This window comes from Bos taurus, chromosome 29 (genome assembly GCF_002263795.3).
Source record: "Bos taurus isolate L1 Dominette 01449 registration number 42190680 breed Hereford chromosome 29, ARS-UCD2.0, whole genome shotgun sequence".
NCBI classification, from domain to species: domain Eukaryota; kingdom Metazoa; phylum Chordata; class Mammalia; order Artiodactyla; family Bovidae; genus Bos; species Bos taurus.
Window position 1 is genome coordinate 50,960,230 of NC_037356.1, and position 70,110 is coordinate 51,030,339.

Genomic DNA, 70,110 nt, shown 5'->3' on the forward strand with positions numbered 1-70,110 from the left:
TACTGTCACCCTGCTTATTCAAATTATACACAGAGTACATCATGAGAAACGCTGGGCTGAATGAAGCACAAGCTGGGATCATGATTGCCAGGAGAAATATCAATAACCTCAGATATGCAGACGACACCACTCTTATGGCAGCAAGCAAAGAAGAACTAAAGAGCCTCTTGATGAAAGTGAAAGAGGAGAGTGAAAAAGTTAGCTTAAAACTCATTATTCAAAAAGCATGGCATCCGGTCCTCTGACTTCATGGCAAATAGATGGGGAAACAATGGAGACAGTGAGAGATTTTATTTTCTTGGGCTCCAAAATCACTGCAGATGGTGACCGCAGCCATGAAATTAAAAGACACTTGCTCCTTGGAAGAAAAGCTATGACCAACCTAGACAGCATATTAAAAAGCAGAGATATTACTTTGTCGACAAAGGTCTGTCTAGTCAAAGCTATGGTTTTTCCAGTAGTCACGTATGGATGTGAGAGTTGGACTCTAAAGAAAGCTGAGTGCCAAAGAATTGATGCTCTTGAACTGTGGTGTTGGAGGAGACTCTTGTGAGTCCTTTGGACTGCAAGGAGATCAAACCAGTCCATCCTGAAGGAAATCAGTTCTGAATATTCACTGGAAGGACTGATGCTGAAGCTGAAGCTCCAATACTTTGGCCACCTGATGCGAAGAGCTGACTCATTGGAAAAGACCCTGATGCCGGGAAAGGTTGAAGGCTGGAGGGGAAGGGGACGACAGAGGATGAGGTGGTTGGATAGCATCACCAAGGCGATGGACATGAATTTGAGCAAGCTCTGTGAGTTGTTGATAACAAGGAGGCCTGGTGTGCTGCAGTCCATGGGGTCGAAAAGAGCTGGACACAACTGAGAGACGGCCGACTAACTGAAACCAGATAAGGGTTGTGGACAGACTTCAGGACCCTGAGGTGACGAAAGCTGGGACAACGTCAGCAACGTGATGAGAATTACGATTGCCGGCCAAAAATTAAACAATACCCCCACATCCTTGCTGCTCTGAACAAGCAATTGATTAAATAAATAAATTGAAGGGGCTTTCCTGGTAGCCCAGTGGTTAAGAATCCATCTTGCAATGCAGGGGACGATCCCCACCCACCTCTACAACGTTCGATCCCTGGTCCAGGAAGGTCCCACGTGCCGCAGAGCAGCTAAGCCCGTGTCCCACAGCTGTTAAGCCTGTGCTCTAGAGCCCGGGACCGAAACTGCTGAGCCCACACAGCTGGAGCCTGTGCTCGACGAGAGGAGCCACCTCAGTGAGAGGCCCTCGAACCACAGCTAGACAGTAGCTCCCACTCGTTGCAACTAAGGAAAGCCTGTGTGCAATAACAAAGACCCAGCACGGCCAAAAATCAATCAATCAATTTTGTTTAAAAATGGAGGATAAGGGAAAGTTCTTTTCACATTAGAATTCCAATTAACAAGCGGAGAAGGAAACAGGTAAATAGGAAATCACACAACATCCAACAATAATAGTCAAAGACATGGTCCGCTGCTGCTGCTAAGTCGCTTCAGTCGTGTCCGACTCTGTGAGACCCCACGGACTGCAGCCCACCAGGCTCCCCCGTCCCTGGGGTTCTCCCGGCAGGAGCACTGGAGTGGGGGTGCCATCGCCTTCTCCGCATGATCCACTAATGGGTGCTAAATCTGTGCGTGAAATTGGGGAAGAAACATGTGCATGAAAGTGAAAGTGAAGTTGCTCAGTCGTGTCCGACTCTTTGTGACCCCACGGACTGTAGCCTGCCAGGCTCCTCCATCCACGGGATTTTTCAGGCGAGAATACTGGAGTGAGTTGCCAGTTCCTTCTACAGGGGATCTTCCTGACCCAGGGATCAAACCTGGTCTCCCAAATTGCAGGCAAACTCTTTACCAGTTGAGCCACCAGGGAATTCTGCATGGTCTTGAAGTATCTCCCCAATATACTAATTAAAAAAATTTTTTTTCACATCATTTTATTATATTGAATTCATCTCAAGTGAGCTCATTGAGATTGTTGATCTTGTTCTTTGTTGTACAATTCTATTTCTTTCTTGGACTAAGGCATGTTGGACTGCAGGCTCATTTTGATGGGAGGTTTCCTGAGTTGGTTTGTAAAGACGTGTTCCTCTCTCTGTCTGCTCCTCCATCCCCACGTAGGCATCTTGAGGTTGCCTCTGAACCGGACGTTGTTGGTGCCCTACCCAGAAGCCTTTGCACCTGCTGCCCCTCCTTCAGCTGCTGGGCGCATCCGTTGCTCATTTCCCCAGAGAACTACTATTTTAAATAATTATTTTGCCACATAGCATGTGGGAACTTAGTTTCCGACCAGAGATCAAACTCACACAGCCTGTACTGGAAGCTCCAAGTCTTAACCACTGGACAACCAGGTAAGACCCCAATATACTAATTATCTACAAAGAAAAGAGTGACTTTACTTATTTTCTTTCTTTTTTAAATTATGAAAGTAGAATAACACCTTTATTTTCCAAGGAGACTTGGAAAATACAAAACAAAAATACATATAGTTCCACTGTATATTAGATTATTTTTTAAGTTGAGATTTTCTAGTTGGAGTTTCAATATCAGACTCTCAAAAATCAATCGAATGAATAGAAAGGTGAAAAGTGAAAGTGAAGTCGGTCAGTGGTGTCTGACTCTTTGCGACCCGGTGGACTGTAGCCCTCCATGCTCCTCTGTCCATGGGATTTTCCAGGCAAGAGTCCTGGAGTGGGCTGCCATTTCCTTCTCCAGAGGATCTCCACCCAGGGATTGAACCCAGGTCTCCCACATTGTAAGCAAGACGCTTTACCATCTGAGCCACCAGGGAAGTCAGAAAGGTAGAAGGATATAGTAGACATGAAAAACACTGTAAACCAATTCAACATAATTAAGATTCATATAATTTTCACATAACAGTAGGATACAAATTCTATTCAAGTTCCCACAGACTATAAATCAGAAGATACTGGAACATATCTAGGGACATAAAACAAGGTGCAAAAATTTCACGGTATCAGTTCAGTTCAGTTGCTCAGTCGTGTCCGACTCTGCAACCCCATGGACTCCAGAACATCAGGCTCATACCACTTCTGTCCTTTATCGAGCCCGTCTTTGCATGAAATGTTTCCGTGGTATCTCTAATTTTCTTGAAGAGATCTCTAGTCTTTCCCATTCTATTGTTTTCCTCTATTTCTTTGCATTGATCACTGAGGAAGGCTTTCTTATTTCTCCTTGCTATTCTTTGGAACTCTGCATTCAGATAACTATATCTTTCCTTTTCTCCTTTGCCTTTCACTCTCTTCTTTTCTCAGCTATTTGTAAGGCCTCCTCAGACAACCGTTTTGCCTTTTTCATTTCTTTTTCTTGGGGATGGTCTTAATCAATGCCTCCTGTACAATGTCATGAACCCCCATCCATAGTTCATCAGGCACTCTGTCTATCAGATCTAATCCCTGGAATTTGTTTTTCACTTCCACTGTATAATCATAAGGGATTTGATTTAGGTCATACCAGAATGGTCTAGTGGTTTTCCTTACTTTCCTCAATTTAAGTCTGAATTTTGCAATAAGGCGTTCATGATCTGAGCCACAGTCAGTTATCCGGTTTAGTGTGTGTTTTTGAGTACTTCCTTGTGTTCTTGAAAGGTTGTTGTTGAATCATGCAGACACCAGGATTCTTGGCCCCTGGAGGAGAAGAATTCAATCCAGGGCCAGAGACGAGGCTTGATCGCTCAGAGCTTTTGTGTAATAAAGTTTTATTAAAGTATAAAGGAGATAGAGAAAGCTTCTGACGTAGGCATCAGAAGGGGGCAGAGAGTACCCCCCTGCTAGTCTTCAGCTGGATGTTATATAGTCACTAGCAGTCTGTTAATGACAGAAAGGAATGTCTTAAAACTCAGAATAGCACCAGGCCCCTCACCCATAAGATGCCTTTTGGGATAATCTTGGCACCAAATGGTTCATCCTGGGCCATAAAATGATTAACTTGAATCTTGAAGAAGGGCAGACCACCATACAAATAGTTTCATTTACATAGATTAGGGGAACAATATCTGAGTATAACATACTGGTTTGTCAAGTAGGTTCCGAGGGAACTGTCTTGAAGACAGAGTCTGGGGTAAATGCATAGCACATTAGCATAGCTTAAGACAAGCATTTCCATAAGAAAAAGGCATTGGTTAACTCAAGGTTTGAGAATAGTTAACTTCAGGCCAAACCAGGTGTCCTTATGGCAACACAGTATTTTAAGAGAAACCTCCTTTTAAATTTGTAGAGAAGGAAAAAACATCGCTAGTTTGTTTCCTCCTGCCGCTTAAGAGAGATAAAGATGTCTGACACTTGCAGGCTATTTCCTCCCTTTGGAGACCCCTGGCCTTCCTGCCTGTTACCTTCTCATTCTGACACCACAAGAGCACCCAGGCCCATCGTGGGGGCTCCCTGCCTAGGCCTGGAATGGGCCGTTTCTCCAGGGAGCCTGGTTCCTTTACTGGAGAACGAGTGGTCTTGGAAACCGAGACCTGGGCACCATGTGCTCCTTGCCTCTTGGACTCTCAGCAGAGACGGGAAATACACATGCGTGTCATAATGGACCCTACATCCTCTGTTCTGTATATTTCTGGTTGCAGAGTACAGACCACAAGTGCAGACTCACAGGACCCCTACCCGACACTGCCTCCCCTCCTTCTCTTACGTTCTCGGACAGCAAGGTCGCTAACCTCTTCAGTCAGTGCAGTTGCTCAGTCCTGTCTGACTCTCTGTGACCCCATGGACAGCAGCATGTGAGGCTTCACTGTCCATCACCAGCTCCTGGAGCTTGCTGAGACTCAGTTCCATTGAGTCGGTGATGCCATCCAACCATCTCATCCTCTGTCATCTCCTTCTCCTCCTGCCTTCAGTCTTTCCTGGCATCAGGGTCTTTTCCAGTGAGTTAGTTCTTCCCATCAGGTGGCCAAAGTACTAGAACTTCAGCTTCACCATCAGTCCTTCCAGTAAATATTCAGGACTGATTTCCTTTAGGATTGACTGGTTTGATCTCTCTGCTGTCCAAGAGACTCTCAAGAGTCTTCTCTAACACCACAGTTCAGAAGCATCAGTTCTTTGGCGCTCAACTTTCTTTATGGTCCAACTCTCACATCTATACATGACTACTGGAAAAACCATGGCTTTGACTAGATGGACCTTTGTCGACAAAGTAATGTCTCTTTTTAGTATGCTGTCTAGGTTGGTCATAGCTTTTCTTCCAAGGAGCAAGTGTCTTTTAATTTCATGGCCGCGGTCACCATCTGCAGTGATTTTGGAGCCCAAGAAAATAAAGTCTCTCACTGTTTCCATTTTTTCCCCATCTATTTGCCATGAAGTGATAGAAGTGGATCCACGATATTAGTTTTTTGAATGTTGAATTTTAAGCCAGCCTTTTCACTCTCCCCTTTCACTTTCATCAAGATGCTCTTTAGCTCTCCTTTGCTTTCTGCCATAAGGGTGGTGTCATCTGCACATCTGAGGTTACTGATATTTCTCCCGACAATCTTGATTCCAGCTTGTGCTTCATCCAGCCCGGCATTTCACATGACGTACTCTGCATATAAGTTAGATAAGCAGGGTGACAGCATGCAGCCTTGATGTACTCCTTTCCTGGTTTGGAACCAGTTCGTTGTTCCATGTCCGTTTCTAACTGTTGCTTCTTGACCTGCACACAGATTTCTCAGGAGGCAGGTCAGGTGGTCTTGAAGAATTTTCCGCAGTTTGTTGTGATCCACACAAAGGTTTTAGTGTAGTCAGTGAAGCAGAAGTAGATGTTCTCCTGCAGTTCTCTTGCTTTTTCTGTGATCCAGTGGATGTTGGCAATTTGATCTCTGGTTCCTCTGCCTTTTCTAAATCCAGCTTGAACATCTGGAAGTTGTCAGTTCATGTACTATTGAAGCCTGGCTTGGAGAATTTTGAGCATTATTTTGCTAGCGTGTGAGATGAGTGCAACTGTGCAGTAGCTTGAGCATTTTTTGGCATTGCCATTCTTTGGGATTGGAATGAAAACTGACCTTTCCCAGTTTTACCCACACAGATTTACATATTTGTCACACAGCTAGAGGGAAGTCCAGGCGCCACACTCACACACAGCCCTTTCTGCCGGGAGCCTGTGGCTTCCTATCAACTTCCTCTTTCCACGAGATGTGGCAAGCTTTCCCTACTCTGCCCTGTGTCTCTTTTCCACAAATGAGCAGACACATGTCATCTTCCTTCTTAAACGAAAGGAACTGGGAAGGGGTGAAGAAAGGGCCGGCCTTTGAGCGACAGCGACGCCAGATGGCAGCCACCATGGGCTTGGGAGTAAAAGTCCCTCGCAATCTCCGACTGTTGGCAGAACTCGAAGAAGGCCAGAAAGGAGTAGGAGATGGCACAGTTAGCTGCAGTCTAGAAGATGACGAAGACATGACACCTACAAGATGGACAGGGGTGGTAATTGGGCCTCCAAGAACAATTTATGAAAACTGAATATACAGCCTTAAAATAGAATGTGGACCTAAATACCCAGAAGCACCCCCTTTGTAAGACTTGTAACAAACATTAACATGAACGGAGCTAATAGTTCTAACGGACTGCTGGACCCAAGAGCCGTGCCAGTGCTGGTGAAACGGCAGAATTCGTGTAGCACCGAAGCTGTCCTGCGAGAGCTTCGGCGACTCATGATGTCTAAAGCAAATATGAAACTCCCTCAGCCGCCTGAAGGACAGTGTTACAGCTCAATCCAAAAGAAAAACCACAGGCCTCCCCTGCCCCCATCCGATTTAAGCAGTCTTCATTTTCCACGTGGTAAATTCTCTAGATTCGTCTTGTAGACCTCAAAGTACTGGAAAGAAAGCTCCCACTCAAAGGCAGTTTATCTTTAGATACTGTAAATGATACGAATTTTTGTCCATTTGAAATATATAAGTTGTGCTATAAAAAGAAAGAAAGAAAGGAACTGCTATAGGTGACTCTCGGTGCTTCTCCTCTTAACATAGTGCGTGGAAGTGACACCACCCACTTGGAGTGACCTTCCTCCTTTTTCTTCAGGGCCTGCACGCCGCTCTCAGAAGTGTGGGCATTTAGGTTGTTCCTAACGTTTTGTGGTTACAAACAAGTCTGCAGTGAATCCTCTTTGCATATCTGTTTCCCGTTGTTTGAAGCGCATCTTCAGGGTATGTGTGTGTGCTCAGTCGTGTCCAGCTCTTTGCAACCCCATGGACTGTGGCCCTCCAGGCTCCTCTGTCCATGGAATTTCCCAGGCAAGAATACAGGCATGGGTTGCCATTCCCTTCTCCAGGGGATCTTCCAGACCCAGGGATCAAACCCATGTCTCTTGCATCTCCTGCATTAGCAGGCAGATTCTCTACCACTGCACCCCCTGTAAAGCCACCTTCAGGGTAGGTTCCTAAAAACAGAGCTATTGGTCAAAGGAGAGTGCATACACATTTTTGTCTGACCCAATTCCATTTCAGGATTTACCATTTGGGGTTCCCCAGGGCTGTATGAGGATGCTGGTTTCTCGGCAGTTTCAACAACAGAGCCAGTCATAAAGTGAAAGTCGCTCAGTCATGTCTGACTTTTTGAGACCCCATGGACTATACAGTCCATGGAATTCTCCAGGCCAGAATACTGGAGGGGGTAGCTGTTCCCTTCTCCAGGGGATTTTCCCAACCCAGGGGTCAAACACAGGTCTCCCACATTGCAGGCGGACCTTTACCCGCTGAGCCACAAGGGAAGCCCAAGAATACTGAAGTGGGTAGCCTATCCCTTCTCCAGCAGATCTTCCCGATCCAGGAATTGAACCAGGGTCTCCAAAATTGCAGGCGGATTCTCTACCAACTGAGCTATCATAGTTTTAAATTTTTTGCCACTTTGAGAGGTAAGAAGTGAGACCTTGGTCTTATATTAATTGCATTGCTCTATTAATGAGTGATTTCAATGTTTTTTCATATGTTTAGGATTTTTTAGTATAAACTGTCTGTTCGTGTATTTTCTCCATCTACCTGCTCATCTTTCGGACTTCTTGGCACATCAGGGTTACAAGCACCTTTTCTGAGTGTATGCTCTGAATATTTGCTCCTAATTTGTCAAGTACTTGTACTTTGTACAAGTGTTTATACGAGTGTTTGTCATGCAACTTTGAAAACTGTTTATGCAGTCAAATTTATTCACCTTTTGTCTGGATTCTAAATCTTAGTTATGTAAAAAACAAAATTTAACTGAGTAAATCTGAAGCTCTAACCACTTTACAAAATCATGTATGGATGTGAAAGTTGGACTATAAAGAAAGCTAAGCACCTAAGAATTGATGCTTTTGAACTGTGGTGTTAGAGAAGACTCTTAAGAGTCCCTTGGACTGCAAGGAGATCCAACCAGTCCATCCTAAAGGAAATCAGTCCTGAATATTCATTGGAAGGACTGATGCTGAAGCTGAAGCTCCAATCCTTTGGCCACCTGATGCAAAGAGCTGACTCATTTGAAAAGACCCTGGTGCGGGGAAAGATTGAAGGCAGGAGGAGAAGGGGATGACAGAGGATAAGATGGTTGGATGGCATTACTGACTCGATGGACATGAATCTGAATAAACTCCTGGAGTTGGTGATGGACAGGGAGGCCTGGAGTGCCGCAGTCCATGGGTTGCAAAGAGTCGGACACGACCGAGCGACTGAACTGAACTGAACCACTTTATTTGGTAATTAATGAATTGGCAGCGTCTCATCCAGCAAGCACCAGGGTGCTCAGAGGAGCAGCACAAAGTGGGACATTTTACAGGAAGGAAGATGGGGCAAGGAGATCACTAGCTGAAGAAAGCAAGGCTACTGGGGCGGGATGGCTCCTATTGAGGGCGGGGGGAGGGGAGAGGAACAGCCGGATGTCCCTCATCTTCCAGGGATGGAGGGCACCCACAGGACACATCACCTCCTCGGTGCTGACCAGGGAATCCTAGGACATTCTGGGGAAGGCTGAACTGCAGTCGAGTAGGAGGCGAGGTTTGCGCGCGTGGACTTTAGCACAGGTGACGCAAATTTGGGCCTCCGCTTTTTCCTTCACCAGCTATCCCCGAGGTCAGGAGGGAGTCACCGAGTTCCTGTGGTGTTTTGTGTGTTTCAGATTCCAGTTCATCGGCGCCCCATGCAAGAGCACCCTCTGTGCTGGGTGCTCCTGTTCCATTCCCAAGGTCTGTCTGCTGTCCCAGCACCAGCAGATTTGATTGTGGGGAGTTGATTATGTTGACCACATTTTTCACTGTTCTGGGTCCATCTGGTGTGATGACTCAGTCAAATGCTATGTCAGCCAAAGGGTTGTTTTTCTTTTTAAAGTCTCCTCTTCCTGCTCTGGGGGAGCTGCTCCCATTTCCTGGGAATCCTGGGGTGGGGGCGGGGGAGGGCATGCGAATGACTGTCCTCCAGCCCTGCTGCCAGGCAGGGCCTCCTCCTTAGCAAAGCCTGAGGGCAAGGCAAGGGAGAGCCTCCTGGTGTCCAGCCGGGAGCTGAGCAGGAGGAGGAGGGAGGAAGGAAGGAAGAGCCTGTGCCGCCGCCACCGAACTGACCACTGACCAGAGGGTCCCCGCCTTCCTCTCCTTTCTCCCTCAAACACCCCCCAGTCTCTGCTCCTGGAGAGTCCTGGGTTTTTCCTGGAAAATCTCTGGGAAGAGAGAGCTTTGTTCCAGATTGTGCCATTGTGGAGCTGGTGATGTGAAAATCATACTCATCCTAGTAACCCTTGGGCCTTTTTAAAAGAGAGAGACTCCAGGTATTGACGAGTCAGCCCCAGGCAGGGAGAGGAAGGCGGGCGGGATGGAAAGTGCTCAGGGGACACCCCAGCCTTTCCCCCTGAGAACTCCAGGCTTCGGAGGGGCAGAGCCACGGAAAATCCCCAACAAGTATTTTCTTCTTCAAACTGAAGGGGAGCAGGTTTTGCCACCAAAAATACTGATGCTGAAAACTGGGCCTCTGTACACTGGTGCTGAATTGAATCTCAGAAATAGAGTTTTTGGTGAAGTAGAAAAGAATAGCTTTATTGCCTGACAGGCAAAGGGGGACACAGCAGGGCTGTGCCCTCAAAGCCTTGTGTCCTGACCCCGAGGCAGTTTTGTAGCAGTGGATCAAGGGTGCGGCTGTGCGGAGGGCCAGGGTGTGTGTAGGGCTAGCCTCCTTTAACCTGGCCTCAGGTGGTCCCCCGATGAGCGTCTCTGGTTCTCAGGGTTACCAAACTGCAGTGCTCTCCGGAAAGAAGGATGCTTGTCAGGCTGACATCTCCATTTGTTGGGGGTTTGAGTTCTGTAAGGAGCTCAAAGACACTGCTGTGCACCCCTGAACCCGGACCCTGACACCAGGCTGCACTGCTGCTCTCTGAGTCCCCTCTCTTCCCTGATTAGCAACTGTCCAACCTTGCCCTTTTGAATTCAGGGAAGGTCACGTAGCCGGGGACACAGAAAGGGTTTCATGCCCAGGAGCCCACAGAGTCCTGATGGGCTTCATTATCTCTCGTCAGCATAAATGTTACAGAAAGCACATCGATTAAAGCCCTTCATATTGGCCAGGCACCATAGTAACCATTTGCGTGAGTTATTTTATGACAGGAGATCCTAGTAAAGAACACGGAACTAACAAGCACCACCAACCGGAAGATTCAGGACAGGTGAAAAGGGACCGCACATGTCCCACCACCTCCCAGAGTCCTTCTTGCTGACATCCGTCTTGAGCAGCGTGTGTTCCCCCAGGAAGGACCCTGAGACAGAGTGATTGGCCAAAGACAGCCCAGAAACGAACCCCGTCACCATAAAACCCAAGACTGCAGCCACGCGGCAGGGCGGTCCTCCGTGGTCCCGACTGTCCCCTCCCGCCAGGTGCCCATCTTCCAGTCAAGTCTCTGCCTTTGTCAGCACGTCTCCCCGAACAACTTCGTTCCGAGCGCTAGACAAGAGCCACTGTTAAGCCCAGGACGGGGTCGCCTTTCCTGCAGCAACTGGCAACCATGAAGGGACCCCTTTTTACTGCGACTGATGTCCCAGCTCCTCAGGGCACTCAAAGGCCAGCTTGCCTGCTGAGGAACCAGACCCAGCAGCCGCAACCAGGACTCTGGTCCCTGGCCTCTTCCCGACACAGACGACTGTCTGGATGCCCTAACCGGGTAGAAGCAAGCAACTTTGGGGATGCCTTTGTTTCTCTCATCCTCCTGTTCAACGCCTGCTACCCTACTTTTCCCCTTGTCCCCTGGCACTGGACGCAGGAGTCTGGTAGAAGGGGCTCAGCCTGAGCTGAGGGCTGGCGCCTGGTCACCTCTGGTTGGCACAGAACTCAAATTCTGGTTCTGGTTCCAGTCTGGTTTCTGGGTACTGGTAGGGCCGAGCTCCAGTCCTCCCTTTGCTGGAAGCTCCGGGTAAAGCCCCATAATGCTGGGCGTCTGCAGGTGGCAGGAGATGTCTGTAAAGACACCCCTTTTTCCCTCTCTCTCCTAACCCTAACCCCTTTTTCCTCTGTCTCCTTCCTTCTTACTTAACCGGGCCTCTTTCCCTCCCTTTGAAGACCCAAAGTATTTCCATTTACTCAATCAACATTTGGGTCTGAAGTTCTGAGTCTTCGTGAGAGATTTTCTGAGAGACTGCGTCTCTTACCCGTCAGCCGTGCTTTCCGTCCTCAGGGAGGAAATCAGGCGATTTTCCCTCCATCAGGCGCCCTGTTTCTATCAATTCAGTCACTTGATTGTTCGTTTGGCTGAGTGCTTCCAAGTGGAAGTGACTGACAAGGCTCAGCACAGTCTCACCTGGTCTTGGGGGAAAGTTAATACCCTAGACATACGCCTAGGGGTTCATTAGCCTTTCGGGACAAGCCCTACATCCCCACCGATTGTGCTCACCACTGAGCATTTCCTTTGGCACATATACCATCAAGCAATCTGGGACCAGGAGAGAGCTTACAGCCTCAAGTCAGACACAGGCGCATCCACCCCATACTGGTCCCCTGGTGACAGGACATAGGCTAGACCACCATCGAAATGGGAAACGAGCCCAGCTTCCCTTTACACACCCCACTGGGTTGTCTTTGGGCCCACTGGGAAGGATACCACCTGAATGGACTAAAAAGAAGAAAACATACGAAACCTTATACTTGATACTGGCCTACTCACTTCCTGGGAGGAGGGGGAAATGGCCCCAGTCAGGGGGACTTGGATTTAACACCATTTTGTAGCTCAGTCTATACTGCAAACTCGAGGGTAAATAAAAGGAGGTTCCCAATGTCCAGGCCTTTATGGCCCTCTACCAGGATTCCCAGAAAAGGAGACAATGCAAGCTCAGAGACCGCAACAAAGGCTTTTTCAAAGTTCTTTTGGCGAGGTCCGAAGCCAAGGACCCCCTTGCCCTTCTCCTGACCCCCTCAGCTTGGACAGAGAGAACAGGGAAAGGGAAGTTCAGGCAGCCCTGGAAGTCACGAGACTGAGGGAAAGTCCCGCAGGGTCACCCCAGCTCCGCTTCCCTACGCCCCTTTTCCCTATGGGATTACAATCAGGTAGTAAGCTTTGCCCACCACAGAAGGAAAGTTTACTCTCCGACAAAATCTGTCTCCTAAGAGAGCTACCAGACGGGGAAGGGGAACCATGCAAGTTCACGTTCCCTTTTCTATGCAACATACTATGCAGTGTAGGGAGCGACTGGGTTCATATTCTGAAAACCCCCAAAACTTTAGGGACACATTCAAGTGTCTTAGTCTCAACTTCTCCCTCACCTGGAGGGATGTAATGGTCATTCTCACCCAGTGTTGTAATGATGAAGAAAAAGCTAGAATCCTAGATCAGGCTAGAAAAGCAGCTGAACTGGTGACGGTGTGCAGATGCCAGTCTGGCCCTGGCAGAAGAGGCAGTCGCCTCCACGGAGCTGGACTGGGATCCCAGTGTAAGGGCGAGGAGAGGGTCCCTAAGACACCTCACTGCTTACCTGCTACAGGGAACGGCCTGGGCGTCCAGAAGGGCGTTGATTATAGTAAGAAAAAAGAAGTTATACAGGGCGAGAGTGAAAATCCAGTCCTTTTTTGGAAAGGCTCACAGTGGTCTTTAAAAATTTTACCCAGGCAGACCTTAATTCAGTTCAGTTAAGTCGTGTCCAACTCTTTGTGACCCCATGGACTGCAGCACGCCAGGCTTCCTGAAGCTTGCTCATACTCATGTCCATCGAGTCAGTGATGCCATCCAACCATCCCATCCTCTGTCGTCCCCTTCTCCTTCTGCCTTCAATCTTTCCCAGCATGGGGTCTTTTCCAATGAATCAGTTCTTCACATCAGGTGGCCAAAGGATTGGAGCTTCAGCTTCAGCATCAGTCCTTCTAATGAGTATTCAGGACTGATTTCCTTTAGGATGGACTGGTTGGATCTCCTTGCTGTCCAAGGGATGCTCAAGAGTCTTCTCTAACACCACAGTTCAAAAGCATCAATTCTTCGGCAAGAAGACCTAAAAAGTATTAAGTAGAGTCTTGTTAGCCCATTCCTTCATAACCCAGGCAGCCTGGGATATAAGGAGAAAATCGCAAAAACTAGAAAAAGGACCAGAGACGCCAGTCTCTGAGTTGGCAGAGGAGGCAAATAGGACGGTTTTGGGTAGGGACCTGGAGGAGAAAGCCGAAAGGGAGGAAAGAGAAGCTGGAAAGAACAGGAGGGTCCAAGATAAGAGATCAGATCTAAGACACAGAAGCAGATCTAAGCCTTAGCCAACACACTAAAATCTCAGCCTTGGTTCACCCTACTACTATGTGAGTCACAGGAAAAGTGAGAAAGAAAAAGAATCTTAAGGATCCATCCCCAGAGTGCCTACTGCAAAGAGGATGGGCACTGGAAAGGGGAGAGTCCATATCGCCCTAAGGGGAGGTGTGTGGAGACCCCTGCACCTGCTGTGTTAGTCCTGGGCGACTGGGACTGACGGTGCCCAGTGGCTCGAGAAGCCCCCGCGAATGGTGAGCTCCAGATCACTCCTCTCGACCCTTGGGTGACTGTGCAAAGAGAAGGCAAGGATACGGGGGCTGCCTTCTCTGCTCTTCCTTTCTGATCAGGACCTTAGACTCCCTGACTAAAATGGCGATGGGACAGATGGAGAACCCCAAAGCCCCTCCATTATGCGGTGGGCGACTGGCCAGGGACCCACCCCTCCTTGTGCGTCCCCAGGGGCCCTGCTCCCCCACTGGGGGAGGCCTGCGTTACCACCTCCAGACCACAGTGACCTGGGGGGTTAGAAACAAACAATTTCCTTTGTCTGGTGTCTGAACACTTGCAGTCAGACGTAGAAGAGGGAGAGTCCCTACCTTTCTCAGATGAGGTCAAACCCAGGTGTGGGGCGTCTCCTGCCCCCGGCCAGCCGTAAATATTTCACCAGTAGAGATTCTCCTGAGGCCAAGTGCTTCCTACCCCTGGAAAAGACCTTAAAACCAGAAGCTCTCGACGGCTTTAGACCGCTAGTTACCACGGACCAGGATACTGGAATCGTATTTGCCTGTGAGTCTCCCTGTTTCACACAGTCCTGCCTGTTAAGAAACTGGGTGGATCTTATCGATGCATGCAGGACCTAGGAGCAGTCAATGAGGCTGTGGTTGCCATCCACCCTATAGTCCTGAACCCACATACCCTCCTATCTCAGGTCCCAGGAACTGCTAAGTACTTGAATCCTGGACCCGACAGACGCTTTCTTGTGCATTCCTCTCCATCCCGCATCCCCAGAGATCTTTGCCTTTGAGTGGAGGGACCCAGGGACCAGGGAGGCCATACGAGTTTGCTGGACTCAACTAACACAGGGGTTTTGAGATAGCCCTCATATTTTCAGAATGTCCTTGGGGAAAAATCTAAGAGAGTTAACCTTCAGTTCAGTTCAGCCGCTCAGTTGTGCCTGACTCTTTGCGACCCCATGAATCGCAGCACGCCAGGCCTCCCTGTCCATCACCAACTAAGAGTTCACTCAAACTCACATCCATCAAGTCGGTGATACCATCCAGCCATCTCATCCTCTGTCGTCCCCTTCTCCTCCTGCCCCCAATCCCTCCCAGCATCAGGGTCTTTTCCAATGAGTCAACTCTTTGCATGAGGTGGCCAAAGTACTGGAATTTCAGCTTTAGCATCAGTCCTTCCAGTGAACACCCAGGACTGATCTCCTTTAGGATGGACTGGTTGGACCTCCTTGCAGACAATAATACAATGGGCAGGTGACTTGCTCATAGCACAGATTTTACCAGCTCTCAAATGGATACAATTAAAACCTTAAATGTTCTCTATGAAAAGAGATACTGAGTATCCCCTAAGAAAGCTTGGATTAGTTTAACCCAAGTAAGACACTGTGGATTTATAATTACAGAGGGGAAAAGAATGCTAGACCCCCAAACCCTCATCTTAAATACCACCTATCCCCAAACAAAAAAACAGCTTAGGGCATTTTTAGGAATGACTGGGTTTTCCTGGACCTGGATTCCTGGTTATGGGAATCTGGCCCAACCCCTACATGAAAAATTAAGAGGGAAAGAAGAAGGGCCACTTAACTGGGATGAGACCTGCAAGCTTGCCTTTAATGCCCTGGAAGAGGCTGGCATCCCAGCTCCTGAACTCAGGAGGTGTAGGCCTCCCAACATGGAAAAGCCTTTCAGGCTGTATGTCTCTGAGAGAGTAGGAACTGCTCTCGGGATGTTAGGACAAATGTGGATGGGGGCGGAGGAGGGTGTGTGCCTGTACTACAACCCATGGCTTACCTCTCTAAGCAACTAGACCAGGTAGCCAGAGGGTGGCCCCCTGTGGCCAGGCAGCAGGGCATCGCTCTTGTGGTTAACGCTGACCCTGGGTCAGCCCGCCACAGTGTATACACGTCACCGGGTGCGAGCAGTCTTGGAGACTAAAGGGCACAGTGAGCGACAGGGGCAAGGACCAGCCAACACCATGCCCTCCTCCCTGACACTCCAGAAGTGCGGTTAAGGGTGTCAGACTTTAAATCCAGCCGCATTGACTCCAGATCCCCATACTTCCTCTTTGGACCAGCAATGCATGCAAGCCATAAGCAAATGACGCTCCTCACCCTGGCCTGCCTGAGACACCCTTCTCCGACCCCGAGGAGGAAGGCTGCGCAGATGGCAGTGCTTTTGTGGAGAGAGGAGAGAGGAAGGCAGGACACGCCTCAGTGAGCCTGGAAGAAACCAGGGAAAGTCGATCTCCGCCCCCAGGCACCTCGGCCCGGAAAACTGAACTTTTTGCCCTGAGGAGAGCTCTGGACTTCGGGAAGGACAGAGGATCTACACAGACCCTAAGCGTGCTTTCCTCATCCTGCATGCCTGGGAGGAGCGGGAGCGCTCAGTGCCCGAAGCTCTCTTACTAAACACAAAGAGCTCATTCTCAGGCTCCTGGAGGCAGCCAAACTTCCTGCTCAAGTAGCTGTCATCTATGCAAGGGTCACCGAGAGAGAGAAGAAAAGGAGGCCCAAGGGAACAGGAAAACTAACCAGGAGGCAAAATGAGCGGCTAGAGCAGCTCCCGCATCACTGCCACCTGCCCGCTTTTCCCCAAGGAAACCCTGACTCCAAGTAATACCCCAGGGGAACACTCCTGTGTGCCGAGCGGGGCTGGGAGATGGGGTCACACCGGTGGTTCCAGACGGACGAGGTGCAAATAACACTCCCTGACTCTCAAGTCTGGAAAATTATTAACTCTTTACACAAAAGTACCCATTTTGGAAGAGATCACCTGGAAACCTTGTTCAAGCCCATTCTCTACCACCTCCAGTGGCTGAAGATATTGGGCAGACCACACGGAACTGTGATACCTAAGAAACCACTCCAAAGCCAGACCCTTGCCACCTCCCCTAATTAAACCTGTCCAGCATCAGGGATCATACCCAGGTGAGGACCAGCAGGTGGATGTACAGCCAGGCAAGACCCAAGGATTCTCTCATGTGCTAATCTTTGCTGACACAGGATGGTCTGAAGCATTCCCAGTAGGACAGAGAGAGCGACAGAAGTCTGTAAAGCCCTGCTAAAGGAGACAGCACCGAGGTTTCGGCTGCCTTGATCACTCAGAGCCACAGTGGGCCATCATCTGTGGCCATGATATCCCAGAAGTTGGCCACATGTTTAGGATTCAAACACCACTCCCACTCATCCACGAGGCCTCAAGCCTCAGGGAAGGTAGAGCGGGCCAACCAGACTCTTAAAAGAGCTCTGGCCAAACTAAGTCAAGAAGCACATGATAAGTGGCTCCACATGCTGCCCGTAACCCTCACGAGGGCGCGTGCAGCCCCAAATGGCCGTCATTATTAAACCCTTATGAAATGATGTATGGATGTCCCTTCTTAACTTCTGATTTGTTTTTTGACGAGGACACCAATGCACTCCTAAAACTATAATTGATCTAGAAGGTTTCAGCAAGGACTCCAATGATATGGAAAGCAAGTCCTCCCTAAACCGCAGGAAGACTGAAAAACCCCCACGTAGAGCTGGGGGACCAAATATTAGTGAAGACCAGGCAAGAGAAAGGGAGTCCAAACCAGCTGCCAGAGACATGGGCCAGGCCACCCCGGTTGTTTCCGTGACCTCGACTGCTGTAGAGGTGTGGCACCTTTTGCCGGGGCCCACAGTTCTAGAGTAAAACCCTACAGTCCACAGGAGCGGGACACGGGGACTGAGACCCCAAAGCCAGAGGCCAGCTATTCCTGTGAGCCTGTTGGAGACTCAGAGTCTTGTTCAGGCGAAACACCATCCAGCCTCCCTCAGAGAAGTGAATGCGTCCTGTGAAGCCCCTCCTCTTCCGGATCGTGCCTCCCTGCCCAGCTATTAACCTCTCCCTTAGTGGGGCGTCTGCTTGGTCACTTCCTTGTGTCAGACTCTTCAGTCGCATCAGATTCTTCAGCCATGTCCGAATCTTCAGTCGTGTCTGACTCTTTACAACCTGGACCGTAGCCTGCCAAGCTCCTCTATCCATGGAATTCTCCAGGCAAGAACACTGGAGTGGGCTGTACACTTGCAAACCACACACGACTCGCCTTAACCTTCCTACCCCATTAGCAGCGGAAGGTGAGGACATGTCCCACATATCCCAGGGTGTCAGCGGCCAACCCTTCCAGCCCAGCTACATGCTACCACTCAACCTACCCCGTCTGGTCATGGCATAACCTTTTGGGTAAAAGGGGAGGAAAACTTCATGACTTGGTATCAGCAACAGCTGTCTATATTTCCTCCCACGATAACATCTGCAATCCCACCCAACCCCTTCTTTTCTCTCTTGACTAACATTCCCCAAGTGACCTTCCCCATCTGTTTCAAAAGTGACTCCCTGGCAGGGGTGTCTGTGGAGGAGCTGGACAACTCAAGATGTGGAATAGCCTTCAGTTTCAGAACTGATGGAGAAAACCAGGATCTGGAAACTGCTCTGGGGTATTATGACTTAGCCCAAAGACTGGGAACTAGAGGTTCTGGCAGAACTGACCTGCTATAACTATTCCCCGACATGACTCTCTCCTCAGATGCCATTAACCAGTCTCAAAAATCCATGTTCTGTTTAGGACAACCAAAAAACCACACCCTGGTTTCTAAATCGGACAGGCAACTCTGCCCCCTGTTATTTCCTGGTAGGGGTCCCCACCCCTGAGAACCTAGACCTGTGGTGGGAACCCAAGCATAACACTCTCCACCTCGAGGACAAGCCCCAGGATGTCTCTTGCCGGAGTCCAACTCCAGCAACCAGGGATTCAATCTGAAGAGATGACGGCGGCGGCCAATGAGGCAGCCTCGTTTCTATGGACTGCCTGTTTATTCCATGTTTAAGATTCTCTTTTATACTTTTACAAAAACATGAGGCCAGAGGTTTGACATCACCAGATGGTCAACACCGAAATCAGATTGATTATATTTTTTGCAGCCGAAGATGGAGAAGCTCTATACTGTCAACAAAAACAAGACCAGGAGCTGACTGTGGCTCAGATCATGAACTCCTTATTGCCAAATTCAGACTTAAATTGAAGAAAGTAGGGAAAACCACTAGACCATTCAGGTATGACCTAAATCAAATCCCTTATGATTATACAGTGGAAGTGAGAAATAGATTTAAGGGCCTAGATCTGATAGATAGAGTGCCTGATGAACTATGGACAGAGGTTCATGACATTGCACAGGAGACAGGGATCAAGACCATCCCCACGGAAAAGAAATGCAAAAAAGCAAAAGGGCTGTCTGGGGAGGCCTTACAAATAGCTGTGAAAAGAAGAGAAGTGAAAAGCAAAGGAGAAAAGGAAAGATATAAGCATCTGAATGCAGAGTTCCAAAGAATAGCAAGAAGAGATAAGAAAGCCTTCCTCAGCAATCAATGCAAAGAAATAGAAGAAAACAACAGAATGGAAAAGACTAGAGATCTCTTCAAGAAAATTAGAGATACCAAGGGAATATTTCATGCAAAGATGGGCTTGATAAAGGACAGAAATGGTATGGACCTAACAGAAGCAGAAGATATAAAGAAGAGGTGGCAAGAATACATAGAAGATCTGTACAAAAAAGATTTCAGTACCCAGATAATCATGATGGTGTGATCACTCACCTAGAGCCAGACATCCTGGAAGGCGAAGTCAAGTGGGCCTTAGAAAGCATCACTACACATTTCGATATTTGGCAAAACCAATACAATATTGTAAAGTTAAAAAAAAAAAAAAAAGCATCACTACGAACAAAGCTAGTGGAGGTGATGGAATTCCAGTGGAGCTATTTCAAATCCTGAAAGATGATGCTGTGAAAGCGCTGCACTCAATATACCAGCAAATTTGGAAAACTCAGCAGTGGCCACAGGACTGGAACAGGTCGGTTTTCACTCCAATCCCAAAGAAAGGCAATGCCAAAGAATGCTCAAACAACTGCACAATTGCACTCATCTCACACGCTAGTAAAGTAATGCTCAAAATTCTCCAAGCCAGGCTTCAGCAATACGTGAACAGTGAAATTCCAGATGTTCAAGCTGGTTTTAGAAAAGGCAGAGGAACCAGAGATCAAATTGCCAACATCTGCTGGATCATAGAAAAAGCAAGAGAGTTCCAGAAAAACATCTATTTCTGCTTTATTGACTATGCCAAAGCCTTTGACTGTGTGGATCACAATAAACTGTGGAAGATTCTGAAAGAGATGGGAATACCAGACCACCTGACCTGCCTCTTGAGAAATCTGTATGCAGGTCAGGAAGCAACAGTTAAAACTGGACATAGAACAACAGACTGGTTACAAATAGGAAAGGGAGTACGTCAAGGCTGTATATTGTCACCCTGCTTATTTAACTTATATGCAGAGTACATCATGAGAAACGCTGGACTGGAAGAAGCACAAGCTGGAATCAAGATTGCCGGGAGAAATATCAATAACCTCAGATATGCACCACCCTTATGGCAGAAAGTGAAGAGGAACTAAAAAGCCTCTTGATGAAGGTGAAAGTTGAGAGTGAAAAAGTTGGCTTAAAGCTCAACATTCAGAAAACAAAGATCATGGCATCCGGTCCCATCACTTCATGGGAAATAGATGGGGAAACAGTGGAAACAGTGTCAGACTTTATTTTTCTGGGCTCCAAAATCACTGCAGATGGTGACTGCAGCCATGAAATTAAAAGACGCTTACTCCTTGGAAGGAAAGTTATGACCAACCTAGATAGCGTATTCAAAAGCAGAGACATTACTTTGCCCACGAAGGTTCATCTAGTCAAGGCTATGGTTTTTCCTGTGGTCATGTATGGATGTGAGAGTTGGACTGTGAAGAAGGCTGAGCGCTGAAGAATTGATGCTTTTGAACTGTGGTGTTGGAGAAGACTCTTGAGAGTCCCTTGGACTGCAAGGAGATCCAACCAGTCCATTCTGAAGGAGATCAGCCCTGGGACTTCTTTGGAGGGAATGATGCTAAAGCTGAAACTCCAGTACTTTGGTCACCTCATGTGAAGAGTTGACTCATTGGAAAAGACTCTGATGCTGGGAGGGATTGAGGGCAGGAGGAGAAGGGGACGACAGAGGATGAGATGGCTGACTCAATGGACATGAGTCTGAGTGAACTCCGGGAGTTGGTGATGGACAGGGAGGCCTGGCATGCTGCGATTCATGGGGTCACAAAGAGTGGGACACGACTGAGCTACTGAACTGAACTGAACTTGTATCTTATCTGGAACTATCTTTAAACCCCAGCTTTCCAAGGCCTCAATCAATTCAGATAAAATTTGTTGCAACAAGGCTCTGTCCTTACAAGCTGCCAAAATATCATCCATATAATGTATCAAATATAGATCTTTATACTTTCCTCTAACATTTTGCACAGCTTGGTCTACAAATTTCTGACACAAGGTAGGGCTATTTTTCATTCCCTGAGGCAAAACCTTCCATTGAAACCTTCTATAGGGCTGTTTAAAATTAGCTGAAGGGAGACTGAAGGCAAACAGCTTACAATCTTGGAGGGCCAGGGGAATGGTGAGGAAAGAATCCTGCAGATCTGTAACTATCACATTATACCGAAAAGGCACAGCCACTGACAGGTTGCTCCAAAGAGATGAGGGAGGGGCAGAATTTATAGGAGTTTGAGCAGTAAAACCAGGTAGTTGGAACATCAAAAGATTCTGTTAATTAAAGAAAACTCAATGTCTCAATTTACAGAAGTTAGCCCTTTTCTTCATATCAGATCAGATCAGATCAGTTGCTCAGTCGTGTCCGACTCTTTGCGACCCCATGAATCGCAGCACGCCAGGCCTCCCTGTCCATCACCAACTCCCGGAGTTCACTCAGACTCACGTCCATCAAGTCAGTGATGCCATCCAGCCATCTCATCCTCTGTCATCCCCTTCTCCTCTTGCCCCCAATCCCTCCCAGCATCAGAGTCTTTTCCAATGAGTCAACTCTTCACATGAGGTGGCCAAAGTACTGGAGTTTCAGCTTTAGCATCATTCCTTCCAAAGAAATCCCAGGGCTGATCTCCTTCAGAAGGGACTGGTTGGATCTCCTTGCAGTCCAAGGGACTCTCAAGAGTCTTCTCCAACACCACAGTTCAAAAGCATCAATTCTTCGGCGCTCAGCCTTCTTCACAGTTCAGCTCTCACATCCATACATGACCACAGGAAAGACCATAGCCTTGACTAGACGAACCTTTTTTGGCAAAGTAATGTCTCTGCTTTTGAATATGCTATCTAGGTTGGTCATAACTTTCCTTCCAAGGAGTAAGCGTCTTTTAATTTCATGGCTGCAGTCACCATCTGCAGTGATTTTGGAGCCCCCCAAAATAAAGTCTGACACTGTTTCCACTGTTTCCCCATCTATTTCCCATGAAGTGATGGGACCGGATGCCATGATCTTTGTTTTCTGAATGTTGAGCTTTAAGCCAAGTTTTTCACTCTCCACTTTCACTTTCATCAAGAGGCTTTTTAGTTCCTCTTCACTTTCTGCCATAAGAACATGCAAGACTCTGGCCCCTGTGAAATCACTCCCCTGACATGCCTCCCAGCTGTCTGGGCAGCAGCCTGCTTTTCCACCCTGAGGGGCTGCAGGGTGAGGCCTTCAGGTCTGCAGCGACCTTTGCTTCCTGATAGGGCAGATGACACTTTTCATCCACACAGCTTAAAATAATCAATGTGCCAAAGAGGCACATTTGGGGTCTCACCAGAGTCAGGCCCTGTCTCAGCAACAGCTGCTCCCTATTTAGGGGTTGGTTGGGGCTGGGACCCTTCCCCAGCCTGGGGGTCTCAGGCCCAAGCCTGCTGCAGCGCCCACTGTCCCCACTCGGGCCCCTGCCAGGCCCCACTCAGCCTCACCCCCAGGCCCAGAGGAGCCCCGACCCCACTGCCAGCCCCCCAGCCACACAGGCCTCCCCTCTGAGGGGCACTGGCCCCCCAGTCCTGAGTCCCCGCTCCAGGTGGGGTTTGGGTCCTTCCCGGTTACAGGTCAGCACCCAGCAGCCCATGTGGCCTGCCCTGAGGAGCCTCCCGCAGTACCCCAAGGGCTGGAGGAGTGGGACCAGGCCGGCTGTGCGGAGGCAGGATGCCTGCTGGGCGTCTGGCAGCCGCTGGGAGCCCTGGGCCTGCGTGTCTGTGCAGCCTGTCCTTCCTCCCTCCCCCATACCCCCCTCATTTCTCATGGGACCTGGGGTGGCTCCAGGGGGAGCAGGTGTGCTGGCAGGACGGCTCTGGGCTTGGGGCTGTGCCCCCTCCTCAGGGACAGGGCGGGTCGGCTCTGTGGCCAGGCCTCTGCTCTCTTCAGACCGCAGGGCCACGTGCTCTCCTGTCTCTGTCCTCACCTGTGCGTGAGGCTGTGGGAGGTGATGGCCAGGCCTGGACCTTCCTGTTAGGAGCAAGGCCATCCCACTGGTTGGGTCCCGTTGGGGCAAGGCTCCCAGGCCAGCCTCAGGTGCCCCAGCGGCCCCCACACCGCCCCGAGGCCTGGTGTTCTGACCCTGGACCTCCTCATCTCCTATCTCCCTGGGACAGCTGTGCTCTGCACCCCGGCCCCCCTGTTAAGCCCTCCTTGTGGAGGTATCTTGTGTGCTCTGCGCTCCTGCTGGCGGCACTGACCCAGCAGGCCGTCCTTCGGCCGAGCTGATGTGCATGCTGGGCCATCAGAGGGCGGGGTCAGCATGGGCAGGACGGACACCCACAGGCTGAGTGGTCGTGCCTGCGCAGGCTTGCGTCCTCAACCGCATGGGGTGAGGCTCCCCCGTGGCCTCGGGCCCTCAACAGGCCCCCTGCTCCTGGCTGGAGAGGGGCCGCAGCTCAGCCTCCGGCAGCTTCTCCCCAGGGGCGGGTCTGTAGACAGGATGGCCCGCCTGCAGCGCTGCGGTGACATTCAGGCCTTTGGTTCCGTGCGCTTTCATTTATCGGTTATATGGCTTATTTTAATCACCTGAAAGTTGCAGAACAGAGCATTTTTGTTTTACCCTCGGAAAGCGCACAAGTGAGCTTCGCCAGCACGTTTTTGGTGTGATGTTAGAGCGCCACGGTCCAGCTCCAGCAGCCACTCTCCCCGCCCGCCTCAGGGTAAGGGAACCCCATTCCCTTAGGTAAGTGAGAGTGAAGTCGCTCAGTCGTGTCCGACTCTTAGCGACCCCATGGACTGCAGCCCACGAGGCTCCTCCGTCCGTGGGATTCTCCAGACCAGAGCACTGGAGTGGGAGCATCGCCTTCTCCTTCCCTTTAGGTGGTCCTCCCTCGTCCCTTCAACTCATCTCTTCCTTCAAACACCAGTCTGCTCTCTCAGCATGGGTTCTCCTCTTCGGGGTGTTTCATATAAATTATGTGCCTTTTGTTTCTGTAGTATTTCACTGAGCATAGCGTTCTGAAACATGCTGTAGGCTGTGTCAGAACGCCACTTCTTTACGGCTGGTTAATGTGGTACTGTAAGAGGATACCATATTTTTTTTCTTTCTTCATCAACCTATGGACATTGGACTATTTCCAGTTTTTGGCTATTATGAATAATGCTTAGAAACATTTGTGGTCAAGGTTTTCTCTATCCACAGATTTCAGTTCTCTTCGGTCTGCATCTTGGAGTGGAAGCGCTGGGTCGTATAAAACCACAGCAGCTGTCCCCTTGGTGGTGGTTTATGGGCACGTCCTTGCCCGCCAGCGGTGCCGAGCGTGGCTTCTGCTCACCAGCTGTTCACGTGTCTTCGGAAAATGTCTGCTCTGGCCTTTGTCCACTGACTCCTTGGTCTGTGGGTCTTGCTGTTGTTGAATTGCAGTTCTTTCATATGCTGAATACTAGTCCCTCGTCAGATACATGAATTCCAAACTCTCTCCCATTTTTTAGATTGTCTTTTCACCTTCTTGAGTGTCCTTTGAGGCACAAACATTTTTAATTTGGCAAACTACAATTTATCTCTGTTTTCTTTAGTTGCTTGTCATGTAGTTAAGGGGCCATTGCCCGATCCAAAGTCACGCTGTCTTTCTTTCTAACCGTTTGCGGCTCAGCTTTTATTCTAGGTCCTGCTGTTGCCAACCCGGGTTCCTGGACTCTTTAATTGTAGAAATTGATACACGGCCAGACGAGGAATCGAGGCATGGCTTTACTGGGGCCCCTGCTTCAGGAGGAGGGAGCGAACACAAGCAACAGGGGCCCATGTTCGCCCCCAGATGGGGCGAGCTGGTCCCTTCGGTGGGTGAGGGTGTGGACCGGTGGGTGGGCCGGCCTGCGGGGGGCTTCGACGGCCTGCCCCGTTGCTGGCTCTGCGCGCGGGGCTCGTGGGAGGGCGCAGCTTTTGCACGGGCCGTTGTGTTCCAGCCTTTTTGTGTCTTCATGTCCATTCCTGGCCCCAGGTGCCCATGCACGCGGTCTCTCTTAGTCCCATTCCTGGCCCCAGGTGCCCATGCACGCGGTCTCTCTGAGTCCCTTCTAGTTCCTTTGTTGCTCTAGGACGAGTTGGTCCAGGTATAAGCCCTGTATCAAGAGGCCCCAGGTCACGGCCTGTCTCACTGCATCCATGAGTTTTGTATGAACTGTGAGGCAAGGGTCCAGCTTCTTCCCTCTCCATGTGGACACCCGCACCTGCACCAGCTGTGAACAGTCCTGGCAGCCTGGTCGCCTCCCTTGACCGTCTACGTATGAGTTTATCATGGACTCGAGTTTCGGTCCCACAGCCCACGTGTGTGTCTTACGCCAGGAGCACAGCGCCTCGACGACTGCAGCTTTGTAGTGAATTTTGAATCAGGAAGCAATCATGAGCCCCTAACTCTGTTATTCTTTTTCAAGATTGTTTTGGCCTGACAATTCCATGTGGATTTTAGGATCAGCCTATCCATTTCTGGAAAAAATAAAATAAAAACTGTGGGAATTTTGATACTGATTGTGTTGAAACTGAAGGTCATTTGTGGAGTGTTGCCTAAGAGCTCAGGTCTGTGAGCATAGGTGTCTTTTCGTTTATTTAGGCTTTTCTAATTCCTTTCAGCGGTGATCTGTAGTTTTCGGCATACAAGTCAAACACCTACTTGGGTAAATATTTACCAAGTATTTCAAAAACACTATTACAAATGGAATTGTTTTCTTAATTATAATCATTAGGTTAATCATTGCTAGTGATTTTTGGACGTTGATTTTGTCACCTGCAACTTTGCTAATCTCTTTAATAGACTTTTGTGGTTCTCACAGGATTTTCTACACACAGTCGCGTCATCTGCGTGTGGAGATGTTCCCAAGGCGCTTCACTTCTGAGCTGCGTGTCCCCTCCCTTTGCATTTTCTGTCTCACTGCCTTTCTCAGAGCCCTCAGAATGATGCCGGATTTAAGCAACAGCTTCATCTTGTTTCTGATCTCAGCGGAAGCTTTCAGTCTTTTTTATTATTAGTATTTTTAACTGGAGGACAATTGCTTTACCACGTTACGTTGGGTTCTGCTGTACAGCTGCAGGAATCAGCTACGAGTACGCGCGTGTCTCCTCCCTCCTGAACCTCCCCCACCCCCATCCCCCTGCTCCAGGTCATCTCAGAGCCCAGGCTGAGCTCCCTGTGTCGCGCAGATTTCTCACTAGCTACCTGATAGCTTGTGGTGAATGGTGTCGGATTCTTGATCTCCAAAGAAGATTTAGCTTCGGGACCAAGGGCCAGGCTTCATAACTCAAGAGCTTTTGTGTATCAGAGTTTTATTAAAGTATGAAAGTGAAAGAAACTGAAGTCGCTCAGTCGTGTCCAACTCTTTGCAACCCCATGGACTGTAGCCTACCAGGCTCCTCTGTCCATGGAATTTTCCAGGCCAGAACACTGGAGTGGGTTGCCATTTGCTTCTCCAGGGGATCTTCCCGACCTAGGGATCAAACCCAGGTTTCCTGCATTGCTGGCAGACGCTTTACCATCTGAACCACCAGGGAAGCCCTGAAAAGGGACAGAGAACCCTTCGGACATAGAATCAGAAGCGGGCGGAGAGTGCCCCCCTGCAAGTCTTACCAAGGCCTTGTATACTCTTATCAGACCCACTCTCACAACATGCATCTTAAATTAACAAGGTTAGAACTAACAATAGAAAGCTCTTACCAGACCCACTCCCACAATATACAAGTTTCAAGATAACAAGATTAGTCAGAAGGTTCAGTTCAGTTCAGTTCATTTGCTCAGTCGTGTCCAACTCTTTGTGACCCCATGGACTGCAGCACACCAGGCTGTCCATCACCGACTCCCAGAGTTCACTCAAACTCATGTCTGTTGAGTCCGTGATGCCAGTTAACAATCTCATCCTCTGTCGTCCCCTTCTCCTCCTGCCTTCAATCTTTCCCAGCATCAGGGTCATTTCCAATGAGTCAGCTCTTTGCGTTAGGTGGCCAAAGTATTGGAGTTTCAGCTTCAGCATCAGTCCTTCCAATGAACACCTGGGACTGATCTCCTTTAGGATGGACTGTTTGGATCTCCTTGCAGTCCAAGGGACCCTCAAGAGTCTTCTGCAACACCACAGTTCAAAAGCATCAATTCTTCACCGATCAGCTTTCTTTATAGTCCAATTCTCAAATCCATACATGATTACTGGAAAAACCATAGTCTTAACTAGACGGACCTTTGTTGGCAAAGTAATGTCTCTGCTTTTTAATACGCTGTCTAGGTTGGTCATAACTTTCCTTCCAAGGAGTAAGCGTCTTTTAATTTCATGGCTGCAATCACCATCTGCAGTGATTTTGGAGCCTCCCCAAAAATGAAATCTGTCACTTCTTCCAATTTTCCCCCTTCTATTTACTTGAAGTGTTGGAATTGGGTGCCATGATCTTAGCTTTTTATTGTTGAGTTTTAAGCCAGCTTTTTCACTCTCCTCTTTAGCGGTCATCCAGAGGCTCCTCAGTTCCTCTTCACTTTCTGCCTTTAGAGTTGTATCACCTGCATATCTGAGGCTGTTGATGTTTCTCCTGGCAATCCTGATTCCAGCTTGTGATTAATGCAGTCTGGCATTTTGCATGATGTACTCTGGATATGATTTAATAAGCAGGGTGACAATATGCAGCCTTGTTGTACTCCTTTCCCAATTTTGAGCCAGTCTGTTGTTTCATGTCCAGTTCTAACTGTTGGTCCCATTTGTTTGTTGGTTTTGCTTTTACTTCCATTACTCTAGGAGGTGGCTCAAGGAAAATCTTGCTGCGATTTATATCAGAGTGTTCTGTCTATGTTTTCTTCTAAGAGTTTTTATAGTTTCTGGCCTTACATTTAGGTCTTTAATCCATTTTGAGTTTATTTTTGTGTATGGTGCTGGGAACTGTTTTTTTCCCCCCATTCAGTTTATTCAAATTATATATATATAGTTCTTCTGTGAAACTGAGTCAACCAAAGAGAAAAGGAGAATCAAAGAAGACCTCATATGTTAAATTCTTAATTGGATTCTTTGAATTAAAAAATAAGAGTCTACAGGAGAGGCACAGGTGGTGGGCCTTGTCCCTGCAGGCAAAGCCACCAAGGCAGTCCTGCAAATCCACTTCTTAAAACAAGTTTTCAAGGGGAAAAATGCAAAATACCAAAGTTTCAAAAACCAGACTACTTCCACACTCTTGGTTCTCTACCCCAGACGGTCCTAAGATAGAGTGTGAAGAGGTAAGTTTTCAATAATTCAGCTTTTGCAAACATATGCATATACCTTCCTCATGAGGAGTCCTGTTTTGGTGATTAATATAACAGCAAATAATATGCTTGGATTAAAGGTCCAGTTTCCACTCTAATGCAGTTTCTCCTGGCAACAAAGCCATTTGCAGAGATCTGGAAATCACGAGCTTCTTAGGTGGGAAGAGGTGCTGTTCTTGTCTACCTGAAAGTAGCCTTTCAGACTGACCGGTGTTTTGTAGTCCCTGTTTCAGGACCTGGTGTGTGTGGTTGATGACTGTGGGGTGGGGCTGGGGTCGTAGTAATTGGGTGGGTTTGCATAGGGGTCATAGATGAGCTGGGCCAGCATGGGGGCCATCTAGCCCATGTCCCTCAACACATCCCCAGGAATGTGGCCAGTCCACTTGGAGAGAGCTTCCAGGTTCACAGGCTTGAGGACCTGGTATATGGAGCTCAATCTTGGACTTGGGCTGCAGGGCTTGCAGATGAGGTGGTCCTGATATAGGATGCTGTTGCTGCAGAGGATGAGCTTGAGGGAGCGCGAAGGGTACAGAACCAGTTGCTCATAGGACATGGCAGGCACTTGTCCTTGCCTCCTCCATGCTTGGGGCATACATCGCCTCGATGGCCTGCTCCACTTGGTGAGGCAGTCGTGGTAGCTGCTAGGCTTGAAGCCAGCGATGGTGACCTTGTGGGTGACCAGGGAGAACACAGAGGCTGTCCTGCACCACCAGCAGGAACTTGGAGTTGGGGAAGAGGCCAACAGGCTGATGTAGGACTTGAGGGGAAAGGAGTCTTTGTCGCAGAGGATGCAGGCTGGCTCCTGGTGCTAGGTGATCACCTCCAGGATGAAGGCCTGCATGGCGGTGTCCAGCACCTTGCCTGTCATGCCTGCCTCATCCGGCTGTAGCTTCTCTCAGCCTCACTTGGACCAGGCCTGGTGCACAGCCAGCACGTGGGGGATGATGTGGTCTCCTCTCCCCAGTGCATTGGCACGGGCGTCCAGCATGGTGCCACCCTGGGGCACGCCGCCCACAAAGATGAGGGCCATGGCCTTGCCCCAGCAGAATTCCATGCAGTTCATGCCCACCATCCCCAAGTCCTCCTGCTCCAACTGCACGGCCCGCCAGAGGCCCCACGGACCCCAGCACCACCGGCACTCCAGCACCTGCTGCCCCAGCTGGACTGCCACCACCAGGACCACCTCGAGCCAGCTGCCAGGAGTGCCCTCTGCCATGACAGGCACATGCTGGGCCTGGGGAGGGGCCACCAATCAGCGACAGGTCACTGCAGCCCCACGCACGCAGAGACTTCCCTCTGGGGCCAGTAGGGAGGCCAGGAGGCGTTCTCATCTCATTTTTCACATGTAGCTGTCCAGGTTTCTCAGCACCATTTATCGAAGAGGCTGTCTTTTCTCCATTGTATATTTTTGCCCCTTTGTCAAGGATAAGGTGCCCACTGGTGTGTGGGTTTATCTCTGAGCTTTCTACCCTGCTTCATTGGTCTATGCTTCTGTTTTTGTGCTGGTACCATACTGTCTTGATTACAGTAACTTTGCAGTATAGTCTGAAGTCAGATTCCTCCAGGAAGGAATTCCTACAGGAAGGAATCACCTGGAGGAAGCCTGATTCCTCTAGTTCTGTTTTGTTTCTCAAGATTGCTTTGGCTGTTTGGGGTCTTTTGTGTTACTAAACAAATTGTAAAATTTTTGTTCTAGTTCTGTGGAAAATGCCATCAGCAATTTGATAAGGATACATTCCTATACACTATACACAACAAAAAATCTGAAAGAGAAATTAAGGGACCAATCCCATTCACCACAGCAACAACAACAACAAAATACCTAGGAATAAACCTACCTAAAGAGACAAAAGACCTGTAGCAGAAAACTATACGGCACTGATGAAAGAAAGAAAAAACGACGTAAAGAGGCAGAGAGATACAGCACGTTCCTGGACTGGAAGAACCAATATTGTGAAAATGACCATATGCTTCCCAAAGCGGTCTACAGGTTCGAGAAGCTTTCAGTCATTCACCTTTATGTATGATGTGAGCTGTACCTTTTGTGTAGATGTCCTTTATCAAGGTAAAGAAGTGCTTTTTCCTTTTGAAACGCTTCTAAAATGAAATGTTGTTGGATTTTTGTCGGAGGCTTTGTCTGCAGTAATTGTGATAATCACATAGTGTTTTTTCTTCATTTATTAGGACCATGTATTAAGTACTTTGACTTTATTAATTGACTTGTATTCTTAAACCATGGTTGCATTTCTGGAATAAATCCCTCTTGGTCATGAAACCCAGCAGGAACCTGCAGGGGCTCTCCCAGGTACAAAGGTCCCTCCACGTGACCTGATTCTTATTTGTAGAAAAAGGCGTTAGTCATAAAAGCCTGGTTCAAGAATTAATCTAAAAGATGTGACTATGTAGTGATAAAAATAATAGCAGTTGGGCCAGAAAAGCAGGTAACAATTTAAACAGTGACTCAGCCATCACCTACCTGTCACAGAATCTTTAGTTCCTCCGGAAGGACACAGATAGCAGTGTCTGTTGCACACTCCTTGGTTGTTTCACAGATACTAACACTAAACTGGAGAAGGGAAGGGCAAACCACATCAGTATCCTTGCCTTGAGAACCCCACGAACAGTACAGAAAGGCAAAAAGATAGGACACTGAAAGATGAACTCCCCAGGTCAGTAGGTGCCCAGTATGCTACTAGAGATCAGGGGAGAAATAACTCCAGAAAGAATGAAGAGATGGAGCCAAAGGAAAAACAACACCCAGTTGTGGATGTGACAGGTGATGGAAGTAAAGTCTGATGCTGTAAAGAGCAATATTGCCTGGAATGTTAGGGCCATGAATCAAGGTGAAAGGTTGTTGTTGAATCACGCGAAGACACCGGGATTCGCTCAGAGCTTTTGTGTAATAAAATTTTATCAAAGTATAAAGGAGATAGAGAAAGCTTCTGACATAGGCATCAGAAGGGGGCAGAAAGAGTACCCCCTTGCTAATGTTAGCAATGAAGTTATATACTCTCCAATGAATCCAAAGAATGTCTGGAGGTTGTAAAGACCTCACCAGACCTACTCCCATTATTTACATTTTAAGATAACAGAATTAGCCAGAAGATTTAATCCAGAGACTGTCTTCAGGCAGGACACATTATTGTTATATAATCCTAAGGAATGTAGAGAAGGAAAAAAGTTTGTTCTTTCTTCCTCCTTGAGAATTCCAGACTCTTCTCTCCTTGGGGACCCCTAGACTCCTTATCAACCTGCCTAGGAACTGACTCTCAAAGGTAAATTGGAAGTGGTCAAAAAAAGATGGAAGAGTGAACATAGATATTTTAGGATTCAGTGAACTAAAACGGACTGGAATGGGTGAATTTAGCTCAGCTGACCATTGTATCTGGAGAAGGCAATGGCACCCCACTCCAGTACTCTTGCCTGGAAAATCCCATGGATGGAGGAGCCTGGTAGGCTGCAGTCCATGGGGTTGCAGACGAAGAGTCGGACACGACTGAGCAACTTCACTTTCACTTTTCACTTTCATGCATTGGAGAAGGAAATGCACCCCACTCCAGTGTTCTTGCCTGGAGAATCCCAGGGACAGGGAAGCCTGGTGGGCTGCCGTCTATGGGGTCGCACACAGTTGGACTCGATTGAAGCGACTTAGCAGCAGCAGACCATTGTATCTACTGCTGCTGCTAAGTTGCTTCAGTCGTGTCCGACTCTGTGTGACCCCACAGACGGCAGCCCACCAGGCTCCTCTGTCCATGGGATTCTCTGGGCAAGAACAACAATGCCATTTCCTCCTCCAATGCATGAAAGTGAAAAGTGAAAGTGAAGTCGCTCAGTTGTGTCCGACTCTTAGCGACCCCATGGACTGCAGCCTACCAGGCTCCTCCGTCCATGGGATTTTCCAGGCAAGAGTACTGGAGTTGGGTGCCATTGCCTTCTACTACTGTGGGCAAGAATCCCTTAGAAGAAAGGGAGTAGCTATCATAGTCAACAAGAGTCCAAAATGCAGTACTTGGATGCAATCTCAAAAATGACAGAATGATCTGTTTGTCTCCAAGGCAAACCATTCAATACCACAGTAATCCAAGTCTATGCCTGGACCAGTAATGCTGAAGAAGCTGAAGTTGAAAAGTTCTATGAAGACCTTTAACACATTCTAGAACTAACACTCAAAAAAGATGTCCATTTCATTATAGGGGACTGGAATGCAAAAGTAGGAGGTTAAGAGATACCTGGAGTAACAGGCAAACTTGGCCTTGGAGTACAAAATGAAGCAAGGCAAAGGCTAACAGAGTTTGTAAGGGAACACACTGGTCACAGCAAACACCCTCTTCCAACAACACAGAGAAGACTCTACACATGGACATCACCAGAGGTCAACACTGAAATCAGACTGATTATATTCTTTGCAGCCAAAGATGGAGAAGCTCTATACAGTCAGCAAAAACAAGACCAGGAGCTGACTATGGCTCAGATCATGAACTCCTTATTGCAAAATTCAGACTTAAATTGAAGAAAGTAGGGAAAACCACCAGACCATTCAAGTATGACCTAAATCAAATCCCTTATGATACAGCGGAAACGACAAATAGAGTCAAGGGATTAGATCTGATAGACAGAGTGCCTAAAGAACTATGGATGGAGGTTCGTGACATTGTACAGGAGGCGGTGATCAAGACCATCCCCAAGAAAAAGAAATGCAAAAAGGCAAAATGGTTGTCTGAGGAGGCCTTACAAATAGCTGAGAAAAGAATAGAAGTGAAAGGCAAAGGAGAAAAGGAAAGATATGCCCATCTGAATGCAGAGTTCCAAAGAATAGCAAGAAGATAAGAAAGCCTTCCCCAGTGATTAATGCAAAGAAATAGACAAAAACAATAGAATGGGAAAGACTAGAGATCTCTTCAAGAAAATTAGAGATACCAAGGGAACATTGAAATGCTATGGGCCTAACAGAAGCAGAAGATATTAAGAAGAGGTGGCAAGAACACACAGAACTATATAGAAAAGATCTTCATGACCCAGATAACCGTGATGGTGTGATCAGTTACTTAGAGCCAGACATCCTGTAGTTCAAAGTCAAGTGGGCCTTAGGAAGCATCACTATGAACAAAGCTAGTGGAGGTGATGGAATTCCAGTTGAGCTATTTCAAATCCTGAAAGATGATGCTGTGAAAGTGCTTCACTCAATATGCCAGCAAATTTGGAAAACTCAGCAGTGGCCACAGGACTGGAACAGGTCAGTTTTCATTCCAATCCTAAAGAAAGGCAATGCCAAAGAATGCTCAAACTACCGCACAATTGCACTCATCTCACACGCTAGTAAAGTAATGCTCAAAATTCTCCAAGCCAGGCTTCAACAGTATGTGAAATGTAAACTTTCAGATGTTCAAGCTGGATTTAGAAAAGGCAGAGGAACCAGAGGTCAAATTGCCACCATCCACTGGATCATCACAAAAGCAGGAGAATTACAGAAAAACATCTACTGCTTTATTGACTATGCCAAAGCCTTTGACTTTGTGGATTACAATAAACTGTGGAAAATTCTTCAAAAGAGGAATACCAGACCACCTGACCTGACTCCTGAGAAATCTGTATGCAGATCAAGAAGCAACAGTTAGAACTGGACATGGAACAGTGGACTGGTTCCAAATTGGGAAAGGAGTACGTCAAGGCTGTATATTGTCACCCTGCTTATTTAACTTACATGCAGAGTACATCATGAGAAATGCCAGGCTGGCTGAAGGACAAGCTGGAATCAAAATTGCCAGGAGAAATATCAATAACCTCAGATACGCAGATAACACCACCCTTATGACAGAAAGCAAAGAACTAAAAAGCCTCTTGGTGAAAGTTAGAGTGAAAAAGTTGGCTTAAAGCTCAACATTCAGAAAACTAAGATCATGGCATATGGTCCAATCACTTCATGGCAAATAGATGGGGAAACAATGAAAACAGTGAGAGACTTTAGTTTTTAGGGCTCCAAAATCACTGCAGATGGTGACTGCAGCCATGAAATTAAAAGATGCTTGCTCCTTGGAAGAAAAGCTATGTTCAACCAGGACAGCATATTAAGAAGCAAAGACCTTACTTGGCCAACAAAGGTCCATCTTGTCAAAACTATTGTTTTTCCAGTAGTCATGTATGGATGTGAGAGTTGGACCATAAAGCAAGCTGAGTGCTGAAGAACTGATGCTTTTGAACTGTGGTATTGGGAGAAGACTCTTGAGAGTCCCTTGGACTGCAAGGAGATCCAACCAGTCCATCCTAAGGGAAATCAGTCCTGAATATACATTGGAAGGACTGATGCTGAAGCTGAAATTCCAATACTTTGTCCACCTGATGGAAAGAACTGACTCAGTAGAAAAGACCCTGATTCTGGGAAAGATTGAAGGCCGGAGGAGAAGGGGAAAACAGCAGGTGAGATGGTTGCATGACATCACTGACTCGATGGACATGAGTTTGAGTAACCTCCGGGAGTTGATAATGGACAGGGAGGCCTGGCGTGCTGCAGTCCATGGGGTCGCAAAGAGTTGGACCTGACTCAGAACTGAACTGAACTGAAAACTGCCACCAGAGGGAAAAAGCTAACTGCATGATGACCAGGCTGTAGAAATGACATAAGTTGCTCCATGTGGCACACTTCCAAAACCTGCGCTCAAGAAAACAAGAACAACTCGACCCTGGAGCTGAAGATTCACTTCACTCCAAATAAGATGATGCTCACCAGAGCCTGCACCACAATTTCAGGATGCTGGTCAGAGCTGACTGTGCTGCTCTGCACGTAGCCACCACCTGCAAACCCTCGACGCTTTCCTTTAAAAGCTCTTGCCCTGATCGGCAACTCAGAAGTGTTTTGGGGGACACCAGTCTGCCATCTCCCCAGGTTGCCAGGTTCCTGAATAAAGCATCTTGCTTCTGCAACCAACAAAACTTGTCTGTCTGCCAAACATGGAGTAATGAGCAGCTGACCTTGAGTTTGGCTCCAGCCCAGCTGGTAACAGTCGTGGTGTATATGTAATATTGGATTCAGTTTGCTAGAACTTGACGAGGATTTTAAACCTATACTCATAAGGGATATTGGTCTTTGTTTTTCTCTGTAGTCTCTCTCTCTGACTTTGGTGTCTGGGTGATTCTGGCCTCAGAGAATGAGTTAGGAAGTGCCCCTGCCTCTTCAGACTTTGGCGAGAGTCTGAAATAGATTACAGGTTGCTGTCTGCGAGGCTGCCACGGAGCTTAGACATGAGGGATGGAACCAGGGTAAGTTAAAATGCCACACAGCCCTGTGCTGAAAGTACACTATTTTTTCTTGATTAAGCACTCCTCTGATTTCTGCAAGACTCTCTCTACTTTCAGAGGCTGAAAATGTTGATTCTGAAATTTTTTGCAAAGTTTTTCCTGCTTTTGTGGAGAGATGGGCTTCGAGAATTCTCCACCCCACTATTTTTCTGTGTGGTTTTCCATAACTGGCACATGTTCCTGGTGATGGAGAGGCCAGCCCCGGATGTGGGCAGGAACTGGCTGCAGCTCTGGGACATGTGGCCTCATGTCTACTGTATGAGCTTCTCAGTGCCTCTGGTGTTAAAAATTGAGCAGATAAGTTTTGCATGTATCAGTGAAGATAGACACCAGCTAAAAAGTACAAAGACAATCCCTGGTGGCTCAGAGGGTAGAGAATCTGCTTGCAGTGCAGGAGACCTGGGTTCGATCTCTGGGTCAGGAAGATCCCCTGGAGAAGGGAATGGCTACCTACTCCAGCTCTTGCCTGGGAAATTGTACGGGCAGCGGAGCCTGGAGGGCTACAGGCCACAGGGTCACAAAGAGCTGAACACGACTGAGTTACTTAGCGCACAAAGTGAAGGTAAAGAGCCACAGAACGACAAAAGCAACGACAGATGACAGAGGGCAGCGTGGCGCCAACCGTGACTTCACGCGGGGCCCGGACCCAAGTCTAGCTCTCAGTGTGGCCACCGGGCAACGGGTGGCCCCACCCCAGCAGTCACCCCCCTACCTCGAGGCGCGATAGACACGGAATCGGGTGGCGCTGGACTGTCCTTACGTGGGGTCAGCGGCTTCGGGGTAAGAGCCACGCCGTGGGGCTGGCTGGGGGGACTCTGGAATTGGCCCAGCAGGGAGGAAAACCTCCACCAACCCCGTCGTGGGAGACGACCAGACACTGACCGCCTCGGGGCCCAGGGGGTGCAGGGCGGCCTCCCCACCACACTTGCATCTCGCTCCCTAGTCTGCCCAAGACCCAGATGGGTCAAACAGCCAGGTGTCCATTAGGCAGGCAACATGGTTTATAGTTTCTAGGGTACTTTTATTGCCCAAGAAAAACTTACAAAACTAATGAATATTGGAATTCAATAAATATGAACTACACAGCGTACTCTGTAGGTCAAGAATTGAAAGTGCAGGAGAAGCTTGCAGGCATAGAATGTCGCCTGCCACAGCAGTAAACAAGGATTTGTGGACAAGCCCTTGGCCACCACAGCCGCCCTTCTGAGGGGACTCTGGATGGGGAAGCGCGGGACCCTGCCCCAGAGAGCTGAGGTGCAGCCAGAGGAATGATTCCAGTGAGCCCAGACACTTGCATCTTCCCACTCATAGAACAGCACTAAATCATCACTTAAGATGTCTGCTTTTTCTTTAAGTAACAGTAATCTTTTGATGTTCTGACTACTTGGCTTTTGTTGCAAAACTCCTATATGTCCTGGCTCCTCCCTTATCTTCAGAGAGGCTTTGTCCCAGGCTTAAGGCCTCAGTTTCATCTGCCAAATAAAACATAATTCTCAACATTTAGTTTGTGCCTTTTTTTCCAGTCAGCACCAGCAGAGACAGGTTTACTCAGGAATAGCAGAGGAAATGCAACTCAGGATATGCAAACCATGGTGGGACACACGGAAACCCAGAGAACCTGGACAGAGGGAGAAGGGGGAGATGGGAGGGGCGGGGGTGACCAGAGTCCATTGGAGGAGCCGCGGTGCAAAGTAACGAGGTTTCCGGGGGCTGGGCCTCTGAGGTCTCTGGCTGGGCTGTTGGTGGGGTGGGGGGCGGCAGAGAGAAACCTGCTTCCTCCTGCTGGGTGGGAAGGGGAGAGGCCTTCCTGTTGGAGGTGTAGAGGGACATGTCTTCCTGTTTGGGGTCACCACTGATGCACTGAGGGCGAGAAAGCTTAGCCTGCAGGCCTGTCCCAACTCCAACTTGGGCTCAGATTCCTTAATTAATTCCATGCCCCATTCCTTGCTTCAAAGCAATCTATCTCTGGATGGAAAAACAAGATCTGTAAGATAACTGAAGGGCAATCCATGTAAATCGGGCTATTTGTCAGCTTTGGGACACCCATAATTTGAGGTAGCCTTGGTTGATTGATGCTGACGCCTCTCTTCTGACCCGAGGGTCTGCAGAAGCTACAGCTCACGAGCACCCCTCAGTACCCCTCAAAGGGGACAGTTGGCAGCGGCGTCTGTGCTTGGGCAAAGCCTTTGCGGGCAGCTGGAGGGTAAAGGGCGGTGTGCGCTTGCTGCGTTTACCTTCTGCTTTCTCCTCATGAGGGATCAGAGGCCTCTTGCTGGTCATCGAGCCTCCGTAACACCTTAACCAGAAACTTCCAGGAGGCACACATGGTTCCAGCTTTGCCCGGAGAGTTTGTCCCTTGGCTCAAAGAAAACGTGACGAGAAGCCTGTGCACAGCCCGAGGAGAGCTGGGGGCTTCCACAAGGACATACTGGGTTGGCCGAAAGGTTGGTTCTGGTTTTCTTGTAACATCTGTAATGATAGTGCCCACTGGAGAGGAGCAGAATTTACTATCCCAAATGTTTCTCTTTGGCATAAGGATTAATTTAGGCTGATTTTTAAAAAAGAAAATGAAACAGAAGATTTGGGAAGCTTTTATTGTTGCCTCCCATAACAGCCTGAAATAATTTGGATAAAGGGTTTGTTGGAGATCAGAGTCCAGTCTGTGTCCCTGCCTGGCCCAGTGAACATTTGCTTCCCAAACATTTGCTTTTCTATTTCCAGGTCAGTTTCCCCCTTCAAGTCATGAAAGCCTACCCCAGCATCTTCCCTTGTCTTTAGTTGAAGATGGTGTTTAAGGTGAGGGTCTTGGCCATTTCGATGGTGATTCAGTTCTCCTGGGTCTCTCCCATGTGTACATGTTGCTAAACTTCTGTGTGATTCTGTCCTAATTGTCTTATGACAACTTAATTCTTAGACCAGCCAAGAGAACCCAGAGGAGAAGGGGGTGCTTCCGCACGCCAACAACAACTCCGGCCGACGAGAGTCCTTGCAGCTCAGCCACAGGAACCGCCAGCACCCTGCTCGCCGCGTCTCTCTGATGGACTTTGCTCATAGCGGCCCCTTCAACTGCTTCCTTTTTCTCTACAGAGTAACATCTTCCCCTTTGTTTCCCGAATGTGTTTACAGTTTTTGCTATGACTTTCTTGTCCTGAATTGCAGTTATCTGTTATTCCTGTGTGTAAACGTTTTTGCTGGTAAAATGACTGGCTCTTTTCAAGAAGTCTGAAGAGAGCGGAGGCCTGGCCACAGAGCCAACCCACCCTGTCCCTAAGGAGGGGGCACAGCCCCAAGCCCAGGAACTGTCCTGCCAGCATGCCGGCTCCCTCTGGAGCCACCCCAGGTCCCATGAGAAATGAGGGGGGGCAGGCCACACGGGCTGCTGGGTGCTGACCTGCAACCAGGAAGGACCCAAACCCCACCTGGAGCGGGGACTCAGGACTGGGGGGCCAGTGCCCCTCAGAGGGGAGGCCTGTGCGGCTGGGGGGCTGGCGGTGGGGGCGGGGCTCCTCTGGGCCCTGGGGTGAGGCTGAGTGGGGCCTGGCAGGGGCCCGAGTGGGGACAGTGGGCGCGGCAGCAGGCTTGGGCCTGAGACCCCCAGGCTGGGGAAGGGTCCCCAGACCACATCCCTAAATAGGGAAGGGGATGTGGCTAACACAGGGCCTGACTCGGGTGTTAAGGGAAGTAGAACTCATAACCCCAAACAAGCCTCTTTGGTACATTGATTATTTTAACTGGTTATTTTTAATTCTGAGGCTGAGTAGAAGTCAGCCTACGAGAGACATTTAATGAACAAGGCAAACCTCCCTGTAAGGGTGACCCTATTGTACCAGGGGGCTTCCATTGTAGCTCAGTTGGTAAAGAGTCTGCCTGCAGTGCAGGAGACCCAGGTTCGATCCCTGGGTTGGGAAGATCCCCTGGAGAAGGAAATGGCAACCCACTCCAGTATCCTTGCCTGGAAAATCTCATGGACACAGGAGCCTGGTGGGCTGCAGTCCGTGGGGTCACGAAGAGTCGGGCACGACTGAGCGACCAGGGGGCGACCGCATTTCCTGGAAACTTTCATGGGTGGAGGCGGCAAGGATGACCTCTGCAGGAAACCACCCTGTTTCTGTGCTTTTCGGGGTAACTTCCCCAAGGAGGCCTCTCCTGCCCACCGCAGCCTCTCATCTTGAGCTCAGATGGCATTTAGGTGCTGACTTCAGCATTTGGGGAAGTTGCTGAGCTTTTCTGGGTCCCTCTCATAGACAGGAGGTATACAGGTTGGTAAACTGTTATTTTTCTCCTGTTAAACTGTCTTTTTATTATGACAGAGGGGAGTCCCAGCCAAAAACCTGGGAGGGTGGAAGGAAACCTCCAGCCCCTTCCAGCCTCTGGGAAAGGAGCCTCCCTCCCACTGACTCTGGTGTAACCTGACACTCAGTGGTCCACCCCACCTCCTAAGCCCAGCCCATTTCCACTTACGAAACGAAACCGGCCCAGGAAAAGGAAACTTAGGAGAAATCGAAACTCCTGGGTAAAGGAGGGCCCCCCCAAGTGTGTGGTGGCATCTGGACCGCAGTTGCTCATCTGGACTGCAGTTGCTCCGTCCCCACCATGAACCGCACATCCCAGCTCTTACTCACTGGGGCCCACGGGGCGGTGCCCCCAGCCTATGAGGTGCTCAAGGAGGAGCACGAGGTGGCCGTGCTGGGGGCGCCCCAGAGCCAGGCGCCCCTGACGACCACGGTGATCAACATCCGCAGCGACACCGCCGTGCCCGACCACATCGTGTGGTCCCTGTTCAACACCATCTTCATGAACTGGTGCTGCCTGGGCTTCGTGGCATTCGCCTACTCTGTGAAGGTGGGTGGGCACCCGGGGCGTCTCCACGGAAGTGTCTGGGAGCCTGGAGAGGCCCTGCCCAGACGGCACGTGGGGTTGGGAGCCCCCGTGTGTGTTGTTCTGCTGCATGTTGTGTGTGTGTGTGTGTGTGTACACGTGCAGGTCATGATGAGGCTGCAGGGGGTGCATGGGGATGACCAGGGTCAGCCTTTTGTCCCCTGGTGGGTGAGGGGCCAGTGAGGCGGCCAGAGAAAGGATGGGAGAGCCCTGGGCCTCCTGGAGAGGCTGACTGTCTGCGGGAAAGCAGATGGAGACCCCAGGAGGGGAGGAGCGCTCACCGGCCACTGTCGCGCTCAGACTCCAGGGGACAGGCGGGCGTGGGTCCCCGCTGGGAAGAACGGGGCAGTGGGGACCAGCGGGGGAGGGCCTGAGCCACAGGCCCGGCGGTCACCTGGACCCGCACCACCTCTCCTCCTGCAGTCTAGGGACCGGAAGATGGTCGGCGACATCACTGGGGCCCAGAGCTACGCCTCCACCGCCAAATGCCTGAACATCTGCTCCCTGGTCCTGGGCATCCTTCTGACTGTCGTCCTCATCGTCCTCGTGTCCACCGGCTCCCTGATGATCGTTCAGGCAGTCTCGGAGCTCATGCAGAACTACGGAGGCCACTAGGCCTGCCCACAGCCCGAGGCAGTCGCCCCTTTCCCCGCAGCCTATCCAGGCACCTGCCCCCGTGAAATAAAAGGAGGGTTTGTGTGTGAGGGCGCTGTGGTTTGACCTGGGGAGGGGGCCCTCGAGAGTCCAGCCTGGACGTGAGCCCGAGCCCACCTCCTCCCACCCCGCACTGTCCCACACGCTGACGCTGGTCAGTGCGGGCTCTCCTGGCGCCCAGCTCCCTCACACCCTGCGGCACGTCCCTCTCGTCACTGTCCTTCACACGGCCCCGCAGGCCCCCTCTGCCGGAAAGGCAACAGCACAGCGTCCACCAGGGCAGAGAGAGCCCCGTGCTGCTCAGCTAGAGGAGAGGCCCCTGCCCTGCCCCGCCCTCGACATCAGCCGCATCCCTGCTTCTGCCGTGGCCTCCAGACACGGGGGCACTCGAGGGGCAGGGCAGACCCGCCCACTGCCAGCTGGGCTGGGGCGTGTGGAGGGGCAGCGGAGCCACCCCCTCGTCCCCTGACTCCTCATGGGGGTGCCCCCTCCCCCCCAATCTGTCCCTACGCCAGCCCCCTGACTTGGAGAGGCTGCGGGGAGGCTGGGATCCCAGGGTGGGCCAGGAGGGAGCCCCTCTCCCTGTGGGTCTGACACCCGTGAGCGGGGAGGGGCAGCACCAAGGAAGGGAGTCCTGGAGGAGGGACGGCTGGCAGGCACATCCCTCGGGGTCGAGAAGGACTGCCTCCAGGGTGGGAAGAGCCAGTAGCCCGCAAAGCCCTGGAGTCGGCAGGGGCGCTGTCCAGCGCGCAGATCCCACTGGGTGGGCTGGGGAGGCAGAATCTTCCCGCACCAGCAGCGACAGGAAGGGAGCCAGGGGCGAGGCCAGGGGCACACCAGCCCGCCTGCCCACCCCCACCCGGGACTCATCTGCCCTGCTCTGCCCTCCCCCAGCTGGGACCACACCCGGTGTCTTGAGGAGCCGTGCCTTCTGAATCCCTCGAGGCCCAGTCCAGGCAAAGCAGAGGCAGAGCCTTCTCCCCACGGGCTCCTGCCCCGCTGCCGACCCCCACGTCACCCTGGCCCAGGGCTCCCGCCTCCCGCTCTGTCCTCCGCTCCCCCAACTCAGCCCAGCCCAGGTCACCCACAGCTGACAGGGGACACGGGACCGTCCGCTGGGAACCAGGCCGGGCCGTGGCTCCGAGGACCACAGCTGCTCACGGCCCGGCCGTCAGCACCCGGGGCCGTCGAGGGAAGGGCCCTCGGTTTCCTCTGCCTGATGCCTCGGGCCTCCTGTGATTTTCAGAAGGTCCGGGACCCGGGCCTTTGCGGCCTGCACGGGGGCTCCCACCTAGCAGGACCCTCACCGCAAATCGGTGAAGCTCAGGCAGGCTACACTCAGTGCCACCAGCCCTGGCGACTGCTGCCCGCCTGAGAGAATGTGGGGACCCCCTAGGGCCTGCCGGGGTTGGGGGTTCACAGGCCAGGGGTCAGGGTCACACATCTGTCCCCCCGTCCCTGCCTGGGAGACAGTCCTTCCTGGACTCAGAGAGGCAGTCTGCCAGCCTCTCCTTCCGCAGGACTCAGTGTCCCTGAGGCTGAGCCCTCCTGCTCTCATGTGGGACCCAAGAGAGAGTGGGCAACCTCATCTGAGCCACCGTCCTCCAGGGAGGATCCAAGTAGGGCCCAGTGGGGATGGGGCGTCCATCTCCTCTGAGTGCCAGGAGGAGGGGAACCCACTGTGAAGAGCTGCTGACTTCAGTGAGAGCTGGACAGGACTGGCCCTGGGCCCTGAGTGAGCCCAGGAGAGCCTGGGTCCCCAAAGGGCGTGTGGACGGGGTCACTTGCCAGCGCAGCCTGTGGCTGCCGGGACTCCTCCAGCCTCTCGGGGTGACACCCCAGACACCCTGTGCAGGGCACAGTGGCTCAGCAGCTGGGGTGCGGCCCCCCACCCACTCCCCCTGGGGCGTCAGAGACAGGAATACCTGCCCGGGTGTCTCTTCGCATTGGGCTAGGAGCGGCCCCATCTCCCCGTCTGCATCCCAGGCTCACAACAATGTCCCAGGTCCCCAGTGTCTGCGAGACTCTTCCACCCAGCAGGGCCCGCTGGTTTTGAGGGGACGAAGGGGTCTTTCCTCTGGGGGTTCCTGTTGACCGCGGTGGGGTCACCAGCTCTGTTCTGGCCCTCTCAGTCAGCCCGCAGCTGACTGCTGTGGGCTCCCCAGAGGCCGCCAGGGTCATAGCAGTGTCCCCTCCGCAGGAGACATCACAGCAGCTTCACAGACAAGGGTGCTTTATTGATTCAGTGGTTGACAATCTGTGTCTATAAACTGCTGCCTATGGCTTGGGGGCGCGGCAGGCTCATGCCTCGGGGGCAAAGCCACCAAGGAAGGTGGAGGCCCTGGACCGCCTCCATGGACAGCGGCTAGTGGCCTCCATGTCTACTGATCCGCAAAGCCGTCTCGTAGGCTGCCATGTAGACAAAAATGAGAAGAACGATCGATCCAATGGTCAGAAAGATGCCCAGGACCAGGGCCCAGATGTTCAGGCACTTGGCGGTAGAGGCGTAGCTCTGGGCCCCAGTGATGTCGCCGACCATCTTCCGGTCCCTAGACTGGAGGAGGAGAGGTGGTGAGGGTCCAGGTGACCGCCGGGCGCTGTGGCTCAGGCCCTCCCCTGCTGCTCCCAGTCACCCGATGGCCCGTTCCCTGGAGTCTGGACAGGACAGTGGCCGGTGATACCCTCCCCTCTTGGGGCCTCTGTCTGCGTCCTCACAGAGAGTCAGCCTCTCCAGGAGCCCCAGGGCTCAGCCTCCCTTCCTCTCAGGCCCCTTCACCGGCCACTCACACACCAGGGGTCAGGGTCCTTGCAGCACCTTCCTCGTTTCCGGACCAGACTCGTGTTCTGAAGCTGAGTGTGAAGGCTGCGCCTTCCCTGATGAGGCTGGGAAGGAGGCCGTCTTGGGGTGCGAGAGACACAGACCCCCAGCTCCACCCCATGTAACCCAGGCAGCCTCGCCATGAGTCTCCCTGGGAACCATCCCCCAGGCCACACTCTCACACACACACAACACACACACGAAAGAGCGTGCACACAGACCCGTACACACGGGGGCTCCCCACGCACGTGCCGTCTGGGCAGGGCCTCTCCAGGCTCACACACACTTTCGTGGAGACGCCCCGGGTGCCCACCCACCTTCACAGAGTAGGCGAATGCCACGAAGCCCAGGCAGCACCAGTTCAGGAAGATGGTGTTGAACAGGGACCACACGATGTGGTCGGGCACGGCGGTGTCGCTGCGGATGTTGATCACCGTGGTCGTCAGGGGCGCCTGGCTCTGGGGCGCCCCCAGCACGGCCACCTCGTGCTCCTCCTTGATCATCTCTGGCGCAGAGGGAACCAAGCACTGAAGCTGAGGAGCAGGATCGAGACGTGTGTTCCCCAAGGCAGAGCCGGCGCAGATGTGGTCCGGATGTAGGCAGGAGCACCGGGGCTGGGGGCTGGGGGCTGGGCCTGCCCAGTAGTTTCGTTTCTTGAATGTTTTGCCGAAGGTGGGAGGAACTGCTGCGCATCTTGTTACACCACGGTCAGAGGAAATGAGCTGGTGGAGGGGGCTTCAGGCCCAGCCCCAGCCATCTCGCTTCCCATATAGCGCTGAGTTCCGGCTCTGGGACCCTTCCCCAGCCTGGGGGTCTCAGGCTCAAGCCTGCTGCAGCGCCCACTGTCCCCACTCGAGGCCCCTGCCAGGCCCCACTCAGCCTCACCCCCAGGCCCAGAGGAGCCCCGCCCCCCACTGCCAGCCCCCCAGCCACACAGGCCTCCCCTCTGAGGGGCACTGGCCCCCCAGTCCTGAGTCTCCGCTCCAGGCGGGGTTTGGGTCCTTCCCGGTTGCAGGTCAGCACCCAGCAGCCCGTGTGGCCTGCCCTGAGGAGCCTCCTGCAGTCCCCCAAGGGCTGGAGGAGTGGGACCAGGCCGGCTGTGCCGAGGCAGGACGCCTGCTGGGCGTCTGGCAGCCGCTGGGAGCCCTGGGCCTGCGTGTCTGTGCAGCCTGGCCTTCCTGCCTCCCCCGTCCCCCCCTCATTTCTCATGGGACCTGGGGTGGCTCCAGGGGGAGCGGGTGTGCTGGCAGGACGGCTCTGGGCTTGGGGCTGTGCCCCCTCCTCAGGGACAGGGCGGGTCGGCTCTGTGGCCAGGCCTCTGCTCTCTTCAGACCGCAGGGCCACGTGCTCTCCTGTCTCTGTCCTCACCTGTGCGTGAGGCTGTGGGAGGTGATGGCCAGGCCCGGATCTTCCTGTTAGGAGCAAGGCCATCCCACTGGTTGGGTCCCGTTGGGGCAAGGCTCCCAGGCCAGCCTCCGGTGCCCCCGGCCAGGCTGACAGGCTGCCATGGCAGCTGCGCCTGGACTCCTAGGTGGGCTTAGTCCACTGCGTCCTGAGTCTCCTCCAGGTCCACCTGGGATTTGGGCAGGTTGGAGAGCGGAATGGAAGTGTTGTGGGGGTGGCACCCCTTCACCCCCGGGCCCTGAGGTGGTCAATGTCCGCTCCTCTCCCAGGATGGGATGTTGGTTTAGGTTTCCTCCCTGCTGGGGTGGGCGCTGGGGAGCCATTCCAGAGTCCCCCTGCAGCCACCCCATCTCTGAGGCTCTTACCCAGAAGCCACTGAGCGCATGAGGGGCCTGGCAGCACCAGCTGCTTCCGCTCCTCTTCTCCCAGGGCTGGGTGCCCACGGGGGCTGGCCCCACTCCGAGTGTGACTAGGGCCCACGCGCCCCTCGGGAAAGGGCACCTGGTGATGTTCAGAGATACTGACCTGGGCCCTGAGCCCACTTCCTGAGATGTTGGGAATCCCGAGTCCTGGACTCTGTTACCCAGGACCCACCTATTCCCCACCCTCCCCCACCCCAGGGCAGTCTGGGGGATGTGCCCGCAAGCTCCCCTGTCCAGGGCCCTGCTCTCAGTCAGCCACGGGATCGAGTCTGAAGACCAGTTCACAACAGGGGCCGTGGGGTCAGCAGGTGCCGAGGTTTTGCCCCCAGTCCTCGTCGGCCGTCCCGCCTCCGGGGCTGGTGGGCTCTGCTCTCCGTCCTCCATTGTGCCCTGAGGGACACACCTGTGAATGTCTCCAGAACTCTCTGCTGTGGGTCCTGGGGAGGTCACAGTCCTGCCACCCCATCTCTGGTCTGCCCACTTGCCCACATCCGCAGCACAGTCCTGGGGCAGGACAGGTGGCTGCCCCAGCCTCCGCCCTGGCTCAGGTGTTTGGTGGGTTTTCCGGTTTATGCACTCTGTCCTGGGGGTCACAGTAGAAGGCAGGACACTGCAGATGCCCAGTCACCCGGGGGGCTCCAGGAAATGTGGGACCGAGCGGCCCCCCGGGAGGGGCCGTGGCAGAGCGTGACCAAGAGTTCCATGTGACTGGGAGCCTGTCCTTCCCGAGCTCTGCTGACCTCCTTTCTGCAGCGCACAGCCCGGGGTTGGGTTGTGCATGAGTCCCACTCCGTGAAGGGGGTCTGGGCTGGCCTCCAGTCACTTCCTGCCTCCAGAGTCCTTCCCAGACCCAGAGAAGCAGGTGGTCCAGCCCCGCCTCCAGGACACACCCTCCCTGGAGCTGCCCGCCTCTGCTCACCCCCCTGGGGCCCCCACAACCTGCCCAGAGACCTCCACCCCCAGCCACTTCTGAGGGGTGGGGGATGTAGGGTGAAGTGAGGGAGGGCTGGGGATCACAGCGGGGAGCGGGGACGGACATCAGTGTGGGGGGGCTTCCACCACCGCAGCCCGGCTCGTGAGCAGCCCGGCTCGTGAACGGCTCTGCCCTGGGCTGTCCAAGCGCCCACACCTCCAGGGCCTTGAGAGGACGGGAAGGGGCTGCCTCCCTCGTCGGGGGCTGACCTTTCCCAGAGCGCGTGGTGCCAAGGTGGCTGCTCCTCACTCTAGCTGCCCTGTCCTGCCTCAGGCCACTGCTCTCCCAGCACCCTCCGGAGGAGCCGGGACAGGCTGGAGAAGGCAGTAGCAGGATGCAGCAGGCTGGACCTTCCCGGCAGCTGGGAGGGAGACGGGCCCCCAGACACTAAAAGCAGTCCCTCCCTAGAGAGCCTGGGCTGCCGCAGTCACCCTAGCCCAGCTGCTCCCTGCCAACCGACTGCCTGATCCCGAGGGTCAAGGGTGTTCTGGACACAGAGTGCCCTTGGATCAGGGTCAGACCTTGGGAAAGGAGGGACCCCTATCCTGGGACCCTGCTTCAGCTGTTGCTCCCGGCTGGAAGCCAGAAACCGGCAAAACCAGAGCAGCACGGGCAGGGCGGGGAGGGCGCTGAGCCACAGAGGCAGGCTGGGGAGTCAGTGCACTTCACTGAATTCACCGGCCTTCAGCTGGGTCTCTGTAAACTGCGGCAGGAAGGGGCGGGGCGGGGGGGAGGGCAGGGCCGCCGCCACTGGGGCGGAGCCTGCTGCGGCCGCCCAGGACCCGGTGTCGGCCTCGAACAGCTACTGCAGCCTCCTTGCTGTGTGAAACCCTAACACGTAGACTGAACCTTGGCCCTGACCCAGTGCCAAAAACAGTGATGAACGTGATGGTCAGAAGGAGGCCCAGGACCAGGGCCCAGACGTTCAGGCACGTGGCGGTGGAGGCGTGGCTCTGGGCCCCAGTGATGTCGCCGACCATCTTCTGGTCCTTAGACTGGAGGAGCAGAGGTGGTGAGGGTCCAGGTGACCGCCGGGCCTGTGACTCGGGCCCTCCCCTGCTGGTCCCCCAGTGCCCGTTCACCCAACGGGGACTCTCCCCTGCCCGTTCCCCAAGTCTGAGCAGGCCAGTGCCCACGGATGCCGCTCCCCTCCCGGGGCCTCCATCTGCGTCCCCGCAGACTGTCAGCCTCTCCAGGAGCCCCAGGGCTCCCCCTCCCTTCCTCTCAGGCCCCTTCACCGGCCCCTCATCCCACCAGGGGATAAGAGGTTGATCCTGGTCATTCCCATGAACCTCCTGCAGCCTCATCATGACCGGCACATTGGTACACACACACACACACACACACACACACACACAGAACAATACATACAGGAGCTCCCCAACCCATGTGCCATCTGGGCAGGGCCCTCTCCAGGCTCACACACACTTTCTTGGAGATGCCCCAGGTGCCCACCCACCTCCACGGAGTAGGCGAATGCCACGAAGCCCAGACAGCAGATGTTCATGAACAGCGTGTTGAACAGGGACCAGACGATGTGATCACGTCCAGGGTTCTCAGTCTGGATGTTGATCACTGCGTTCTTCATGGGAGCCGAGCCTGCAGGTCCCCCGTCACAGCCACCTCCTGCTCCCCTGAGAACATGTCTTAGGGTGGTGGCCGCAGGGGTGGACACCAGTGAGGAGGACTAAGAGCTGGAGTCATGAGGCCGAGCTTTGACCACTTTGGGAGTGAGCTGGATGCTGGAGGGTGGTCCTTCGTGGGGCCCAAACCCTACCTCATGTCAGTTTTGCTTCCTCAGAAGCTTCAATTTCTTGTTGCTTTGTAAATGCATGAATTGGCCTGACACTGGGAAGGTGAACAAATCACGGAGAAGTTACACACAGGCAGGGTGGGATGGTCGCAATCCAAGAGCTGGCTTTCTGCCCCAGGCACTCAAGTCAGGACCTATTTAGGGTGTGGTCCCAGGACGTTCCCCAGCCAGGGGGTCTCAGGCCCAAGCCTGCTGCCGCGCCCACAGTCCCCACTCGGGCCCCTGCCAGGCCCCACTCAGCCTCACCCCCGGGCCCAGAGGAGCCCCGCCCCCACTGCCAGCCCCCCAGCCGCACAGGCCTCCCCTCTGAGGGGCACTGGCCCCCCAGTTCTGAGTCCCCGTTCCAGGCAGGGTTTGGGTCCTTCCTGGTTGCAGGTCAGCACCCAGCAGCCCGTGTGGCCTGCCCTGAAGGAGCCTCCCACGGTCCCCCAAGGGTTGGATTCAGTTCAGTTCAGTTCAGTCAGTCAGTCGTGTCCGACTCTTTGTGACCCCATGGACTGCAGCACGCCAGGCTTCCCTGTCCATCACCAACTCCTGGAGCTTGCTCAAACTCAGGTCCATCGAGTCAGTGATGCTATCCAACCATCTCATCCTCTGTCGTCCCCTTCTCCTCCTGCCCTCAATCTTTCCCAACATCAGAGTCTTTTCAAACGAGTCAATTCTTCGCATCAGGTGGCCAAAGTATTGGAGTTTCAGCTTCAACATCAGTCCTTCCAATGAATACTCAGAATTGATTTTCTTTAGGATGGACTGGTTGGATCTCCTTGCAGTCCAAGGGACTCTCAAGAGTCTTCTCCAACACCACACTTCAAAAGCACTAGTTCTTTGGTGCTCAGCTTTCTTTATAGTCCAACTGTCACATCCATACATGACTACTGGAAAACCATAGCTGTGACCAAATGGACTTTTGTTGGCAAAGTAATGTCTCTGCTTTTTAATATGCTGTCTAGGTTGAACATAGCTTTTCTTCCAAGGAGCAAGCATCTTTTAGTTTCATGGCTGCAGTCACCATCTGCCATCTGCAGTGATTTTGGAGCCAAAAAAAAAAATAAAGTCTGTCACTGTTTCCATTGTTTCCCCATCTATTTGTCATGAAGTGATGGACCCAGATTCCATGATCTTAGTTTTCTGAATGTTGAGCTTTAAGCCAACTTTTTTCACTCTCCTCTTTCAGTTTATTCAAGAGGCTCTTAAGTTATTCTTTACTTTCTGCCATAAGGGTGACAACATCTGCATATCTGAGGTTATTGCTGTTTCTCCTGGCAATCTTGATGCCAGCTTGTGCTTCTTCCAGCCCTCCATTTTGCACGATGTGCTCTGCATATAAGTTAAATGAGCAGGGTGAAAATATGCAGCCTTGACACTCCTTTCCCAGTCTGGAACCAGTCCATTGATCCATGTCCAGTTTCAACTGTTGCTTCTTGACCTGCATACAGATTTCTCAGGAGGCAGGTCAGGTGGTCTGGTATTCCCATCTCTTGAAGAATTTTCCACAGTTTGTTGTGATCCACCCACTAAAAGGCTTTGGCGTAGTCAATAAAGCAGAAGTAGATATTTTTCTGGAACTCTCTTGCTTTTTCTATGATCCAATGGATGTTGGCAATTTGATCTCTGGTTCCTCTGCCTTTTCTAAATCCAGCTTGAACATCTGAAGTTCTTGGTTATGTACTGTTGAAGCCTGGCTTGGAGAATTTTTTTGAGGATTACTTTGCTAGCATGTGAGATGAGTGCAATTGTACAATAGTTTGAATATTCTTTGGCATTGCCTTTCTTTGGGATTGGAATGAAAACTGCCCTTTTCCAGTCCTGTGGCCACTTCTGAGTTTTCCAAATTTGCTGGCATATTTAGTGAAGCACCTTCACAGCATCATCTTTTAGGATTTGGAATAGCTCAACTGGAATTCCATCACCTCCACTAGCTTTGTTCGTAGTGATGCTTTCTAAGGCCCACTTGACTTCACATTCCAGGATGTCTGGCTCTAGGTGAGTGATCGTATCATCCTGGTTATCAGGTTAACACAGTATAAAACAGATTTCTGAACATGTCTAAGGTGTATAAACATAGCTCCTCCTTTTGTGAAACCCAGCCTCTGAAATTTCATGAATTAGCATTCTAAGGAAAAGCAAGTCTCTACAGGGTCTCTTACTGGCCAAAACAGAGTAGCCAATAAATGGAGCTTTGCCTCACAGAGAAATCAGAAGCACACAACATCGGCCTTGGCCACAAGCAGCCTGACACACTGTCCTTTAGGAACTACCCTCTCCTGAAGGTATGAGGTCCAGCCCCTCAGGCTGCTACAGGCAGGAAGTACCTTTTCTTTCTTTCTAATAGTTACTTATTCATTTCCCTGTGTGGGGTCGTACTTGGGGCAGGCCCACGCAGCAGTCGCCTGGCGTGGGTCTAGCTGCCCCTGAGGCATGTGGGGTCCTAATTCCCCGAGCGAGGATTGAACCTGCCTCTCCTGCATATGAAGCATTTTTCTGAACCACTGGGCCACCAGGGGTGTCCCCACGAAGCACCTTTGCACGTCGCAGTTGCCACGCCGGCCAGAGCGGCCCTGAAGTCAGGCTCATGGCCCAGCTGCCTGGGGACTGCCCAGACGGGGCCGCCGGAGCGAGTTCCGCTTTTCGGGGAGGCTCTGCTTGCCTCCCACGCTGGCGGCAGTGGGCAGGCCCGGAGCGGCTGGAGGCGCCTCCTCTCCCCTCTGCGAGCCCGCTGCCCGCATGCCACCGCCCCGCTTCCAAGTCCCGCAGCACTCGGGACACGGGCGTAGGTGTGGGTCACTCGCGAGCACCCACGTGGACTCCCCACATCCCTGTGGCCTTCAGGAAGCCCCACGGTGGGCCCCTTACCCCCGGCCCAGGGGTTTCCTGGCCCTGGGTGAGAGGGACCTACCGCCACACGGCCGCCCGCCCCACGTCTAGTGGCAGCAGGAACAGAGCTTGCTGGGCCGGCACTGGATCAGAGTCACTTGTCACCTCGGCACTGTCAGCTCACACTGACCAGCGTGGGAAGCCCTGGAACTGTGGCCTCGGGCCAGGAGAGAGCAACAAAACCGTGTTTCCCAGCAGCTGGAAAGACCAACCCAGTGAAGTCGTGTGCTCTGAAAGTTGTGCATCAGCCCTGACCGAGGGCGCAGGGCCCAGAGGTTTCGTCAGAGGTTATCCCGGGGGTCTGGGGGTGTTTCTGGATGAGCCCTCGCTTTGAAAGGTGGGCTGAGTGAAGCAGACCCCTCCCCGGCGTAGGGGGCCTGTGCAGCCCCTCAGAGGGCCCTAGTAGAAAGTACAGCAGAGAGACCCGCCTTCCGTGGCCTGGGCCTGGCTACCCCCCCACCCAGCCCTCCAGAGCAGAACTTTTATCTGGAGAAACGCTGCCTGATGAGGGGATAGAGGGGCACCCCGGCTCCCTGCCATGTTAGGAAGGTGGGCCCGAAACCTGAAGCCTTCTACCCCTGGGACCAGGGGGTTGGTCAGAATACCCACCGCGTGCTGTTTGCTGCTCTGCGTGTTCTGGCCCCTGAGTTCAGAGAAGAGGGCTGGTGGTGAGATCAGATGAAAAGAAACACAGCAGTCCAGGGAGGCGGGGTGGGAAGAGCAACAGCACCTCAACCCCCGCAGTGAAGCGCGGCGCGGCAAGGCGCTCCAGGGTGGCGCCGCTTGCCCACCTCAGCCTGGCACGTCAGATGCCAGGGGCGGTGGGGGCGGTGGGGGCAGTGGGCGTGCAGAGCAGAGGCTGAAAAAGTGAAGAAGAGCAGAAACGAAGCACTTGGGAGAGGAGCGCCAGGTGTGACTGGCACCTGAACTGAGTGAACTTGAAGTTTTAGGAAGCTGACGCGTATATGAAAGCGTTCTCCTGGCCCCTAGAAGCATCCGCCTGGAGCCAAAAACTCTGTGCCGGCTCCAGACCTACAATAACCCTGGGGCCCCTGGCTCTCTGTGGGAGAAGGGGCTGGGAAAGCCTTGGGGTCATCCCAGGGCCGTGAGAGCAGAAGTGGCCGCGCCCTCCAGGCTTGCCGAGGAATGCGTGCGCCCAGGCGGCTCCTCAGCACGGCTGCCGGGGCCTGCAGAACCACGCCCCGCCTCTGCTCCCCGGTCTGGGCCGCTACTGTGGGCCTCAGGGGTCCCTTGTTTTAGCCACTTGACGCAAGGCCTCTCGAGGCCTCCTTTGCCTCAACTTTTAGTCTTCATGGGGCTGGAGGAGGCTTTGAGATAGCCCCCCAGGGGAACAACAGGAAGGAGCACCCGAAGGTCTTCTTGGCCAGGTGTGAAGGTGGGGCTCCATTCTGCCCGGTCCCAGTGCAGCCAGGCTGAGTCCCCAGTGCCCTTCTTCTGCCTCCAGCCTGCAGGCCCCCTTCCCTGGTCCCCTGCCTGCCTGAGGGAGGCAAAAACCCCGGGCCCCTTCCTGGGGTGCAGTCAGATCAGGACACAGGGACTTGGGGCTGTCCTCGCCACAGCCTAACCCAAGTGTCCTGAGCGATGCACCCTTCCTGGCGGTCAACTGGGGCCCCAGCTCATCTCCTTCCCACAGGAGACCCTGGCCTTGCCTTCATGTTTTCCCAGGCATTCTCCTGGTAGAATTTTGAATGACCTTAGGAAAACAGCTGCTGACAAACCCACCGCTCCCACGTTTGCTGGCGCCTTGTCTGCTATCTGGGGCTGTTAGGTGCGTATACTTTTAACCTTTTCTTGCTGTGAAATTTCACAAATACACCAAAATGCGAGAAACATGAAAGTTCTGCCTCGCAAATGGCTAAGATGCCTGCGGAACTACCGATTCACAGGTCGGCCACTGCCACCGCCCACGAGGGTCCCGTGCCAGCCCTGCGAAGCTCGCAACGCTCTGGGCCTTTATGCTGTGCACATGCTTGCCCTCGATGCGACGTTTGACCCCTAAGTGGAGGTTAAACTGAGCCTAATTCAGTGCAGATTGAACCTGAACACGAATTTGCCTATTTTGAATTCATGGGTCAGAGGAGCCTGGAAGCTTACCATTCCAGGATTCACCAGAGTCGGACACGACTTAGCGACTAGAAACAGCAAAACAGCAAAAAAAGTGAAAGGGCGCTGTCCTCTCTGCGTCTTTTGTCCTTCTCAGCATCGCGCTCTGAGCCTTGCTTGGCTGTAGCTGCGCTTCATTTATCCTGGCCAGTGTCGTGTCCTCGGCGTGACCATTCCACACCTTGTCTGTCCAAGGGCAGAGCCGCCTGCCGTTGGGTGGCGACAACGGACGATGCTTCTGTCGAGAGTCCGCCTGACACCCAAGGGCAGCTGCTCTGGGGGTTGTGTAACGCTGTCTCTTTCCTGTTTCATTTATCTATTCCCACAATAAAGTTGCATAATGAGCAGCCACAAAACCTCAGTGGTATATACCAACGCTACTGCTAAGTCGCTTCAGTCGTGTCCGACTCTGTTGCGACCCAGAGACGGCAGCCCACCAGGCTCCCCCGTCCCTGGGACTCTCCAGGCAAGAACACTGGAGTGGTTGCCATTTCCTTCTCCAAAGGTATATACCAATAAGTGTTTGCTTTTGCCCAAGACCTGGACCAGCCTCGGTTGGCCTGGCAGAGCCCGTCATCATTGCTGCCAGCTGCGTGTTGAGGGGACAATGTCAGCCCTTCTATGGGCACGCTCATCCTTCCAGCATGTCAGGCGGGGCTTGTTCTTAGGGCTCAGAGAGAGTGTGTGAGGCTCTACCGTTGCGGTCTGATGGGACTGCCACGTCGCTCGCTTGCACACTCATTAGACAGACATGTGTAGCAAGAGGTGCGAAAAGTGCCAAAGTGGCTCCTCACCAGACCCTTGTTTGGGGGCTGGGCTGGCAAGAAGAGAGATTGGTCATGTAGGATATGAAAGTTGTACTGTGAAGAAAGCTGAGTGCCGAAGAATTGATGCTTTTGAGCTGTGGTGTTGGAGAAGACTCTTGAGAGTCCCTTGGACTGAGAGGAGATCCAACCAGTCTATTCTAAAGGCAATCAGTCCTGGGTGTTCTTTGGAAGGACTGATGATAAAGATGAAACTATAATACTTTGGCCACCTCATGCGAAGAGTTGACTCATTGGAAAAGACTCTGATGCTGGGAGGGATTGGGGGCAGGAGGAGAAGGAGACAACAGAGGATGAGATGGCTGGATGGCATCACTGATTTGATGGACATGAGTTTGGGTGAATTCCGGGAGTTGGTGATGGACAGGGAGGCCTGGCGTGCTGCGATTCATGGGGGTCGCAAAGAGTCGGACACGACTGAGCGACTGAACTGAAGTTACTCATTTGAGACTGCAAATGAAAAATGTGTTAACTGAATACAAAGAAACAATTTCGATCTCAAATCATATACATCTGCACAAATGTCCCAAGCACGGTTTTACCTGCTTAGTAATCTGGGCACTGTTTGCTCCCAGGCCAAGGGTGTCCAGAAGTCATTCTACCAGGGAGAGGCGCAGAGTGAAGAAGGACGCAGCCAAAGGTCACGGGAGGGGGCGAGGTGGAGGAAAGGGACCCGACAGCTGAACAGAGGCTGTTAGTTCCTTGGGGACAAAGAAGGTATACTTCACGGAAAGACAAACACTTTTTAAAGAGAAGCTTAAAGACTGGACTATAAAGAAAGCTGAGCGCTGAAGAACTGATGCTTTTGAACTCTGGTGTCGGAGAAGACTCCCTTGGACCGCAACCAGTTCATCCTAAAGAATATCAGTCCTGAATATTCGTTGGAAGGATTGATGCTGAAGCTGAAGCTCCAATACTTTGGCCACCTGATGAGAAGAAATGATTCATCTGAAAAGACCCTGGGAAAGATTGAAGGCGGGAGGAGAAGGGAAGGATAGAGGATGAGGTGGTTGGATGGCATCACCGACTGGATGGACATGAGTCTGAGCAAGCTCCAGGAGTTGGTGATGGACGGGGAGGCCTGGCCCATGGGGTCCCAAAGAGTCGGACACGACTGACCGACTGAACTGAACTGAAGGTTCCCTAGGTTGAGTAGCGTGATTGCACACAACACAGTCACGACACTACTCCAGTTAAACCGCGCACCCTGCGCACCAGGGGCGAGTCTGAGACGACACACAAGGCGGTGGGAAGCGCCCTGCGTCGGGACTAAGGGAAGAAAGACCACCCGGCTTCAAGTAATCCCATAAGGCCCAGCAGGGCCACCTGCAGTGGGAACTTTACACCGCATCGCTGGAGGAGGAGGGACGGCCAGGAAACCCGGAGCGAGCGGTCCAGCGCAGGCGGCAGCCCTGCAGCCACCTGACCTTGGGCCCTCAGGTAACCCCGGGGCCGCGTCCCCCGGCGGGCCACACGCCGGGCGCAGGGGGCGCCAGGTGCGCGCCCCCACCTTCCGCCACGTCCTGTCCACGGCACCACCGCCGGCTCCGGCTCCCGCGGAAACACTGGGCGCGTCAGCGCACGGTCCCCGCCCGCGGCTCTCAGGCGCTCCCGTCCCCGCGCAGCGGAACCCCCAACCGTGGCCGCCGCGCTGCCGCCGCCTCAGCACCTCAGCCCGGCCGCCCCTAACCCTAACCCTTTCCAAAGTGGCGCCCAGCGCGATGACGTCATTGCCCCGCCTCCTCAGGCCCCCGGGCGGGGCGGGTCCGCCGGGAGGCTCGCCTGCGCGGGGCGGGGCTCACCGCCGCCAGGGCCGCGGGCGCTCCGACTGCGCCTGCGGGCTCCGCGCCGCGCCCCGCCCCCTGAGGGGAGGACTCAGGGCAGCCGCGCGGGCGCTGGAGCGGGCGTGCTGCCGTGGGACCCGAGGCCTGGCGCTGCCCGGAAGGTCCGCCGCGGGGCTGCTGCTGGCCCCCCGCCCCTCTGGGCAGCTTTGGAGGCCGCGAGACGGCCCCGGGTCCGCCTGGCCCACCTGGGGCATCCCTCACCTGAGGGCATCTTGCCGGCCCGCTGACTCTGGCCCTACCGCGGGTCACTCCACGCGCCCTCGGCTCCGGCGCCCGGGGGTCGGTGTCCACCTTTGACGGCAGCCTGGTCTGCCTGGTTTCCTTCAGCCTCCGCGCCCCCGTCAGTGTCCGATCTTGGGGAAGTGGTGTTGCAGTGCAGCGTGGCCCAGCCTTCCTTCATTCGTGGGCGTGTTTTCTGTGGCCTGCGCAGAGATTATTCATTTGTGGGGTTTCTGTGTTCGAAGTCGTAACTTTCAGTGATGTAAAGCTGGCGTTGACCGTGTGGCACCACCAGAAGATGGTCTTCCTACATCAGGAACATTTGTCCACAAATAGTACTTTTTGATTAGCTCAGGCTGTGCGCCACACTGCTCACGGCCCAGAAGGCCGGAGGGTAAGCAGAGCAAATGCCTGCCCTCAGGGAGCGCACGTCTTGGTTTGAGTGAGTGAAGGTCCCTCAGTCGTGTCGGACTTTTTGTGACCCCATGGACTTCTCCAGGCCAGAATACTGGAGTGGGTAGCCTTTCCCTTCTCCAGGGGATCTTCCCAACCCAGGGATCAAAGCCAGGTCTCCCGCATTGTGGGCAGATTCTCTACCAGCTGAGCCATCAGGGAAGCCCAAGAATACTGGAGTGGGTACCTATGCCTTCTCCAGCAGATCTTTCTGATGCAGAAATTGAACTGGGGTCTCCTGCGTTGCAGGCGGATGCATCTTGGTTCAGGGATACAGAGAATAACAGGAATATAGCAAATCATGTAGTAGGTCAGATGGAGTTGGACAGAAAAATGGAGGGGGGAGGAGCGCGAGGGAGTGCCTGCTGGGAGGGTGGCGGTTTTAAACAGGGTGCCTGGAGAAGATCTCAGGAGGATGAGGGAGCAAGCCACGCGGACATGGGAGGAGTGTGTGCGGGGAGTGGGATGGAGTCCAGGCAAGACAGGAAGCTGTGGATTCATGAGCAGAGAAGGGTCATGGATGACTTGGCATTTAACAGAGCCACCGTGGCTGCTCTGCTGAGAATACACTGTAGGGAGCCAAGGTCGTCCAGGCAGAGGAATGAGGGTTGAGCCATCGTGGATGTGGTGATTGTACGGAGAGGACTTGAGAACTGGTCAGGTGTCAGAGCGCGGCATTTTGAAGGCGGAGCGCTTGGGGCTGTGCTGAAGTAGGCGCAGTGTGAGAGAAAAGGGAGTCAGGGACACTGCACTCCTTGGTCTGAGTGCCCGGAACCAGGGAGTTTCCTGGCCCCGAGGTGACAGTGGCTGGGCCGGCGCAGGTGTGCAGGCTGGTGGAGAGACTGGTTGTGAACTTGCGGAGTGGCCGCAAAGGTTGCAGATACAGATCTGCAGCCTTGGGGAAGGAGGCCCTGGAGGTGTAGGTTCCGGAGGCACTGGCAGGTGCAGACATTTCAAGCCAGAAGAGCCAGGTGAGCTCCTCACCCTTGGAGGGACGGCAGATGGAGGAGAGGCCTGGGGTCAGAACCCGGGAGGAGGCTGAGGAGGAGCCCTGTGGGAGGACCAGGAGCGCAGACAGGGCGGGGAGGGGTCTGCTCGCAAACCCCTGGGGAGGAGCTCTGCGGAAGGGCTGTGTGGCTGTGGCAGTTTGAGAGCTCTCAGCGACCTGAGAGCTGGCACGCTAGGGTGGCCGGTGCGGCCTGCTATGAGAGGGCTGAAGGGAAGTCAGAGAAGAGAGAAGGCCGTGAGGAGCAGCAGCCCTTTGTGAGGCGGAGTGAAGTGGGCGGCAGCCTCCTCTTGAACCGACAGATTTCGCTGGTCTTTCCTTGAGCAGGTGGAAACCCAGGCTTGCTCTCAGACTCTCCTGCATACAATTGCTTTAGTGTGTGTCGAAGAGAAGCTTTTGAAGTGACCACAAGAGGGTTTCTTCTAGTTTAGACTGTATTCTTTGGTTAATTAGTTGCCACTAAGTTAAAATCCTAAAACAACAAAACAACACAAAATGAACGTTTCCTGAAAGGGGTGCGCCGCCTCCTCTGCGCCCCATTGTGCTTCAGCTGATTCTGAGAGATTTTAAACCGTTCTGTTGTATAATGCCAGTGAACTTTAAATATCCAGAGTTACTCTGGCGGATTCTAACTGCTGTTTACAAGTCCCTGGGCATCACAAAGCAATTTTTTTGTTTTATTATTTGTAGACCTCTTGGCTAAACTGTTGTGTATTAGAACCTATTTACTGTATTCATACTAGAGAATACCAATAATAGGGCACCTACTACCCAGACAAACAGCAGGGACGAGTCAGAAACTTGCCCCGGAAGGAAAGGACCCAGACCCAGAAGCGCACATGCTGTGTGATTCCATCTGCGGGATGATTTGAGTCTTCTGTATCCGCTTCACCAGGGCCTAGGACCAGGATTAAGTCACAGAGGAATCTAGGTGTAGCGGTGAAGGTATTTTGGGATGATTTGAGTCTTCTGTATCCGCTTCACTAGGGCCTAGGACCAGGATTAAGTCACAGAGGAATCTAGGTGTAGCAGTGAAGGTATCTCGTAGGCGTGGTTAACCCCTGGGATCAGCTGACTTTAAGGGAAGAAGGTGACCCCTGGTGATGGACCTCACCCCATCGGTTGAAAACTTTATGAACTGAGGTTTCTCAGGGAAGAAATTCTGCCTCAAGACTGCAAAGTCCCCTGTTGTGCGAGTTTCCAGCCTGCAATACAGATTTCAGACGTGCCAGCTCCTGTGATCAAGTGAGCTGTTTCCTTAAGATAAGTCTCTTAATGTGTCTCATATATCCAATTGGCTCTGTGTCTCTGGAGAACCCTGAAGTTCTAAAACAGGCTGAACCTATAGGGAACACTGCTCAGTGTTGTGTGGCAGCCTGGATAGGAGCAGGAAAGAATTGATACGAGCATGTGTGTGGCTGAGTTCCTTCCCTGTTCACCTGAACCCATCATGACATTGTTTGATAATTGGCTACAGTTGTTGTTGTTCTGTCGCTCGGTCATGTCCGACTCTTGTGACCCCGTGGTCTGTAGCCCACCAGGCTCCTCTGTCCATGGAGTTTTCCAGGCAGGAGTACCGGAGTGGGTTGCCATTTCTTCCTCCAGTTAATTGGCTATACCCCAGTACAAAATAAAACGTTGAAAAATAAAACAGGCTAAACAACCCTCTAGTGATAGGGGTGGTAGTTGCCGAGCAGGGAGGGGGTTGACTGGGAAAGAGCAAGAGAGAACTTCCCAGGGTCATGGAGATGTTCCAGGTCTTATTGGAGAAGAGATTACACAAGTGTACGCAGCCATCGAAACTCATCAAACACTGAACCACCCACTGCAGGTGGGCCCGTTTTATTGTATGTGAGTTATATCTCAATAAAATAGATAACTGTATGTCTGATTTTCTCCAAGCCTAGAGGACTTTATGTCTTACAAGTTTGGAAGAAATCATGGAGAAACATGCACTGTTAACTGTTCTTCCCTGTGTGTTTATATTTTTTAAAAACAATTTCTTTTGAGCTATTCAGAGTTCAGGGACTAAATGTCATTTAACAAGCTAAACAAGGGTTGTTTTCCAGTTGAGACACAGTCGCCAGCCCAGAGACACACTCTCCTGGAGGAGCGCAGCCTGATTCAGAAACCCTCCATAACGTCTCTGTGCGTGTGCACATACATGTGCACGTGCGTGTGCTCAGTCACCTCAGTTGTGCTGACTCTGTGACCTCATGGACTTCAGTCTGCCAAGCTCCTCTGTCCATGGGATTTTCCTGGCAAGAATACTGGAGTGGGTTGCCATGCCCTCTTCCAGGGGATCTCCCCAGCCCAGGGGTCAAACCTGAGTCTCCTGAATTGCAGGCAGATTCTTGACTGCTGAACCACAAGGGAAGCCGTGTGTGTGTATATATTTGCATACATGCTATGCATGCGTGCTAAGTCGCTTCAGTCGTGTCCGACTCTGTGTGACCCCATGGACAGCAGCCCACCAGGCTCCTGTGTCCAAGGGATTCTCTAGGCAACACACACACAGCCATCTATCTATCTGGTTCAGTTCAGTTTAGTTCAGTCACTCAGTCATGTCCGACTCTTTGCAACCCCATGGACTGCAGCACGCCAGGCCTCCCTGTCTATCACCAACTCCTGGAGTTTACTCAAACTCACGTCCATCGAGTCAGTGATGCCATCCAACCATCTCATCCTCTGTTGTCCCCTTTTCCTCCCGCCTTCAATCTTTCCCAGCATCAGGGTCTTTTCAGATGAGTCAGCTCTTCGCATCAGGTGGCCAAAGTATTGGAGTTTCAGCTTCAACATCAGTCCTTCCAATGAACACTCAGGACTGATCTCCTTTAGGATGGACTGGTTGGATCTCCTTGCAGTCCAAGGCACTCTCAAGCGTCTTCTTCTCATCTGTCTGTCTGTCTTTATCTATCTATCTATCATCTGATAGCCTCGCTATCTGATAGCCTCACCGACACTGTGACCTGCTGTCTTACTTTTCCTGGGAGGCAGGACTCAGTGCTAGAACCAGGAAAGCCCCAGGCAAGCAGGGTCATTGTCACCTAACTTAGGAAGAGTGGAGATAGAGGGAAGGTTGCTAAATGGCTGAACCTGGAGGAGCAGATCTGGGATGTGGCTGAAAGATTCTGTGAGGACGAAGCCCAGAGGAGGCAACCGCAGGACTTCCTTGGCGGCTGTATGGAATGACCACAGCCCGACGGGTCCACACGACTGATTCTTGTGCTCACGGCCTGAGGTTGGTGTGAGCAGGGCCCCACACGACTGATCCTTGTGCTCACGGCCTGAGGTTGGTGTGAGCAGGGCCACACCTGCAAAGGCTCCAGGGGAGGGTCCTTCCTGCCTCCCTGGCTCTGGCGGCCTCGGCATCCCTGGGTTGTGGGGCATCCTCCCAGCCTCTGCCCCATCATCACATGCCTCGTCCCCCCTCCCCTCAACCATTCTGTCTGCTGTCCCTCTGTCATGCCTCGTCCCCCTCCCCTCAACCATTCTGTCTGATGTCCCTCTGTCTCTCTTTGGTAAGCACTCTTGTCACTGGATTTAGGGCCACTCGGAAGCCAGGATGACCTCATCTTGGATCTGCGATGTAATCCCCTCTGCAAAGACCCTTTTCCCAAACAAGGTCACACTCGCAGTTCCCGGGTCTGGGGCTGGACTCCTCCTCGGGCGGCCCTCCCCGGCCCTCCCCGGCAGTGCCCTCAGGGACGTGTTTGTGTTTAGCAGGTGATGTGTTTCGTGTTCAGACTGATGGGAGACAGAGCCATAATTGATCCTGACTCTGCGGAGTTTAGACGTGTCCCAAACATGAGCGAGTCCCGGGTCAGCACAGCTACTTCCTGCAGCAATAAGACAGGGCAAGTGTCACAGCATCTCGGCAACACCGCAGGCAGGTCACAGAAAATGTGACATTTGGGGAGACATGCATGTCACTGGCGGGTCAGAGGTCACCAAGCCCTTCCTCTGGGCCAGGGGCTCACATCCGTCTCCCCCCCCCCACCCCGCCTAACCCACAGCATCCTGCTCACAGCCGGAATCAATTGCTCTCTTCCTCTGGTTCTTTAACTTTTTCAGGACGCCCATGACAAAGGCTCACAGGAGGAAAGACTCGCTTGTAGCTTAACCTGCCTGGGAGCCCCCAGCCCTGTGGGTTCCCCTGAGGGGATGAGCTCAGGCCAAGGGAGAAGCCAGAGCCCAGTGGCGCCTCCGCAGAGGGACCCGGCATGGCCAGAACCCCAGACCCGGAGGTGGCCGGGGATTTCCCACTGTGGTCCTGTCCAGAAATAGGGGCTTCTCTGCCCTTTGTGGTTTTGGTCATGGGTGTGAGGGGATTGGACCCTCTATCTCCGAGTGTCCCTGAGCAGCGGGGTCTGGGAGAAACTTTATACGTTTTCCTGGAGGAAAAAAAAAAAATCTCTCTGTAAATTAGACACCCACCTGCACCTGTGTGTTTCTCGGTGTTCTGGAACACCTTCAGTCATGTGGTGTTATCTCTGAATCAGATTTTTAAAATTGAGAAAACACTTGCTCATTTTAAATGTTTTTTCTTTTAAAGAAATAATTCACAATGGGGATAACTTCCTTTCAAAACAAAAACATGAACATCATGATATTCTGCAACATGGTTTTTGTTCTCTAGATTATAAAAATTAAGGCAGATCTAAAGCAACATGGAGCCCTCCTGTCAGCAGAAAGATCAGACTCCAAAGCACACAGTTGAGGATATCTGGTGATTTTCCTTTGCTGGGAGCCGTTTTGAATTTTAAATTATGCGCAGTAAATGTCAAATCTCCCCCCATTTATCTCAGTAACTTAGGAATTCTGTATATTGAGAAAGATCTTTGTTCTTCAAAGGCTCCTTGACAATCTGAGTCTCCTGGTCTCCTGTGGGAGCCAGTCTGCCTGATTGATGGGGTGGCTGGAGCATGCAGGAGGCCCCAGAGGAGGGTCGCCTCCCCTGGCACACCAGACCCTGCACCCAGACCCCGTGCCCAGACCCCGCACCCCAGACCCAGTGCCCAGACCCCGCACCCCAGACCCCGCGCCCAGACCCTGCACCCCAGATCCCACACACACACCCAGACCCACACCCAAATCCCACACCCAGACCCCACACCCCAGACCCCACACCCACACCAAGACCCCACGCCCAGACCCCACACCCAGACCCACACCCAGACCCCACACCCCAGACCCCACACCCACACCCACACCCAGACCCCGTGCCCAGACCCCACACACAGAGCCCACACCCAGACCCCACACCCACACCCCACACCCAGACCCCATGCCCAGACCCCACACCCAGACCCACACCCAAATCCCACACCCAGACCCCACACCCCGGACCCCACACCCACACCAAGACCCCACGCCCAGACCCCACACCCAGACCCACACCCAGACCCCACACCCCAGACCCCACACCCAGACCCTGTGCCCAGACCCCACACACAGAGCCCACACCCAGACCCCACACCCACACCCCACACCCACACCCAGACCCCGTGCCCAGACCCCACACCCAGACCCACACCCAGACCCCACACCCAGACCCCACACCTACACCCACACCCAAGACCCCACACCCAGACCCCACACCCACATCCAGACCCCACACCCAGACCCCATACCCCAGACCCCACACCCACATCCAGACCCCACACCCAGACCCACACCCAGACCCCACACCCCAGACCCCACACCCACATCCAGACCCACACCCAGACCCCACGCCCAGACCCCACACCTCTTCCTCTGTCTCCTGGGTCAGCTCCCATCTGCCTCCTGATGGACCCCCTCTTCCTGGCCGCTTTCTTTCTGCTGTGGCGACGTGAGCTTCAGACGCTGGCCTGGCGCGCAGGGTGCGGGGTGCAGACCACCGATTACACGGAGGGGTTCACTCGCGGGCACACAGCTGAGCCTGACGCCCAGGAGTTCAGGCTGCGTTCCAGCACCAACTGGAAATGCACAGTGCGAGGGCATCCCTCCCAGGACCCGCCCTGGACAGTGCTCGTTCCCTGGAACCCAGTCTGAGCTCTGAGAACAAGTCCCACTATGTGGTGGGGAACTTGGGGCATGGACCCCCGATATACAGCAACTCCGGGAATGACTCCAAAGCGCTGTGCGCGCAGCTGGTGTGAACGCGCGCCCCAGGCGGCCCCGGCATTGGGAGCCTGGTGACTGGGTGCTCAGCCCCGGGGTGGGTGCTGGTGTTCACCCGTCCCTCCCCGGGGACACGGGGCCGAGGCACTCGGACTCTGCGTCACGAGTTCCCAAAGCCTGCCCTGCAACTCCGGCCGCAGGCGCTCGGTCCCCAGTCCGAGTCTGTCTCCGCCTCTTGGCAGACAGGCGCAGTCACCCCACGCGGCCACGGAGGTCACAGGAAAGACAGATGAAAGCTCTGGAAACGGTCGCTGTGTCTACTTGTGGGTGGTTTTTGTTACTGAGCTTTAGAGAGCTGGTGACCATGTTCCCGCTCCGATCCCTTACTGCAAGGTGGGGTCAGCTGGAGGGTGCGGCGAGGGTCCCTGGACGCTGGCGGGTGACTGTCCCGGATAGACCCGGGCCTTTCCTGGGCTGCCCTCTGCTGGCCACGCGGGGAAGGGCGAGGCCGCTGCGGGAGCAAGCCCAGGGCTGCTCTTGGAACAGCTGGGCACTGTGGCCCCAGAAGCATCTTGGAAACGGCGGCGGTGGAGGGGGCGGGGCGGGGACCCTAGGGGCGGGGCCCACACGGGGCGCTCGGCTTGCTGGGCTGGTGAGCACCGTGATCGAGCAGCAGCGGGTTCAGATAGCTCTGTGTCCGCGTCCGCAAGGGAGGGAGAGGCCGTCGGGCTGCCTGCTGAGGGTGGCCTTGCCCAGCGGTGCTGAGGACCAGGCCTGCCTGGGGCGGACGGTTCACCCGACCGGTGCCGAAGTATCCAGCAAAGCAGAGGCAGAGCCCTCCCCCATCAGGGGTCTCCGAGCTCGGGGCTGTGGGAGGCCGCCCTGGTCTTTCGATCACCGGTTGAAATACAGCCTCTGCTTGGACAGCTGAGGCTGCCCCACGGCCAGTGTCTTGCAGAGTGTGAGTCTGATGTTTTGATGAATGTGAGCCATCCTGGGAGGAAACACATCTTTTCAGTTACTTTTATTTAAATTTTAAAAATCAAGTCCGCACCCCAGGAGGAGGTGTGAGTTGCCCTGCTCTGCAGGAGGCTCAGGGCTCAGGCTGAGAGGGGCTGAGCGGAGCCAAGCCCCCATCCTTTCTGTGCTACCTGCGCTGCCCCAGGGCTGCGGCCAAACGCGGCCTGGATCGTCTTCTCAAGGCTCATGGGGAGGGTTCCAGGCCCGCAGGGCTCGGGGGTGGTGGTGGTGAGGGGTGGGGAGTGTGGTGGGGGTGGTAGGGGGTGGAGTAGGAGCGCACAGGCTGGGGGGTGCGGGGGTGCTGGCTGCCCATCTTCCTGGACGCCACTCCCACCCCCACCAGTTGTCCCGCTGGGGTGCGGGAGTGCTGGCTGCCCATCTTCCTGGACGCCACTCCCACTCCCACCAGTTGCTGGCTGCCCATCTTCCTGGACGCCACTCCCACCCCCACCAGTTGTCCCGCTGGGGAGCGGAGCTGTCACCAGCGGTCACCACGGCCCCTCCTCGTGGGACGAAGCAGATGAGCCATTGGGCTGTGCAGGTAAGAGCCAAGGTGAGATGCAAATTTTAACTGAAGACGTTAAATGCAAACCTGAGAGTCAAGTTGCGTCTTTATGAATGTGGTCATCTAAGGAGAATTTAAAAATATTTATCTTTGTCTGTGCTGGGTCTTCGTTGCTGTGCGGGCTTTTCTCTGGCTGTGGAGAGTGGGGCTGCTCTCCAGTTGCAGGGCATGGACTCTCTTTGCGGGGGTCTCTCTTGCTGGGGAGCACAGACAGGCTCCAGGGTGCCCGGGCTCAGTAGCTGCGGTTCCCAGGCTCCAGAGCGAGCATTCAGTACTTGCTGCACGCACAGGCTTAGGTGCCCCGTGGCATGTGGGATCTTCCTGGACCTGGGATTGAACTAGTGTCTCCATTTCAAGGTGGATTCTTAACCACTGGACCACCAGGGAAGCCCTATGAATGTGGTCTTGACACAGACACAGACACACACACACACACATATGCACACACCCTACACAGACACAGACACACAGACACACACCCCAGACGCTTCCTGGTGCCGTCCACAGAAACGGCCCGGAGCCCCCTGTGTCTGCTCTTGGTCTCTAGCATCAGCTCCCACTAAGGGGGGCACTGCTCCCCGGATGTGGGGCAGGGGAAGCACAAGGGGAGCCCGTGAGACCAGGAAGAAGGAGATCAGGGTCTCTGAGACCCCGGGAGGTGGCTCTCCTGCCAACAGTGGAGGCCAGTGCCTCCTGCCATCTCCCTGTGGGCCTCTGCCACCCCCACAAGGGTGTCAGTCCCAGAGGGAGGCGGGCTGGGGGAATTTAGGGCGGGGGTGTCCTGGAGGACCCATCCAGGCCCACCTTCCACTGCCTCCTGAGACCCCAGGAGCTTGCTCTGGGCGAGGGTGTCCTGAGTCCTGGCCAAATGCAGGCCCCTGGTTGTACCTAGAAGGTGTCCACAGATGCACAAGCCTATGAAGGTATTACAGTGCCCAGCATATAGTGTGTAATTTTAAAGTCTACTTTAGAAATGAAATGTTTCCTTTAGAAAAAGAAAAGAGTGATTTGATTAAATCCACTGTGCTTCTCCAGTGCCCTGCAACTTCTCCAGATTAAAGGAAAGACTCAGGTGGCTGAGAGCCCTGGAGAGACGGAGGAGGTGCTGAGAGCAATGGCCCAGTGGTCAGGGGTGGGCGGTGGGGCGGGGGACTCATGGGCGGGAGCTGGTGGGTCTGATTTGGGTGAGGAAGGGTCCCGGAGCAGAGGGGGAATGGAAGGGGCATCTACAGAGCAGATGGGAGAAAAATGGATAAAGTAGACTTCATTAGAATAAAAGAAGACTTCTGCTCTGTGAAAACCGCTATTAAGAGAATAAAAAGATGTCACCGACTGGGAGAATGTATTTGCAAAAAAACCATTTGATGAAGGACTTGTATCCAAAATGTACGAAGGAGTCCAGAGAAATGAGACAGGGGTCGAGCGAGTGCCCTGAGGCTGTGTGACAAAGCGCTGCAGACCTGCTGCTGGAAAAAGAGGAATTTGTTCATTCGCAGCCCGGGAGGCCCAGCTCCAGAATCAGGACCGCTGGGACCAAAGCGAGAGGCCGGCAGGGCCCCGAGCCAAGATCCTGTCCCGGCCTCCGCCCCACGCGGCCTTCTCTCTGTGCAGCGGCCTCTCTCCGCCTCCCTCGTGTAGGGCCTGCCAGCCCCACCCTCCTACCGAGCCGGGCTCCTCCTCCGTCCCAGGGGCCCAGGGGGCCCAGCAGGGGCTGGTCCCTCCTGGCTTGCCTCTGGGACCTCTTTCTAAAGCAAGAGATGCGAGGATTGGGGTCCCACTGTCGCACATCAGCTTGGCCCCTGCTCTGCTCTGAGACCGGCTCTACAGCTGGAGAGCACGGGTGGGGAGGGGTCTCCGCTTCAAGGCACTCCTAGCCCCACAGGGCGTGGACCTACAGGTCCAATCCAGGGCGGTCCAGGAAGGCAGGCTGCCGGGAGGAAGCCGCCAGACCTCCTTAGCGGAAATGGGGCCCCGTGCCAGCGCCTGTGAGGGCGGCTCAGTGGCCTGGGGGAGCCTGCCCCAGCCTGGGTCAAGGGTAAGCAGGACGGTCAGTTCGTGTAGTGAGGAGGATACATGTACAGGTCAGCCACAGAAGTGATGGAAGTTAGCCTTGCTGTGATCCGGAGGGACCGTGTGACGTCAGCGTACATTCAATAAGAAACCCAACTGGAACACAGTCTGGATCATCATAGACTCATACAAATGCCTGGGGCCACATGTATCTAACGTTCTTTCTGAAGATATTTTCTTTCTATCTTTTTGTTGTTGTTGTCTTTGGCTGTGTTGTGTGGTTTGTGAAGCTCCCCTGGAGAAGGAACTGGCAACCCACTCCAGTATTCTTGTCTGGAGAATTCCATGGACAGAGGAGCCTGATGGGCCTGAGGTTGCAGAGTCGGACACGGCTGAAGGGACTCAGCAGGCAGCAGGCACTGTGCCTTGTGGGGGCTTAGTTCCCTGACAGCTCCCTTCCGAGTCCACCCTCCAGGCTCTGTGGCGGGAGCTCTGGGCGGGCCCCACGGGGAGAGCCATCCAGAGACACGCTCTGGGGGGATGCCCCCTCGGCCAGGGTAGGGGGCAGGGTCTGGGCTCCTTGGGCAGAAGGAAGGCAGGGAGCAGCTGGGGGGTGTCCGCTGACCGCCTGACTCCCCTGGACACTTCTGGCCGGATGTGCAGGCTGGGTGGGGTGTGAGGGCGTCCCGGGCACCCAAATAAAATTAGGAGGAAGATGCTGGGAATTCCCTGGGGCTTTCCTGCTGCCTGGCCTGGGTTCAGCCTGGGTTGGAGAACCGAATCCCACAGATGGGAGCGGACCGCCACCAGGGGGCGCCCTTGCACCTCATTTAAAGGGTGGGGAGTCCTCCGCTTCTGTTCAGGGTCCTGAATTTTTGCTGGCCTTTTGCAAAAGTGTATCCAGATAGGGTGAAATATTGGAATTGCAAAATAGTGAATAAAACTTGCATATTTTCTGCGTACGGCAGGCAGCCCCAGGTCACACCCAAGACTGCTGGTGTGGTGAGCTTCCCTGCCTCTGAGTTTGGAGAAAGTTCAAGCAGCCTCGGGTTAGGTGTCATCCCACCTGGCATGGTTGGCAGGCCCCGTGGCTTCTCCCTGGATGACGCTGGGGGAGCAGTTCAGCGTCTGATGGCCTCGCCTCCTGCAGGCGAGGGGATGTGGCCTGGTGCCTGGCAGGCCTCCCCAGCCCCTCTCCTTCCTGCCCACCAGCCAGGAGGGAGTCCCCGGGTTCAGCGGCTCAGGCCTTTGGTGGTGGCATTTGGACACGTGGCCGTCTGAATGTGTTGAAACCTTTTGTGTGGGAGTTGATTTGGATTTCAGTCTTCGGGCTTATTTTTCCTCTTAACAGTGCTCGTGCGTGCGCGCTCAGTCGTGTCCGACCCTTTGCGGCCCCACGGACTGTAGCCTGCCAGGATCCCCTGTCGAAGGGCTTCTCCAGGCGAGAGCACTGGAGTGGGTTGCCGTGCCCTCCTCCACGGCAGCACTCAGACTGTCATAGCCAGGGGAGACAGAAGCCTTCTTCCTGGGAATGATCAGAGCTGTGGGACGTGCCCCGAAAGTGGCACCCTGGAGACCCAAGGGCCCTTCAGGGCCCCCCGCACAGACCTCTCGGGGACACTGCTGATTCAAGGGCAGAAGGGCAGCTCTGTGAAAAGCCTGCTCTCTGACGAGCCCATGGGCTCATAAACAGGAAGGAGATGCACAGGCGCGCAAGTCTCTGAACCCTGAACGCTGGGTCCTGCCAAGGGCACCCCGTTCCATTTTCCTTTCCTGTGACCCCGTCTTTCTCTCCCACCTGGGGTCCAGAACAAGGCCCATCGACTCACCTCCCCTGCCCCCCAACACAGGGCTCTGCAGGTAATGCACCCCCGTGTTTATCACCATAGATCAAATCTGCTTGCTTTGGACAGCATTAAAGGGTTCAATGGCACCCCACTCCAGCACTCTTGCCTGGAAAGTCCCATGGATGGGGGAGCCTGGTGGGCCACAGTCCATGGGGTCGCGGGGGGTGGGACACAACTGAGTGACTTCACTTTCACTTTTCACTTTCGTGCATTGGAGAAGGAAATGGCAGCCCACTCCAGTGTTCTTGCCTGGAGAATCCCAGGGATGGGGGAGCCTGGTGGGCTGCTGTCTATGGGGTTGCTCGGAATCGGACACGACTGAAGCGACTTGGCAGCAGCAGCTCTGACTTTTCAAATGTTTATTAAATTAGCGGCAGTTGAGGTTTTTCCCTTAAATGGATGAAGAGCCAGTGTTGATTTATTTAGTCTGCTCAACATAATTGCA

The 70,110-nt window shown here is 53.1% G+C and overlaps 2 protein-coding genes, 1 long non-coding RNA gene and 2 pseudogenes across 3 annotated transcripts; 3 read left to right on the top strand and 2 right to left on the bottom strand.

Moving 5' to 3' along the window:
• The first annotated feature begins 6,262 nt into the window (after window positions 1–6,262).
• Window positions 6,263–20,662, top strand: LOC132344220 (ubiquitin-conjugating enzyme E2 variant 1-like; annotated as a pseudogene).
• A 3,551-nt stretch (window positions 20,663–24,213) lies between these two features.
• Window positions 24,214–32,125, bottom strand: LOC132344219 (protein-tyrosine sulfotransferase 2-like; annotated as a pseudogene).
• Window positions 32,126–35,180: 3,055 nt separating this feature from the next.
• On the top strand, window positions 35,181–40,103 carry LOC101904625 (uncharacterized). Its single transcript, XR_003033215.2, has 3 exons — window positions 35,181–38,256; window positions 38,534–38,608; window positions 38,727–40,103. It is a non-coding gene; the product is annotated as an uncharacterized lncRNA (long non-coding RNA).
• A 254-nt stretch (window positions 40,104–40,357) lies between these two features.
• Window positions 40,358–41,392, top strand: LOC282255 (interferon induced transmembrane protein 3 (1-8U)). Its single transcript, NM_181867.1, is given in 2 exon segments — window positions 40,358–40,654; window positions 41,114–41,392. Coding segments are annotated over 2 exon segments (441 nt in total). The 5' UTR covers window positions 40,358–40,405; the 3' UTR covers window positions 41,306–41,392.
• A 2,168-nt stretch (window positions 41,393–43,560) lies between these two features.
• Window positions 43,561–44,748, bottom strand: LOC112444847 (interferon-induced transmembrane protein 1). The gene is made up of 2 exons (XM_024987403.2): window positions 44,480–44,748; window positions 43,561–43,898 (listed from the first exon to the last, which is right to left on the bottom strand). The coding sequence occupies exons 1-2, from the start codon at window positions 44,663–44,665 to the stop codon at window positions 43,710–43,712; spliced, it is 375 nt and encodes a 124-aa protein (XP_024843171.1). The 5' UTR covers window positions 44,666–44,748; the 3' UTR covers window positions 43,561–43,709.
• Window positions 44,749–70,110: the final 25,362 nt, after the last annotated feature.

Bases quoted from the DNA above. Each gene is read 5' to 3' on its own strand.
- LOC112444847 (XM_024987403.2), bottom strand. From the start codon at position 44,665: ATGATCAAGGAGGAGCACGAGGTGGCCGTGCTGGGGGCGCCCCAGAGC. The intron at 43,899-44,479 runs GTGGGTGGGCAC...CTCCTCCTCCAG, and splicing joins CATTCGCCTACTCTGTGAAG to TCTAGGGACCGGAAGATGGT.